This window comes from Nicotiana tomentosiformis, chromosome 2, assembly GCF_000390325.3.
Source record: "Nicotiana tomentosiformis chromosome 2, ASM39032v3, whole genome shotgun sequence".
NCBI lineage: Eukaryota > Viridiplantae > Streptophyta > Magnoliopsida > Solanales > Solanaceae > Nicotiana > Nicotiana tomentosiformis.
In genome coordinates this window covers 70,846,819-70,907,766 of record NC_090813.1, presented here as the reverse complement: position 1 = coordinate 70,907,766, position 60,948 = coordinate 70,846,819, and the positions used below count along the sequence as shown (strand labels likewise).

The window sequence follows — 60,948 nt, the reverse complement described above, 5'->3', positions numbered from 1 at the left end:
AGATAGTAGATACTCAAGACATATGACTGGAGAAAAGAAAAACTCCCTCTCACTGATAGCCTTCCAAAGAGGGGGTATGTCATTTGGAAATGGGAAAAGGGCCAGATAACAGGTATTGGCAAGGTTGGAAAGTCACTCTCTCATGCTATAGAAGATGTGTATTATGTGGTAGGTCTTAAACACAATCTTCTTAGCATCTCTCAAATGTGCGACAAAGGAAATGAGGTAAAATTCAATTCCAAAACTTGCACTGTCACTAAGCTTGATACTGATAAAATTGTATTAAAAGGTAAGAAACATAATAATGTCTACAAGATATCAATTATGTCACTTTTCCAGAGTGAGAACACATGCTTGAGTGTAGTGAAAGATGATCCATTTCTATGGCATAGAAGACTAGGACATGCCAGTCTCTCTCAACTCAACAAGTTGGCAGCAAAGGACTTAGTCCTTGGGCTACCTAAAGTTGAGTTCACCTCTGACAAGGTATGAGGGTATTTGGCTAAGCTTATAAACTGGTCAAACTAGCTTATAAGCATTTTTTGGCTTATCTACGCATTTGGTAAAGTTAAAAGTGCTTATAAGTCAAAAATAAGCCAAAAGCCATAAGCTGGTCACCCCCAGCTTATAAATTTTTAGCTTATAAGCACTTTAAGTTTGACCAAAATTTTTACTATTTTATCCTTAAAATATTCTTTTTAAGAACAAAACTCTTGCATTGATACTCACTGCCTCAAGTACTATTTCAACCTAACCCCCTCCCTCCGCCTCTTCAAGTCTGCTTCAAGTCTGCAATGCTCATTGACTATTTAAATTCTCTATTCCTTTGCATATTTATATCTATGTGATTGTGTATTAATCTTTGAACTATATGTAATAAATAAAGACATATCAATTTTTTGGTGTGTTGCTTTCTAAGTGTTGTGGTATAAAGACAATGTTTGTTTCTCTTCAAATATTTTGTCCTATTTAGGTTTATTTTTTACTGAGAAACTTTTATCAATTTATTAATTATTATAACTTATGATTATATGCTTATCATAAAATAAATTATATTTATCATAAAAGTTATCTTATCTAAGCACAGTTGTATTTAAAATAAAATGACAAATAGAATATTTTGTATTTAGATCGATTTGGAATCTAAAATTTTGAAAAAATTACGCCCTTATAAGTGTAAACACTTCTAAGGTTATTTAAGTTATTTTAACATAAAAAGAGCTTATCAGCTCTTTTTTATCAAATACTGCAGCAGCTTATTATCAATTTCAGCACTTGTATCCAAACACGCAACTGCATATTTATTAAATTAGTTTCAGCACTTAAAAGTGCTTTTCAGCACCTAATGCTTATCAGCTACTTCAAATCAGCTAATCCAAACGGGCTCTATGTGATGCTTCTTCTAGAGGGAAATAAGCTTTAAATCTAAGAAGTTTGTAAGTACCTCTAAACCTCTGGAACTCCTTCACATGGACCTATGTAGACCAATGAGAATAAAGGGCAGAGGAGGTAAGAGGTATGTGTTTGTGATTGTTGATGACTTCTCCAGGTATACCTGGACTTTGTTTTTGGGATCCAAAGATGAAACCTTTTATGTTTTCTGTGTATTTATAAGAATGATTCAACAAAAGCTAGGATGTAATGTTTTAAGTATAAGAACTGGCCATGGAACTGAATTTGAAAACTCAAAATTCCTTGAGTTCTGTGGCTCACATGGCATTGACCATAATCTCTCTGCACCTAGAACTCCACAACAAAATGGGATTGTAGAAAGAAAGAATATATCCTTAAAAGACATGGGAAGGACCATGTTGATTGCCAGTAGACTCCCTAAGAATTTCTGGGCAGAGGCAATCAATTCTGCTTGTTACCTACTAAATAGATGTATGGTCAGACTCATTCTTGGGAAAACTCCCTATGAGTTACTTCGAGGAAGAAAACCCAACATCACTCACCTGAGAGCCTTTGGGTGTAAATGTTTTGTACATAATAATGGGAAAGGATCTCTAGGTAAGTTTGATGACATAAGTGATGAGGGAATTTTCTTTGGTTACTCTCCACATAGTAAGGCCTATAAGGTTTTTAATAAAAGAAATATGTGTGTGGAATAAAATATTCATATTATTTTTGATGAATCTAACAATTTGGCTGAGAAAGGTCTGCAGGATAAAGATTATGACATACGATTCACTGGTGATGGAGATACAAAGGAATCTGATGAAGATGGATCTGAAAAACACAAGGAAATTGACAATGATCATGAGGAACAAGAAGAAGAAAGAACTACTCTAAATTTTGACTAGACTAATGAAGCCACACCTACTGAACATGATCATATGGGTCACTCCTGGGGTGAATCTTCTCTAGGTATATAGATCATACCATGGAAGCATCAAAGCTCACATACTCTTGAGAATATCATCTCTGATCCAAATGTAGGGGTGCAAACCAGGTCTTCTCTAAGAAATCTATGTGCTCTCATAGCATTCCTCTCACAAGTTGAACCTAAGACCATCAAAGAAGCTCTAAAGGATCCAGACTGGATCATAGCCACGCAAGAGGAGCTAAATCAGTTTGAGAGAAGCAAGGTCTGGCATCTGGTGTAGAAACCCAAGAACATAACTGTCATAGGTACCAGATGGGTGTTCATAAACAAGTTGGATGAATAAATAAATATCACAAAGAACAAGGCTGGAGTGGTGGTTCAGGGATACAATCAAGAGAAAGGCATTGGCTATGATGAGACATTTGCACCTTTAGCTAGAATGGAGGCTATAAGAATGCTGATAACCTTTGCTACCCACATGGAGTTCACTTTATACCAGATGAATGTAAAGAGTGCCTTTTTGAATGGTTACCTGAAGGAGGAAGTGTTTGTCAAACAACCTCCTGGATTTGAAAGTGAAGAATTTCCTGACTATATGTTCAAACTGGATAAAGCTCTTTATGGACTGAAACATGCTCCAAGAGCTTGGTATGAAAGGCTCTCAAAACTCCTCTTAGCCAACAACTTTGTAAGAGGAAAGGTAGACAACACTCTATTTCTAAGGAGCAGATGGAAGAATATTCTGATTGTGCAAGTGTATGTGGATGACATTATCTTTGGGGCCACCAATAAAGCAATGTGCAAGGAATTTGCTGAGATGATGGGAAATGAGTTCGAAATGAGCATGATGGGTGAATTTGGGACTGAAAATCAAGCAAACACCTATTGGAACCATGATACATCAGCAGAAATATATTAAAGAATTACTGAAAAAGTTCAACATGGACTCCTCTAAGTCTGTTGATACCCCTATTTCCATTGCAACAAAGCTGGACCTTGATGAAGAAGGGAAAAGTGTGGAACAGAAGCTATATAGAGGAATGATTGGGTCATTGTTGTACCTCATAGCAAGCAGGTCTGATATAGTGTTTAGTGTGGGATTGTGTGCAAGATTTAAGAAAAATCCCAAGGAATCTCACATGTAGGTTGTCAAAAGGATACTAAGATATCTCAAGGGGACCCCTGACCTCTATCTATGGTATTCTAGAGGGTACAGCTTTGATCTAGTTGGTTATGCTGATGCTGACTATGCAGGTTTTCATGTTTGCAGGAAAAGCACCTCAGGAACAGATCATTTTCTAGGTTCTTGTCTGGTGTCTTGGGGAACCAAGAAGCAAAACTCAGTGGCCTTATCTATAGTTGAGGCTGAATATGTGGCTGCAACATCCTGCTATGCTCAGCTACTATGGATAAGACAACAGCTAAGGGACTATGGTATATTTGTTGATTGTGTTCTCATTTTCTGTGATAACACCAGTTCCATAAACATTGCTAAAAATCCATGTCAGCACAAGAAAACCAAGCACATTGATATTAGACATCACTTTCTCAGAGACAGTGTTGAAAAAGGGAATATCTCAATTAACTTTTGTAAAACTGAAGATCAAATTGCTGATATTTTAACTAAAACTCTAAGTAGGGATCACTTTTAAAGGAATAGACTAGAACTAGGTCTAATCAACTCATCCCACTAAGTTGACTCCCAGTGATTGGTTAGAAAATACATAATAAGATGTACATAATTAAGTACAATGTGTTTGATTCAGCTTTGTGCTTGTATTAAGCTCACATACTTACTTAGAAAATATGGCCGATAACTATGTTGCATGATACTAATATGAAGTACTGAACTTTATTGCAAAAACGAATAAGGAGTTGCTAATGAGTTAGTTCTTTGACTCAGGTATGTGCCATATTGTCTTAAGTCTCTAGGACTTTATATTATAAAATTACTGCTATACTCAGACTTTTAATTTCGTTGGCATCACTTCTAATCGTCTTCTAGTCAAAGAGTAAGGGGGAATCATTATGCAATTAGAGACCAATTACTCCTGAAAACCTCACAGTTAAAGTAATTATTATAAGAGTCCAATTAGAACTCAAATTCAGTCACCTTCTCTCTTCTAGTCAAATCAGGAGTAATGCCTTTAAAAGGCTTTTATGATCATCTTTCCTAACCTCACTGTTTCGCTCAAACCCTAAGCAAGAATCGAAAGCAATTATCAAGAACTAACCCTCTCTTTCTCTTCTTCAAGTCTCTCATCTTATCGTCATGCCTAACGCCAATCAAACACCCTCTAAGGCTAAATCATCAACCAAGGCTGAAGCAAAACCCAAAATCTTGAAGCCCAAATCGAAGAAAAATGCCAAGCCTTCAAGGTGCAAAAGGAGGCTTCTAATGGCCTTGATTTTAGTTGGACTAAGGATGAGGAAGATGATGAAGGTAAAAAAGAAGAAGAAGTTGTGAACAGTCATGAGGAACATGATACTCAAAATATAGCCAATGAAGAAGAAAAGAGTGAGAATAAGGGAGTATCTGGAGATGAGAAGGAGAGTGATACAGAGGATAAGACAGGTGAACAAGTTAATAATTCTACAGAAGAAGAAAATCAGAGTGAAGAAAAGGAGGTTTCTAAAAGTGAGGGTGAGGATCAAGAAAAGGTAAGTGAGAGTGAAGGAGTTGATGACGAGAGTGAGGAAGAAGAGGGGAATGTGAGTGAGGAATCTCAAGGTTCCATGACAATTAGAAACACTGTCATAGACCCTTCAGAAAAAATTGGTGAAGAGACAAGGGCTCAAGAACCTGGGTCTCTGTTAACTTTTTTCACTGGAGATGAAGAAGTTAGCAGTGATAAAGATGATATGCCACTATCTGAGGTAGGGAAGAAGTCCAGGAAGACCACTGTGAAAGCTGCAAAGTCAGCAGTATCAACAAGGAAATGAGTGGTTCCTCCTTCTAGAACTCCCCTCACAAGGAGTAAAAGAAAGGTTGTTGATGCACAAATCATGAAGGAGTCCAGAAGTGCAAAGAAGCCAAAGAAGAAGATTTCAATTGTGGAACCTGTTGTTGAGGTGGATGGAGAAGATGAATCCGAATCTGCCTTGCCAGCAAAGTCTGCTACACTAAAGAAAAGGGGAGCCAAAGTCACCAAACCTGCTACCTCTTCTGCAAGGGCCAGTAGGGGTAGACAAGAAAGAATGTGCCAGCTGCAGTTGATTGACTCACAGAGTTCAGGAATAGAAAAGTGCTAAATGGGAAGATTCTTGTGAACACTGATGAGAAGGGGATGGCTCAACTAGTTGAGAAACTTGAGCTACAGGGATGGAAGCATATGTTTGTCAAAACTTTCCACCCAGTATGTGTTCCTGATGTCGTGGAGTTCTATACAAATTTCACATTTTATGGGAAGGTAGTCAAGAGTAATGTAGGGGGCTTTGACATGGAGTTTGATACTGAGGAGTTGGGGCTGCTTCTGAATATCCCTTCTTTGGGATTTGATAATTACTTGAAGAAGAAGTGGCCAGCCATAGACAATGATGCTGACATTGGCATTGTGGTCACCAGGAAGTTCTTCCAAAAGTTTGAACTAGATGTTCCCCAGAAAGTTTACAAGACAGATATGACTCCCTTTCACAAGCTACTATTTCAGTTTGTCAACTCCTGCATTCTTCAGTGGTCTAAAAGAAGGCATGAAGCTACTCTGCTAGACATAGCTGTGATGGAACTGCTTGACACGGGTCGACTTATCAATCTTCCTAGCCTGATGATTCAGCACATGGCAAGAGCTGCAGATACTTCCAAACCAAAGCATGTTATGCCATATGGTTTCATGTTGACTGAGTTATTTGACAAGATCAACATTGCCTTACTTGAGCTTAATTTTGAAACCACAATGATATTTTGGATGGTGTTACCCTCAAGCAGTGTGGCTATGAGGAGATCAAGGCTAGAGGACCCATGGGATCAGCAAGAGGTTGAAGTTGACTGTTAAATTGAATGCCAAGCTTCGTGAAGACAATAATGAGCTGAGAAAGGAAACAAAGCAACTCATGGAAGAGCTAAGAAGAGTCAGGGAGTCCCATGCTCAACAGATTGCTACCCTTGTGAAAGCTTTGACCCCCTCTGCTTCTCACCCTTGAACATGGTCCTTCCTAGTGTCCTTAGTTCTTTTGCTATTCTAGTGATGCCTTATCTTTTGTTCCTTTTGTCTTAGTCTGAGTACTTTGCAGTATGCTTAGTTTATTTTGTTTTAATGATAAAGAGAAGGCCCTGGGCTTCTTTTGGAACTACTTAATGTCTCATATTGCTCTGCTTTACTGCTTTGTACTCTATTGGATCAGCCGCCTCATTTATTTGCCGTTTCTTATGCTTGTGTTGTCGCCTGTTTGGCCTTGAATCTTACATTATCTGTACTTAGTGTCTAACATTTTTTTTTTGTGTTTTTGATGATGCCAAAAGGGATAAGATAAGGTTGGAAGTTGGTTGGAAGTTGTTGTGAACATATATGTCTATCAATAGTGCATGTTGTAATTATCTGGTTCTTTGAGGTGATTATGTGGTTCTGTTGTGCACAAAGTTTGGCATCATTAAAAAAAGAGAATTTGTTGAATATTAAAGTTTTGATGATTGACAAAGTATGACTAAATGTTCAAAGAACCAGGTCCTCAACGTAGCTGCTTAACTGTTCTAAAGAACCTGCTCCTCGGGAGAAAGAATCAGCTAGTGATACTTGTATGTCTCCACAAGACAATAAGTTTATCTCAAAGTTACCCAGGTCCGAGTTTGGTGGACGATGGCTACTATAAGTGATAAAGGTCGTTGCTCAAATAGATATGGATAATTCAGTCAAAGATTAAAGTCCCAAAGCTTGTGGAATCCTTGGAACGGTAGGAGTCCTATCAAAGAGGAAGCTGACTTTGAATAGGACTCCTAGAAGATCTCAAGTCGTGTTTAAATAGGATTGACTTTGGACTTCTAAACTATCCTTTTGCACATCATTTAAGAGTCATAAGTTGTTCACTTGTGTTGAGTACTTGCATTGTATTCTTCCCAAGTCAGTCTAGTGAATGTGTTTTAGGTAATTGAATTGTAATCAAGTGTCATAAACAATCAGTGAGTTAGAGTTAGTATTTTGCTTTACAAGTTAGAGTAACTTGTGAATCAAATAGGAGTAGTTGAAGTATTGAAGAGTATTTAATTAGAGTCCTATAATTGATACATTTTGGCTCAGTGTTTTAGTGGAGTTGGAACTGAAAATCCTACATGGTAGATCGTGATTTTTGCACCTTTTGAGTCGGGTGATTTTCCACATAAAAATCGATGTGTTCATTTTATTGCTTGTTTACTTTACGCTTAAGGAACACGGTAAAGAACCATAATTCATATGGACACTCAAACTAACAGTTAGCTTAGAGTCGAATAAAAGACATTACGACCATGTGCATATGGACGAATTTTTATATAGAAAAAAATTCATTAAAAAGGGCGCTATTTCACCAAAACAAAATTAGAAATAAGAAATCATAAAAGAACAAATAATCTAGTTGTCACCATAATTCCATATCTCAATCATTGATCAGCCATGAAAGAAGAATTCGATGAGAAGAGGTTGTCTGTGGTCAAATATTTTTGTGCCACACAAATTTTGTGTAACAAAGTGTTTACCAAATAAATGGATAGAGTTGAATTTATACGCGGTTCCGAAGATATGTGGTACGACTTAATACAGAACGCTAAGATAAAATAAAAGGATGAATATAGGTTGGAGAAAACGTAATCCAGGCAAGTCAATTATGAACAGTGAATTTAGGATTTTACAATATAGAATCAATGTCCGAAACTAGAAAGATCACTCTTTTCTCATAGAGGAAATAATACAGTTTGTGACAGTCTAAGTCCCCAAAAAAGGATGTCCTCTAAGAATGATAAACAAGCCCTTTTATAGTGAAGGGGTTTGGCTACAAGTATAATAAAATAAACATTCAGTGGGAGACCCATGATAAATCAGCTTTTTCATAAATTCGGCCAAGATTCCCTCTAGTGGGATTACAACGGCTTTTGTCTGCGAGCTCGATCTTGCTTAGAATCCTCGATTTTGGTTCGAGCTTGATTTCAGCTCGAACTCGTGATCTTGGTTCGAGCCCTATCCCGGTTCAAACCCTCGGATGGATTCCAGGTCGATGTAAGTTGGTTTTTGGATTATCAGCACGATAGATCTACCCGTGCCATGGTTCGATTCTTGTTCGAGTTTGATTATGATATCGATCTCAACACAGACCGGCCTCCCCGGGCTCTAGGTTAGTTCGTGCCCCCCTTCAGGATCTTACTTCGATATACCACCCTCCGAACCGTACCGGTCATGCCAAGGCTGAAATCTATTTCGACCGTATACAGATAGTCCCCTCGTTTCTGAGAAAGAAATATGACGAGAAACGATATGATTTTCAACGGCTCGATCGGATTATATCTTGTTGATTCCATCAAGTTCGACCATGACGCACATGATGGTTGTCCTGTCGGTTTAGTCTTTCAAGGCATTTAATGCATGTCAGGCGGTGGTCGGCCACTGCTGATAATGAACCGCCGTCGCTTTGAACCTATAAATAATTCTCACCTTTACCTTTTACCATTTTGCATCTTCTATCTTCTAAAATTTCTCAATTTCTTCTTTATACTCTCCAGCCTACCAAAAAAGCTGTGATTTCTTTCCGAAAAGACCCCTCAATTCTACCAAATCTCTATCACTTTCTTCTACTCCTTATTTTTGAATTCAAAAATGGCGAAAACATCGCAAACTGTTCCTCAGAAAGAGAAACCTTCATCTTCACATTGTGTCGCCGATGAGACACCGGCGGAGCCACGGCCAGAGGAGTGTGTCCCCGAGGCGTGCGTCCTTACTTCAGATTTTAAAGTTGATAAAGGTTCATCGGTCCCTGGCCGGTGTGAGCCGGTATCGAGATACATGTGTTCGATCACTGAGAAGCACCTAGATTTGTTAAAGAAGGACTGTAATTGGGGGAAAAAGAAGTGATAATACCTACCCCTGACGAAGACATCACTTCTCACGTGAAAGGGTTTTTGAACATATATAATTACCCTTTCACTTTGGGTCCCCTCGATTCCGTCGTTATCGACTTCTGTCGACAGTATCAGGTAACCTTGGGCCAGGTCCATCCTTCTTTATGGTGGATCGTTATTCTGATTCGATATTTCGTGAGCAAAATCGAGGGGATGTCGTTCACCCTCGATCATCTTATCCGGTTGTACCGTCCCCGACCTTTTCGGGGAGGGTTAATAAAACTCCAGCGTCGAGCTACCAAGACTTTGTTCTCAAGTATTGACGAGGACAGGGACCGGGGTTGGATGAGCAGGTTCGTTCGAGTAAGGACTTCGGACCTGATCTTGACTGAAAAGATGCCCTTTCCCGAGGAGTGGAATTTGAAACGTAAGTGTGATTTTGCTGTTGCTTCTATTTTGTTCTTTCATTTGTTCTCTTATCGACACTTATCTTTTCGTGATGTAGCGATTCCCTTGATGCCCAGAGCGGTTCCCGACCTCAAGAATTGGGTACGGGATCTTGTTTCGACTTTCACATACGTAGAACGCTCATGGCGTGATTTGTCTAAGGGTCGGTAGGAGGCCAAAAATCACGGTAAGCTCATTTCTCGGACTCTGACGAGGCATTTCTCGATATTTTTTATAAGGTTTCCCATATGCAGGTTTGGTTAAGGACGCGGTCTTGAGACCTCTGTCTAATGAGGAGGATGTCTCGACCTTCGTTCCCAAGCCGGTGAAGGAAAATAAAAGGAAGAGAGCTTCGTTGCCCGACTATCCAAAACCGAAGAAAAGGACGGCTCGTAAGCCGAACAAGAATGTTATTCCTTTGACCATAGAATCGGTTTTGCGCCTTAGGGATGAAGAAGAAGAAGAGGAAGAGGATAATGAGTCCACGCTGGCGGTCCGGACGAAGAGAGCCACCGATGCTTCAATGCCGGCTGGATCGATGATTCCCCATGGGGCTCCGTCTCGAACTGAAAATATACCGGAGAGAGGTTCTGGTAGAGTCCCTGAACTATCGGATGTCGAAGATGCCTCTCATCGGAATCAGCCGGCAGGTGTTACACTCGAAGAGCCCTTCGAACCCCTCCAAGCCGAGGGGAATGCTCCGAGCGAGTCACTCGGGGCAGCAGCGATCGAGGACTCACCTACCTTTCCCGCTTTTTCCGCAGGGGTGATTCGGGAAGCTCAAGGTCTGGGGGCCCTCGATCTAGGTAGGCCTCACGATGAAGAGGATCCATTTCGTGACCTGTTTACTGGTATCGAGGATGTTGCCGATGCTGGTGATGATTCGGATCTTTTTCACGGTTTGCGGCAGGCTTTATGTTCGTCTTTCGTTAACTTTGCTTCTTGTTCCTTCGTAGGCTGCGGCGGTCCATCGAGAACAATGTTCTCATTCCCAGAATGAGCTGCATCGATACGCGGCCGACCTGAAACGTGCTACCGATGAGAGGAACTCTCTCAAACTTTCCTTAGGGCAGAGAAAGGAAGAAATAAAAGATCCCCGGGCCGAGCTGGCCAAGGCTTATCGAGACCAGGATGATTTGTCTGAGCAGGTAATGATGCTTTTGAAAACCTATGGGTTTGATACCAGAACGGTAGCTAACATTTTGGTCTCACAGCTGCAGCAAAAAATCGAGATGATAGGGAAGCTGCGTGAGGAGGTCGATGTGATAAGGATGGAATCCTTGCGGTGGAAAGAAGGTATGGACCGCTTTGCTGCAGAAAAAGAGACTGCTCGAGCCCAGTTATCATCGTTTGAAACCCAACTTCAGAAAATGAAGGAAAAAGGCCTGGTTCAAGCAAGAAATATTGAGGAGCTCGAGGCTCGGTTGGCCTCAGTACTCGCCAAGGCCGAGTCCGATGCTAAAAAGGCAAAGACTTATGCGGATGCGCTCGTGGCTGTCTATCGAGCAGATGCTGAAGCTACCCAAGTTCAGGCAAGAGAGGCAGCCGAATCTGCCAATGGTCGGGTGCATTGGGTCGCCGAACTTGCTAAGTACCGATCCAGGAGAGAAACTCTCGAGGAGATTCATGCTCGTGGCTTCGATCTCACGGAAGAGATAAAAAGGGCAAAAGAACTCGAAGCTAATGCTGAAGCTCTGGTTTCCAATGATGATGACGACGACGATGGGAGTAAAAGCGGATCCGAGAACGGGGGGAACCTGATAAAGAAGAGACCGTTCCCGTAAATTTTTTTTTTTTTTGTTGTAGCCACCTATGTAGATAAATTTTGTGTATAGGAATATCTCTATGTATTAAACCACCTAATCAAACTTGAAACTCGTGGTCTCTGCAACCGAGCGAGCGTTTATTCAAACTTGGGGCGATGTAGCCCTTTAGACTTATTAATTGTCAACGATTCGATTTTGAAGAGAATATAGCCCGTGGGCGTGACGGTCGAGCGAGTGTTTGCTTGTGCTCGAATTGATGTGGCCCGTAGGCTATTTGGTCGAAATGAGAGTTTGCTCAAACTCAAAATAAAAAATAGACCGTAGGCTTGATCGAGTGAATGATTCGAACTTGAATTAATGCAGCCCGTAAGCTATTTGGTGGAGTGAGTATTTGCTCGAACTCGAAATGAAAAAATAGCCCGTAGGTCTGGTCGAGTGAATGATTCGAACTCGAATTGATGCAGCCCGTAGGCTATTTGGTTGAGTGAGTGTTTGCTCGAACTCGAAATAAAAAATAGCCCGTAAGCCTGGTCGAGTGAATGATTCGAACTCGAACTGATGCAGCCCGTAGGCTATTTGGTCGCGTGAGTGTTTTTTCTCGAACTCGAAATGAGAAATAGCCCATAGGCCTGGTCGAATGAATGATTCGAACTCGAATTGATGCAGCCCGTAGGCTATTTGGTCGAGTGAGTGTGTGCTCGAACTCGAAATGAGAAATAGCCCATAGGCCTGGTCGAGTGAATGATTCGAACTCGAATTGATGCAGCCCGTAGGCTTAATTGGCCGAGTGAGTGTTCGCTCGAACTCGAAATGAGAAAATAGCTCGTAGGCTTAATGGTCGCATTATATCTTAATTCTTCGCATGTTATTACACGCCCGGGTTCGGGCCAATTTATACGAGCATGGCTCACTTCGACCATTTGGCTCTTTACAGTTTTCCTATTGTGACCCTGTTGCGATGAAGTAACTCTCTTACGGGGCCTCGGATATCATTATAAATGTTGCACGACCAGTGGTTGCCTCATTAAAAACTTTGCCGAAAAATCCATTTGGGATAAAACCGGTACAAGGAAAAAAGAGTGCAACGCGTGTTTTCTGATGAGAGATCCGTCCCTTGTTCGGACTTCTGCGGGGTTCAGTTTTGAGATATAAACGAATATGGAAAGGTTGTACCTTAACAGTAGTACCGTTTTAGATGTGATACATTCCAGTTGCTTGATAACTGTTTGCCGTTTATAACGCCGATCCTGTACGACCCCTTTTCGATGTCCTAGAGTACCTGATATGGTCCTTCCCAATTCGGTCCTAGCTTCCCTTCATTCAGATTCCGGGTATTGATGGTAATTTTTCTCAACACTAAGTCCCCAGGCTTGAAATGGCGGAGCTTGGTTCTTCGATTATAATACCTTTCGATTCGCTGCTTTTGGGCGGCCATTCGGACGAGGGAAGTTTCTCGTCTTTCATCCGATAGTTCGAGGCTTGTGTTCATAGCCTCGTTATTTGATTCTTCCGTCGAGAATTGAAATCTGGCACTGGGTTCACCAACCTCGACTGGTATCAATGCTTCGGATCCATATACTAAGGAGAACGGGGTCGCCCCCGTACTGGATTTTGATGTTGTCCGATATGCCCAAAGAACTTCGGGTAGGATTTCTCTCCATTTCCTTTAGCATCATTCAATCTCTTCTTTAAGTTTTGAATGACGGTTTTATTCATTGATTCGGCCTGCCCGTTCCCACTGGGGTGGTACGGCGTCGACAGTATCCTTCTTATCTTGTGGTCTTCGAGGAATCTTGTTACTTTGCCGCCGATGAATTGCTTTCCATTGTCACATACTATTTTGGCGGGTATGCCGAACCGGCATATGATATGATCCCAAATAAAGTCTATAACTTCTTTCTCTCTTATTTTCTCGAACGCCTGTGCTTCAACCCATTTAGAAAAATAGTCAGTCATAAACAAAATGAATTCGGCTTTACCTGGGGTCGATGGCAGAGGGCCGACGATATCCATTCCCCATTTCATGAAAGGCCACGGGGATAGGACCGAGTGGAGTTGTTCTCCGGGATGGTGGATCATTGGTGCGAACCTTTGACATTTATCACATTTACGAACGAATTCCTTCGTATCTTTGCCCATATCGATCCAATAATATCCTGCTCTGATTATTTTTTGGGCTAATGTGTCGGCTCTAGAGTGATTCCCGCAAGTACCCTCATGCACTTCCCGTAGGACATAATCGACATCCCCCGGACCCAAGCATAGCGCCAATGGTCCGTCGAACGTTCTTCGGTACAGTGTTCTATCTGAAGCCAGAGTGAACTGAGCAGCCTTGGTCCGCAGGGTTCTGGAGTCTTTAGGGTCCAATGGGAGTTTTTCGTTTTTCAAATATTCGATATACTTGTTTCTCCAATCCCAGGTTAAGCTTGTAGAATTTATTTCGGCATGTCCTTCTTCGATTACCGATCTCGAAAGTTGAACTACATTCCCCGGGCCCGTATTATCTACCTCGACTGATGACCCCAAATTCGCCAGTGTGTCGGCCTCATTATTCTGTTCCCATGGCACATGTCGTAAAGTCCATTGTTTGAAATGGCGCAAAGTGATAAGCAGTTTATCTAAATATCTCTGCATTCTACCTTCTCGAACTTCGAAAGTTTTGTTTACTTGACTTACCACCAGCAAGGAGTCGCAGTTGGCTTCAATCATTTTTGCTCCCAAATTTCTAGCTAGCTCGAGACCTGCAATCATGGCTTCGTACTCGGCCTCGTTGTTAGTCAACCTGATAGTTTTAATAGATTGTCTAATAATGCCGCCCGTGGGTGGTTTCAAAACTATGCCCAGCCCGGACCCCTTTACGTTTGAAGCCCCATCTGTAAAAAGGATCCATACCCCCGATGATGTACCTGATTTCAACAGTTCTTTTTCGGCTTCGGGTACGAGGGCTGGTGTGAAATCGGCCACGAAGTCTGCTAGGACTTGAGACTTGATGGTCGTGCGGGGTCGATATTCTATATCGTACCCACTGAGTTCGACGGCCCATTTGGCCAGTCGGCCTGATAACTCGGGTTTGTGCAAAATATTACGAAGCGGGTAAGTAGACAATACGCATATGGGGTGACATTGGAAGTATGGCCTTAACTTCCTTGAGGCGCTTATCAGTGCAAGCGCCAACCTTTCTAGGAGCGGATATCTAGTTTTCGCCTCTCCTAAGGTTCGACTTGTATAATAAACTGGGAATTGCGTACCTTGATCTTCTCGAACTAGGGCACCGCTTACGGCGACTTCCGATACTGCCAAGTACAAATAAAGTTTCTCATCGATTTTTGGAGTGTGAAGCAGTGGTGCGCTTGATAGATATCGTTTTAGTCCTTCTAATGCTTGTTGGCACTCCGGGGTCCAAGAAAAATCGTTCTTCTTCTTGAGTAGAGAAAAAAAATTATGACTCCGATCGGACGATCTCGATATGAATCGGCTCAAGGCGGCGATCCGACCTGTTAGTCTTTGCACGGCCTTCACGCTGTCTACGACGGTGATGTCTTTGACAGCCCTGATTTTATCGGGGTTAATCTCTATTCCCCGATGTGATACCATGAAGCCGAGGAACTTGCCCGAACCGACCCCGAAGGCACATTTTTCGAGGTTGAGCTTTATTTTGTATTTTCTCAGAATCTTGAACGTTTCCTGCAAATGAATTAAATAGTCCTCTGCGCGCAGGGATTTGACTAACATGTCATCAATATAAACCTCCATTGATTTTTCTATTTGTTCTTCAAACATTTTATTCACTAGGCGTTGGTAAGTGGCCCCTGCGTTTTTTAGCCCGAAGGGCATTACATTATAACAATACGTTCCATATTTGGTGACAAATGAGGTTTTTTCCTGGTCCTCCGGGTTCATCTGTATTTGATTATACCCGGAATAGGCATCGAGAAAAGTGAGGATCTCGTGGCCGGCCGTGGCATCGATCATGCGATCGATGTTGGGCAACGGAAAAGAATCTTTGGGGCACGCTTTGTTCAAATCCTTATAGTCCAAGCACATTCTAAGTTTGTCCCCTTTTTTAGGGACTACAACTACGTTGGCTAACCATTCGGGGTATTTTACCTCCTGAATGGACCCTATTTTGAGAAGTTTGGTTACCTCGTCCTTTATGAAGGCGTTCTTTCTATCGGACAGGGGTCTTCTTTTTTGCTTCACCGGTCTGAACCTATGATCCAAACTTAGCTGATGCGTCGTTATGTCCGGCGGGATCCCTGTTATATCTAAATGGGACCAGGCGAAACAATCGATGTTATTGATAAGAAATTGAACAAGTTTCTTCCTGAGTTCAGGGCTCAACCCCGTCCCCAAGTATACCTTTTTCTCGGGTCGGCGCTCGATTAATATGACTTGCTCTAGCTCCTCGATCGTCGATTTTGTGGCATCGTAGTCATCGGGAATTACGAAAGATCGAGGTACCCTTTAGTCCCCCTCCTCTTTGACTTTCTGATTGTCTGGCTGGGTTGAAGTCGCTGTCTGTGATTGCTATTTGGTGTCCCGTTCTTCTTCCGGGCCCGATCCTTTTATCGGCGAAAGTGAGGACATTGGTTTGGCTTCGTCGACGGCGAACATTTCTTTTGCGGCTGGTTGCTCTCCGTATACCGTTTTGACATCTCCCAATGCCAGAAATTTGAGGACCTGGTGTAGGGTCGAAGGCATGGCTCTCATGTTGTGGATCCATGGCCTTCCGAAAAGGGCGTTATACCTCATATCGCCTTCGATCACGTGAAACTTTGTTTCTTGGACAGTTCCGGCCACGTTTATTGGTAAGGCTATCTCCCCTTTGGTGGTTTCGCATGCCATATTGAACCCGTTCAGGACCAGAGTTGCAGGTACGATCTGATCCTGCAGGGCGAGCTGCTCTACTACCTTTAATCGGATGATATTGGTCGAGCTACCTGGATCGATCAACACATGCTTAATTTTAGTTTTATTTACTAGTACGGATATTACCAGTGCGTCGTTGTGAGGTTGGATGACCCCCTCTGCATCTTCATCACCGAAGGACAAAGTCCCCATGGGTGCGTAATCTTGAGTCCGAGATCGCTTTTCCCTCACCATCGATGTTTTTGTGCGCTTAAGCATCGGTCCTCGGGGGGTATCGGTGCCGCCGATGATTATGTGGATAACGTGTTGTGGTTCTTCTTGCTCGTTCTGCTTGCTGAAATCCCTACTTCTAAAATGGCTTTTTGCCCTATCACTCAGAAACTCCCGAAAATGCCCTTTGTTAAATAGGCGAGCTATTTCCTCTCTTAGTTGCTTGCAATCTTCCGTTCTGTGGCCATGGGTACCATGATATTCGCACGTTTGGTTGGGATTTCTCCGGGCAGGATTGGTTTGCATTGGTCGAGGCCATTTAGTGTCTTCGATGCGTCCGATGGCCGACACGAGAGCGGATGCGCCAATGCTAAAGTTATATTCTGATAATCGAGGTGCTTCTATAGGCTCGGCATATTTTTCGAAGCCGTTCTTACTCATAAGCCCACGAGAATTTTGTGCCCGATCAATTCTTTGACTGTTCCGAACTGCGCTGCGTGTTGAACCATTATTTACTCGATCGGTGACGTACGGTCGATATCGGTCTCTGTCTTTGTTTGACCTTTGCTCTCTGTCGATCTGCTTTTGATTAATAACTGCCCTGTTTTGATGAACAGGTCCGTACGGGGTCCTCGACTGATCATCCTCGACCCTAATTTTCGATTGATATCGGTTGTGCACATCTGCCCAAGTTACCGCCAGATACTCGATCAAATTTTGCTTCAGCCGATGTGATGCTGTCGAACTTAGCTCGTTCAACCCTTGGGTGAAAGCTTGTACGGCCCAGTCGTCGGTGACCGGGGGTAATTTCATGCGTTTCATTTGAAATTGGGATACGAATTCCCTTAGCATCTCTCCCTGCCTTTGCTTTTCTTTGAAGAGGTCTGATTTTCTCGTTGCAACCTTTATGGCTCCAGCATGCGCTTTTACGAACGAATCTGCTAACATGGCAAAAGAATCGATGGAATTTGGTGGTAAATTGTGGTACCAAATCACAGCTCCTTTCGAGAGGATCTCCCCGAACCTTTTCAATAGCACGGATTCGATCTCATCATCTTCCAAATCGTTGCCTTTTATGGCACACGTGTAAGAGGTGACATGTTCGTTAGGATCGGTCGTACCGTTATATTTGGGAATTTCGGGCATACGAAACTTTTTGGGGATTGGCTTCGGTGCCGCACTCGATGGAAAAGGCTTTTGTGTGAATTTTTTTGAATCAAGCCCTTTTACCATTGGTGGAGCCCCCGGGATTTGATCGACCCTGGCATTATACGTTTCCACCCTCTTGTCGTTAGCTTCGACTCGTTTTGTGAGTTCCTCGAGCAATTTAGTAATTCCGGGAGTAGTCCCCGATTCATGCTCGTTAGATTTTACTATGGCAGGCTCTGTTCTGGGGGTGACCTCTCAAAGTAACCCCTGCCGGATCTCTCGAAGTGGATTGGAAACCGGCCTGCTTTGTGCTTGAGTTTGGCTCTGTAGCCGAGCTATCGCTAATTGCTGGGATTGCAACATCTCGAAGATCATGCGTAAGCTGGCCCTGATCTCCTCTGGGTTTGGGGTGTCTTGGGATATGGATCGAGCACCGCCCTGAATGCTTCTTTCCGGTTCGGAACGCTGGTTTGCTTCCAAAGCAATTTATGAATTGACATCTAGTGGTATTTCGGCTCGAATCTCGGGTAGTGCCAAGTTGTTGGTTTCATCTTGAAGGCCAGCTTCATAATCGGTCGATGAAGTCATTCGGTCGGTGGCTATTCGTAGTCGAACCTGAATTGAAGGTGTTTTCGGAAATAAGTGACCACTGTTATCCTCGATCTCACGGTGGGCGCCAAACTGTTTACCCAATAAATGGATAGAGTTGAATTTATACGCGGTTCCGAAGATATGTGGTACGACTTAATACAGAACGCTAAGATAAAATAAAAGGATGAATATAGGTTGGAGAAAACGTAATCCAGGCAAGTCAATTATGAACAGTGAATTTAGGATTTTACAAAATAGAATCAATGTCCGAAACTAGAAAGATCACTCTTTTCTCATAGAGAAAATAATACAGTTTGTGACAGTCTAAGTCTCCAAAAAAGGATGCCCTCTAAGAATGATAAACAAGCCCTTTTATAGTGAAGGGGTTTGGCTACAAGTATAATAAAATAAACATTCAGTGGGAGACCCATGATAAATCAGCTTTTCCATAATTTCGGCCAAGATTTCCTCTAGTGGGATTACAACGGCTTTTGTCTGCGAGCTCGATCTTGCTTAGAATCCTCGATTTTGGTTCGAGCTTGATTTCGGCTCGAACTCGTGATCTTGGTTCGAGCCCGATCCCGGTTCGAGCCCTCGGATGGATTCCAGGTCGATGTAGGTTGGTTTTTGGATTATCAGCACGATAGATCTACCCGCGCCATGGTTCGATTCTTGTTCGAGTTTGATTATGATATCGATCTCAACACGGACCGGCCTCCCCGGACTCTAGGTTAGTTCGTGCCCCCCTTCGGGATCTAACTTCGATATACCACCCTCCGAACCGTACCGGTCATGCCAAGGCTGAAATCCATTTCGACCGTATACACAAAGCTCAAACGAAAAGATGATGAATTAGTTTACGAAACCCCCAGCTCTATGTAACCATCATTCATAGCTTATCGCACCAGCCACAAGGTCTGGAAAAAACGCGTGAGAATATCATTACGACTAGCAAGCAAGAAAGACCATGCACAAACTACCATAATGGACATGTTGAAGAGCAAAGTTGAAACGACTAGAGGAATTCCAGAAACTGAAATTGATCGAGTAGGTTATAAGAACATTTACTCAACAAAATCTTAGTTAAAGCTTTTCTTAAGCATAACAGAAATAATCTGCGATTATTTGTTCCCAAAAATAGATACAGCACAAGAGGTAATCCAAAGCTAATAATAACGGAAATTCTGGAATACAAGATTATCAAATAACAAACAGGAAACCATAATCAGCCTGTTAAATTACAGGACTATGCGCAATTCCTTAAAGATTACAATGTGCTCTGAAACAAGAACTGCTACGACAAGCTTTCGTCTTTCATAGGAATGTGAGTTAGTTCGTAGCGAAACTAAGTAGGTGAATTTATAAATACAATTTATCTCAAACCTAAAAGATATAGATCACTAGGTAATTTCAAGCATAGCACAAGTATCGTACAGACATCATGATGAAGCAACACACCTTCCGATTGTTACATTGTACATCAACATTACAGGAACATTTATGCAAATTCCTGCAAAGTGAGAGGACGTTAGGTCAACACAAAAAATTGAGACGCATGACCCAACAATCAGGTAAAAGAAGACAATCATCCTATGTTATGAAAAGCCAAATTAGGAACCAAAACCAAATGAGTGCTAAAGAGTGCTGGAAAAAAAAACAAGGACACAGCTCTAGCACAGACACAAACTGGGTCATGGTACATTGCACCATGTTTTGAGAAAGTATCCAAACAGAATCTTATTAAGAAGATAGTTGATAATCCTGTGGAACTTCTCCTAGAGGAACCTTGATTATTCAATATTTGAATTTAGACCAGCAATGCATAGCTCCCACATTGGATTAAAGTTTATTCTTTATTGAAACTTTATCGAAATAATGCATGGTAACCTATGAGAGCAGAATAGTAAAATTTGTAGTGCAGGCACTTACAAGCACATACTTCCCTCGACAATACTAATCTTCACTGTGTTCCTTGCAACAAAAACTCTCAATACTCATCTCTGGATAAGCATTTCTACTGGCAACTGCATGCTTGCGTTCGTTGGCAAAACTAATCAGCCAACTAAAAGCTAAGAATCAATAATACTGCTCACACATCCTTCAGTTTACATATGCTCATGACGTCACAACAAATACTTGCTACAGAGCAATATCAAGAAGCACATCTCTTGCGGCATAGAGGTCATTTACTTTAGTAAAGTTTGTTCCCACAACATTAGTCACCAATGGTGGCCCTGGCTGCAACTTTCCATCACTGGAAGGCAGAAATGTTTTTTCTAGACCATGTGAATATACAGCTTCAGCAGGATTCTCCGCTCTAGTTGCATTTATTTTACTCTCAGTCAAGGGGAATCCAAAGATCCTGCAACTGGTTTTACACATGGAAACTAAGTTTTGAGACGACTGAGTCCCAAGAGAAAGATATGACATTCCTGTTTGCTTTTGCTCCTTTAAGAAACTAAAAGAACTGATTCCTTGAGTGTCTCCCTTCCTACTGATGTCCTCAGCATGTGAGCCAGATGCAAGATGCCTACTACAGCTCTCAGACATATCAAAAGCCTGGGTAGCAGTCTCAAGCTTCCCATGTTTATGATTGAACATAGCCTGGAACTTTGACGCTGGAGACCTGGGATGCTGAAAGCTGAGCACAGAAGGTGGTGATGATGCCGGGACAAGAGTACTTGGATTGCAATGACTGCGATTACCCTGATTTGGAGCAGACCACCTGCTCACGTGGTTTGGAACCTGAATACCGACGATAATACCAGTTCTACTTTTTTCCTGCATTAGGCTACCAGCATGACCTCTCCCATAAGGAGGGGTTGAAAAAGTTTCTTGACCTTGCAAGACCTTATTGAATCGAGAAGAATCACTAAAGCCAATGCTTTCAGGGGACTTGTCAGTGTCACCAAGCAGGGTTCTGATGCTGTTTCCCAATCTAGATGCCCCAGAACTAGGAAAACCAGGAAAGCATCTTATCCCCGCTGTACGAGGACTGTGAGCATCAAAACCGCCATAAGGAGAATTAATCCCCAAAATTTCTTGACCTTGCAAGACCTTCTGGAACCTAGAAGATTCCCCAAAGTCTGATACTGCAATCCCATCTGTAAGACGTGAAGGTAAAGACTACTTACTTCCAATGGAGAAGCATCATGGTACTAGATAAAAGCGGGAATGAGATGTGCGTGTGGGACTCCATATACATATATGTTGTGTTTGGACATGCGTGAGAGTGGGGGGGGGGAGTGAGTGGGCGAAGCGAAACCTCTAGGAATTGGAAAATCGGCCTTCGTAATTGGAAAGCCAACCCTGGTCCTCTTCGCAGAAGGCATCACCAAGCTGCTGGATACAGGAGCCGAACCAGATGGCTCAATTTCCCACGGTGAAACCCTATTATGCCGAGAAACATCAAGATCATCCCACCTGACCTGAGATAGCCATTGTAACACATTTAGTCAGCAGCAAAACAATACTCCCAGGGACATGAGAAAGAGAACTGTGCACATGTCCACTAATTCAACAATTTGTTTGGTCAAAAACAGATGGAGGTATCATTAGCTAACTTAAGAAGGAAAAAGAAAGCTAGAACAGACACATTAGATTCCCAGGGGAGAAATATACACACATATGAGGGACCTCCATAAATTGAAGACCGAACTTACAAAAACTATTGCGGTTTACTGTTTGCCCGAATATGTAATAATTTTTTTTGGTAGTCTTAATAAGGTTTCGTGATTTATTCATAATCATTCCACCAAACACTTCAAATGGTAAGGAAATTATTAAGTTGCAGAAATTGCTAACACTAGTGAATATATTTACTTACAAATTGCTAACTCTAGTCTCCAGACAATCACAACAAATTCCAGAGTCATAAACATATCTTCCCCTTCATTTATTATTTTCATTAATTTTGATAAATCTGAGTATTCATTGATCATATACCAAGATGGTGTCAAGCATTCATTTAATCTTTAGGTATAAAGAGAAAAATTACTGTGCAAACACGATAAATGACTAGGGTTAGTAATTCACATACTGTTTGCATACTTTTAACACTGCCGTGCTGCGTTATTAATGATGTAATCTCGATTCACCTCAAAAACACACACGCACACACACAAAAAAAAGAACTAGAGTCAAACAGCAAAAAAAAACAAGTTAAGCATGTCATCAAAGGAAAGAATGGACTGCACATGTTGCCTCTTGGGATATTATTGTTCCTATACAACTCAATGTTCCTGACCCAGGGAGCCTAGAATACAAAAAAATATATGCTGAATATTCTTATTTCCATTTAAAGCTTTATAGATATGTGATTAAGCAGAAACATGTAACACATGCAAGGGTGCCTATTTAGTTAAAACCAAGGAACAGTGTGCAAAATGCAGTATCGGCCCCCATCCCTAGGACCATTAAACCTGAGTGGGAAAAAAATTTCCTCCTATATTTTCGATTAATAAACCATATGTTAAGTGGAGTATATAGGTTAAGCTTTATGCCATCAGAACACAAGAAGTGCAGGACATGTAGCATACCAATAGGCACCTCCATTTAGAACCAGGCCAGCGAACTGGATCTACATCGCTGACTCCTACAACAAGTCCAGTGAACCTGATACATGCTCATCAGATATTGAAATAACAAGTTTTGACCAATGAAAGTGTAAACAACCTCCTTTTGATCCAAGTCAAAAGCGCAAAAAGAAGAATAAAAGTATAGACTAACCTTTGTTCAGCTGCATCTTCTGTTTCGACACGCATCTTAAATCTCATTCCAGCTGAAAAGGGATGTGCAAGAGTCTTTGAGAATTTGTGGTAAGGTATAATGAAGCCTGATGAGCTAGCCCTGAAATATACAGATTCACAGGTACTAAGGAAAAATGGCAGAGACGGACAAGTAGATTCTAGGATAGAAAATTAATATTTATTAAGTGTAAACCCAAAGTCTACCCTGTTAGAAACGTACTTTATTCGGAAATCTAACCAATTTACTATTTAAGCGGAATGCTACATTGGTTTCATAGGACTTAAAATTAAGTTAATAACTAGCTCGAACTATTTTTATAAGTATAAACAGCTCAATCTTTAATGTTGTGTTAACAGAAATCTTTTGTACATTGGCCAGCTAAGCCACTGCTTTGCATTTTAGAGACAACTTCCATTATTACCGAAGTTGTAAACGAGCAGAATCAAGTGCACTCAAATAGCAGTAGATGAGCTCCCACAGCTAAGACAGCACTTTCATCATATAAAAATATCATGTCCGTATTGTTACACTTTACTATTCCACTCAAATCATTTGTCTCCAGACGAAAACCTGGATTTGCATTGCTTACAAACTGCACTCTAGCTTACTAAATAAAGAAAATTTACATGGTATGAAAGAGAAAGTAAAACGGAAGATAATGGAAAATATTGCATTTGAAAATCAAGGTTTTAATTTTCAGTAAATACGTATACACAAGCAGCTGAAAGGAACAGGATATGAAGTCATCACATGCATACCTAAAATTAATAAAACTTCTGAAATAAGATAGTGTTGGAATAACATTGCTAGGATTTTCTTTCAGATATTGAATACCTCGGGTTATAACAGATGCTGAAGGCATTTGTGCTAGATATGGCATTAACCACATCTACAATACCACTGACATTCAACAGTTGGCTATAGGCAGCTAGATAATTTGAACATGTTTTAGCTTGGGCAGCTCGTCTCACTCCTAGCCTAAGTTCTCCATCAGCAGTCCTGCAAAAATGATGGGAACATGAGAAAGAAAACAACATAATGCAGAATACCTTCCAGATTTAGCAGTTCGCACCTTAAGAAAAGCACAGCGTCACCAGAAACAAGCTTCTTCTTGTTTACAAACGCACTCCATCCTGTAGTGAGCAGATGCCTTCGTGGCTGACCTGCAATTTGAAGAAGTTCAATAAAGCCACCCAGAGCATTTTTTCAATCAATAAGAATCCAAAGAATAGCAGTCTGTTGTACCGCGATAGATATGCCGAAATTTCCACTCGATACCATGTAGATCTTTGGCTACCAGCTCCTGTGAGGGCCTCTGTTGTCTGTAATCCTGTAGTAATAACAATGTGCTCATGTAAGTCAGATAAACTCACACAAATACATCAAAACACTCTCATCTACTGTTTACAAATGAAGTTAGTTTAAAGAAAGCTTTACCAATGGAGGAAAGCAATCTTCTGCAGCCCGGCGAGGGACAGAAAAACCGCCATGAGTGCTGGTATCCGAAGCAGTGAGAGTCTTGCAGAACATGTGTGGTGTTGTTGATTTTCCAGCACCTTCTATTTCCTCCTCTTCAGTATCTGCATCAATGTCTCCATCCCTCCATTTCTGCTCAATCTGCTAATGAAATGAAAATGCTACAATGAACTCGATTGAAAAAGAAAAAAAAAAACTAGAGTTTCAGATTATTGTATTCATGTTTAATACTATCATATACAAGCATCTTCAATAAACCCTTACTTTATGAAGAAGAACTCTACCTAACTCTCAAGAAGATTGAAACATCCAAGTTAATGATAATATCAACTTCTGAAAAACCACATATTTACCACCTCATTCTCTTCTTTTTCTGGTTGAATAAAGCTCCAATTTTGGCTATCAAACAACAATGTTAAAAAACAGAGTAAAATAACCCAGACAATGCCTATATTAACCAAGCTTTACCGAAAGGAACTAAATTCAAGCAGCTAGTATAACACATTCAAATCAGAAAACAATTGAAGAGCATTATACCTGATTGTCTGGAACCAGTGAGACTTGTGCATAGACCTCATCACTCGCCGCATCAGCCTGTAATTAATTGAGCACACAAATGGGAATCAAATGCCAGATAACTAACAAATATTCAAAACTTTATACAATTAACAGTATGAAGAGTAAATATACAAGCAAATATATAACAATACATTAAAAAATTTCAACAAAATTGACAGTAAGCATAGGGAAAGTAAACTAACTCGTAGCTTCACGTCTACGACGCGACAAAAAACGTGAGGAGGGAGGTTATAGGCTATGGGCGGGTACTCAGAGAGATGTTCCAAGTGACCTTGAGGTAGGTACACAACAGCACTTCCTTTCTTTGGCAGAGAAATCAACGGTCCAGCACACGCATGCCACAGCTCCATACACACCGATGCCACTGCCGGCAGAGATGACGACGTCAAATCCGAATTTCCGGACGCGGTCGACGATGACGCTGGTGACACCGGCACCGTCGTTTCTTCTCCGACGACATCGTTGTCCACAGTATTTAGATCAATAAGTCCACACATCATCTTCAAACCCTAAGATTAAACACACAGAAATTCGTGAAATTCCACACAACTACCAAACATATATATCACATAAACATATGTGTATGTGTATGTGTGTGTGTGTTAATAAATGAATATATAAACAGAGTAATTAACACAGAGAGAGTACCTTTTGCTAGTTCAACTGCGCACTCACCGCATTGCATAAAGAAGATGACTCTGTCTTTCTCTTTCTATCTCTTTATTTACTTTCTCTCTCTAAAAAGTAAAATGCTTTTTTCTACATATCAAATCACACTTTATGTGAGTGTCCTTACACAGCTTACAGTATATCGAAGTGTATATCTCCTAGATACAAATAAACAACATAACATAAATATATATAGATACAGAAAAAGTTGTACGTATAGATGAACCTGCAAATTGCAGCAGCTGCGAGAGCAGCGCTGCAACTGCTGGGTAGAGGGGGCAATAACCAGGTGAGGGGGTTGGGTGGGGGAATGGACGAACAGTAGAAGTCTATAATTAGATATGTCCATATGTATGTATATCCTCTAGATACAGTATGATTTGTAGGTATATATTTATATTGTATGTATATAATAATAATCATAGAGATAGTGACTGGTCACTCTGAGGGGGGTGTGGGGTAAAGGGAATAGTACAAAATGACGGGTGGAATGTATGAAAGACTCCCTGTATTTTCGGGGGATGTCTATTGTGTCCCCTTCTTAATCTACAAATCTCTACCATGTCCCTTTGCATTATTAAATTTTTAGTTACAAATTTGACTCTACGTCTCCAGACACAAATATTTAATCTTTTCTTTTTTGGTTTTAACAAAAGAAGCAATAATTTTGGTGCTTTTATATTTTGAAAGATTAAGAGCAATAAATTAAGTCAATTGGATATTTTATTGTGACTCAAGACAAATAGAATGAGTTACTTATGTAAGATTTAGAAACTTCCCAAGCAGAATGTTCCTTGTTCGATGTGCATCTCGTATTAAACTATAAGTATGTTTTGCAACAGGGTTAAAATGCATGACAACGAAGGTTTTAGTGATTAACGTGTCAAAACAGAGGTTTTAGTTTAATACGAGATGCAAATTTAAGATTTTAAACCAGCACATGTAAGGTATTATGCAACCACTACTATTTTTTGTAACAATGAGTTCAATTTTCTCTGTGTCTACATCCATCCCTAAATTATAGACCTGTAAAAATACTGGCTTGATAAAAAAATAGTGAGAAAAGTTATAGTACTTATTTAAATATTAACTTGACAAAGACCCAAAAAAAAAAGTGTCTTTGTATTATAATACATTTCTAACGGACTCAAACTGTAATGTTGTAAATCTACAATTAAATATTAAAAAGATATATCGTTGTTGTTTGGGGCCTGTCGGGGTAGAAGAGTTCTTCATCAAAAAATTATATTGTGTATGTTAGATTAAAAAAATTATGTCTATATTAGATCTTTAATCTCTTTGACTTATTTGCATATTTATTTTTTATTTTTTAATTCTCTTATTAAAAATTATGCCTCGCTACCATTTGTTGTGGGGTAAAATTACCTAGAGTAACATGTTTTTACGAGGGACTTCAATAAAAATACTTATGGACTATAAAGTTGCAAGTTAGGAGAACCCTTTATTAGTTGTCAATTTGTCATAGTCTAGATTGTAAATTTTGCCGAAGGGGTTAATTACTATTTTCGACCACTCAATAACAACTTGTCGACCCTAATTTGGTAACTAATAAATAATGGATGTGTGGTACTCTTATTTTTTTGGTGAGCTATAGTGGCTAACATGTCTCTAAGCACAAATATGAGGGTGCCTCTATGCTACTAGGTATGACTGATATGTGTCTAAACTCTCAATGTTTCATATATTATTTCTAGTTTCATATACAGCATGTTAAAATATAGATTGATAAGGAGCAAAGTTAACTGAATCACAAATTGTGCATTAAATAACAAGATTGTATTAAACCAGCTAATCAATCAAATTAGTATCGAACTTAATAGTGATGCAACAAAGGGGAGTGAATGTATATGAAATTGCACAAGAAATAAAGGAAGTGTTTTTAGGTGTAGAAGAATAGCATAAGAGTGGTCCAACATGAATTTAAAATTGGCAAAGAATAAGGGAAAAGGACAATAGCAATTTTGATACAAAGAGTTTACTCCAACAAATATTAATATATATTTGTACAAACTTTGATAATTACTGATACCAAAAGGGTAGTCCCTAGTCTGGACAAAGTTGTCTCACAGTAATAGAGAGAGAAAAAGAAAGGCAGTGACTTTCATCAGTGTCATTGAATTGCTAAGAACCCAACCATAGCCCATAGGAGCTATCTGAAGGAAGGGGGCCACAGCCAGCAAATTGCTGTTTGGCTTTAGTACGCCTGATATAATACCAACCCGGACAAAAACGGGTTAACCGTATAAAATCCATTATTCCGGTTTTATCCTATTTTTGGATATATTTTCTATACCACGCGCGTTTATATTGGTTTTCAAATTACTTTTACCTCCTCAAGTATATAGGTCTTGCAGTTTGATTCGCGAAAATATCATACAGTACTCCATACAAATTACTCCCATGATATAAAAGATTTTAATACAGAGATTAATAATTACATATTAAAATATATTAACGCATATATTTTTTGCAGAAATTATTTGGTTAATTATATTTAAAATGAGATATATAGTGGTATAATAATTTACTATTATACCTTTATTTTTTGAGTTAATAAAAATAGGAAGATAAAAATTAAGGGGCTAAATTTCACAAAGGGTTATATGACTCACTTTTTTTTACCAAAGTCATATAACTATATTTTCTCACATAAAAATCATAAGATTTTTACTAACTCACAAAAATATTATAGTGACAGAAAAAATATAACTTTTCAGTAGTATTTTCTTATTTCTTATTTTTATTATTTATTTTTAATAAATCAATTAAAATAGAAATATATATGTATTTAGCAGCTCCAAAAATAATAGTTAATAAAATATATATTTTGTATATATTTGTATTATATACATAATATACCTCTTTTATAAATATTAGGTTAGCGAATGCAATTAGTTTCGACCGACCAACCAATTTTTTGTATTTAAAATAGAAATTACCCAACCCGACCCAACTCAATACCCATATAGATAAAGTAAAATAGTTTTAAAAGTGAATCCTTCACCAAAAAAACTTAGTTTGGATGCATGAGATTCCGATAAAAAATATGGATAACTAGAGAGCTTTTGAAACAATAATGCTATCAATTTGAATGAAAAATCTTAAGATAAAAATAAAAGATAGAAGTATCGTGTTTTGGAAGATTTACTTTCAAAATTATTTTAATTTATAATGTGTGTATTGGGTCGGATGGGGTCATGTTGTGTTGGGTTATTATTTATTAGATTGATTTTTTTTAAATGTGGAATACAAAATTATTACAAAAAAATTGTGTTTTTCGATCATTATGATTTTTGTGTGAGTTAGTGAAAGTTTTATGATTTTTATATGAGAAAATACAGTTATATGACTTTGAGGAAAATAGGTCAAAGTTATACGATCATTTGTGAAATTTACCCAAAATTAAGGTGATTTTGCCTCACCTCATTAGAAGTTGATGGTAAATTCGAAGGTATCACACTAATTTGCTTAATTATATCAAAAAGGTTAAAAATGGACTTCCATATTGTAACGCTAAATAGTAGTATAAGATATTTATTTTTTTTAAATAATGGCCAAAGACAACTAAGTTATAAGGAAACACTACAAATTAGTTCATAATCAATTCCATATATATACCAACTTTAGTTACTAAATGGCTTCATACCTAGTCCTCATAGAAAAGAATTCCCAACGCTGCAATTAGTTAGTTAAGCTTTAAACAACTGCATTCCGATCGTTGGTTAAAATGCTTTCAGAAGGAAGGCGCAACAGGATAAATAAAAAATTAGAGGGAAAAAAAAAAGCTAATCGATGATCTACAAAGGTCGAAAATATATTAGTTATCTAATTATCACAGAATAATTATTTTATTATAGATAAACATTGGAATGTTATGAAAAAGTAGTCTTATTTTTATAACTTCATGTTGTTGTTGTTTTCGTTCTGTTATTAGTTTTATTCATTATCATCATTACGATTGTCATTGCTATCGTTATTGTTATTATATTTCCAACATTTTTTTTTGTCTAATGTGAACAGAGTATAAAACTACATATTTTATTTGCTGAAATATATTGATCGAACCAAAAAGGAATTTTCAACACAATTTGGCAAAGGTAAAAATATATCGAGAAAATCTAGAATGCATTTAATAGTAAGGACTTTAAATTTCCTAGTTTAATAAAGCCATTTTAGTCAACACTGATAAAATAGTCCACCATGAGACGTTATTTTATAGATTGGCGCCATATTTTTTTTTATGTGTTTTGTATACGGTCAAAACCGGTTTCGATCTTCGTATGATTAGTCAAGATTGGAGCATAATGGACCGAAAGTCATTTTCATAATATCAGGTATGAGAGCCGAAGCCAAGTTAACGAGCTCAAATTTCTGGGACCGATCAAATACCGAACTCGAAGTCATTACCAAGCTCGAATCCAAATCGAACTATGATGCGAAACGGCATTGTCGAGCTTGAGAGCCAGAGACCGACCAATACCGAGCCTAAGTCAATATCGAGCCCCAAGCCAACATCGAGCCCGAGTCAATACCGGGCCCCGAGTCAACATCGGGCTCTAAATTTGGAAACCAACCAATACCAAGTCCGATCAAGATCGAGTCAAGGGACAAGAGCCGTTACAATCGCACTAAGGAGAGAGACTCTTTGGGGAAACTATTTTATCATAGGTTCCCCACTATATATTTTTAATTATATCCAAAGTAGGATCCCTCCACTATAAGATAGATGACTATTATTTTTGTAAGGCATGCATCATCAAGGCATTCATACACCCTCATATTATTGATATTCATAGAGAAAAATATATTGATATTCATAAAGAGATTATTCTTTTTTGGGTTTTGTATATTGATTCGTCTTGCTTGTTCATAAACCGTTTTCCACTCGGTTTGGTTTGTATTTCATTCTTTATACAGCTAATACTCAATATATTACTACTTACATTTTCGATTTGTGCCAAGTTATACAACATATTCTTAAAACTACATATAAATTCAACTCTATCCGTTTTTCGACTAAACACTTTTCATATTTAATCAAAACAATTTCATCCCCGACATCTGAACCGAGGCCGCTGATTATGAATGAAAGTATTTCATTCATATCACTACACTCTTTATTAGTTGGCGTGATCCATTTCATTACAACGCATATTGCCTTCTAATTTGTCAATCGGGTTCCTGACCGGCCAATCTGTACGAGATGAATAATCTAACAGCAAATTAGCATTAATATTAGAATCTAAACATACGACAATCTACTCAAAGAAAAAGCAAAAGGAAATAAATAAATCATTATGGGATGCAAAAAGTTGATCTCCTTTTACCGATAAATAAATCATGAGAAAAAATGCAAGTGTAGGGCTCACGTGTGCCATTTTGAAAATCAACCAAATGAAATCAATGACTTTTAGTTCGAGTCTGTTGTACGGGGCTTGTTTAGAGCGGTTTATATTCTTTGTGTGATTTGTATGCTATTATACAGTAAAGGTTTTACCCAATACGCATATAGTGCTCACCCGAAGAGCAGAGGTCGTAGTGTTCGGGGTTTTCCTGAGGTTAAAAAAAAATTGCCAATGCTGGTGCCATCATTTTGTTACACTTATCACAATTTAGCGTAAATCTTATCTTAACGTCATCATTATGTTGCCCTTGACCAATGTTGATAATGTTGTTTAACTTTGTCGCTTGCGGTAATGGTCTATTTAAGTGTTTTATCTTTTCGAATTCTTTTCTCTCTAAGTCTAATAGGAGATGATGATTTTTACTATGAAAATGAAAATCATTACTTATGCACCATCTAACTAGCTTGTTAAATAATCCAAATGTAGTAATAAAATATGTAAGAATGTTGTTGTTGTTATAAAATATAGCTCAAAGTAATAATATAGAATAAGGAAAAACAAGCTAAAAGATATAGAAAGAAAGAGATGAGAGATTCTTATTTCTTCTTCAATTGTGTGTATTTTTCTATCTATTACAAGGCCTTTATATAGGCATGAAAAGTAAAGTAAAATATGTCATTGAATATGTCATTAAGCATTTGAGAAGATCATGGAGTAATAGTAGACATCCGCCATAATTTGATTTTTCTTATAACACTCCCCATTGGATGTCCATAGATAATGTGTCTCGTTAAAACCTTATTAGGAAAAAATCCTATGGGAAAAAAAATTCCAGTGAAGGAAAAAGAGTACACATATTTAGAAATACGCCTTTTGGTTGCCTCGTTAAAAACATTGCAAGGAAAACCCAGTGGGACAAAATCTTTTAAGGGAAAAAGAGTACAACGCGTATTAACTCCCCCCTGATAAGAGCATCAATTCACATCATTGAGCCTTCGCATCCCAATCATGTACATTAGTTTCTTTAAGGTTGATGTCGGTAGAGATTTAGTGAACAAATCAGCCATATTATCACTTGAACAGATCTGTTGCACATTGATATCACCGTTCCTTTGAAGATCATGTGTGAAAAATAACTTTGGTGAAATGTGCTTTGTCCTATCCCATTTTATGAATCCTCCCTTCAATTGGGCATGTTGCATTATCTTCATACAAAATTGTGGGTAGTTTGTCATACTTTAAACCATATTTGTCTCGAATAAAGTGTATTATAGACCTCAACCATACAGATTCTCGGCTTGCTTCATGAATAGTAATTATCTCAGCATGATTAGATGAAGTAGCCACGATTGATTGCTTAGTTGATCGCTAAGATATGGCAGTACCTCCATATATAAACACATAGCCTGTTTGAGATCGAGCCTTATGCGGGTCAGATAAATACCCAGCATCGGCATAACCAACAAGATCGGGACTGCAATCATTGCCATAAAATAATCGCATATCAATAGTCCCTTTTAAATACCACAATATGTGTTTGATTCCATTCCAATGTCTCTTTGTAGGAGTAGGGCTATATCTTATTACGACATTAACTGAAAAAGTTATGTCAGACCTTGTAATGTTAGAAAGATACATTAGTGCACCAATTTCACTAAGATAAGGTACTTCGGGACCAAAAAACTCTTCATTATATTCATGAGGTCGAAATTGATCATTATTTATATCGAGTGATCTAACAACTATCAGAATACTCAATGGATGTGCTTTATCCATATAGAATCGCTTTAAAATATTTTTAGTGTATGCTGATTGATGGACGAAAATTCCATCTTTCATATACTCAATTTGTAGACCAAGAGAAAATTTTGTCTTTCCAAGATTTTTTATTTCAAATTCTTTCTTTAAATAGTCTACTGCTTTAGGAAGCTCCCTACTAGTTCCAATGATATTTAAATCATCAACGATTATAACAAATTTAGATCTAGATCTTTTTATAACGACACAAAGACAAATTGAATCATTCTTGTACCCTTCTTTCAACAGGTACTCACTCAGGCGATTATACCACATGCGCCCTGATTGTTTCAATCCGTATAAGAATCTTTGAAGCTTTATTTAATAAATTTTTTTGGAAACCTTAATATGCTTCAGAACAATTTAAATCCTTCAATGATTTCCATTATACGCATATCACATTTTTTTGTATTGCCAGATTAAAACCTGAAATGACGACATCCATCACTGGAGAACAAGTCTCTATATAATTAATGCCAGAATATTTACAAATCTTCTTGTGGCACAAGTCGTCTTTATGTCTATCGACTTGACTTTTTTTTTCCACACAATAACACATTTATACCTCGACTGGCTTTATACTTTCAGGTGTTGGGACTATACGTCCAACTTCATATTTTTCAGGTGAAATCAATTTTCATTGCGTATTTTTTATTTGGCCAATCATATATCTGTCTAAATTTAATGACAGATTTGAGATCAAGATCCTCGTCAATATTAATAATATTGAGCGCTACATTATATAAACAATATAGTCGACGATGATTTAAATCGGTTTTACTATTACCCAATAAAGATATAACTTATTGAGATCTCTTTATCTTATTATTTTCAGGTACCTGAGCCTCTCTCATGAGATCTTATGAAGTGTTATGTCGTGGTGCTCTTCTAGAGCACTTGCCTCCTTATTATGACCATCCTGAACATTTGCTCATCTCCTTCTTCAAGGAGTTTTATCTTTGGAACCGATTAGTCTATTATGTTTCATGTATGCCATAGACTATATTCATTGTGAACTTTATTTTATTTGGAGCATTAGCAGCTGAATATGACATTTAGCTTTGGGTCAGCAAATACGACTGGCAATATTTTACAAATGAATTATCACTTGAACTTCAAGTTCACTTTTTCTCGTACGAGGATCTAGATGTACTCATAATAATTCATTACATGCATTACTTTTTCAGCTGTCCATTTTTCTCCCTCTATTGTTGAGATCACCAATATATATCCCTAGCCTTAGTTGGGGATCCATATTTTTGTATTGTGGTGGAACAATTAAATCATATAGCACATTCATATTTCTAGATGAAAATTATTTGGTTCCTGACCCTGAACCGATTGTGATAGGGAGAACTTATCACAGCTCGGCTAAATGTGTACAAGTTCTGTTATATATTAAATAATACATCACATACCAAATTTTATTTTGGCAGTTTTGTTCTCATAACCAATGGTTTATATATAATTGAAGGCATATAATTTCTACTAAACCGACTTGGATTTAAACTAGTATTATCAAGATAAATCATCATAATTTATATTCTAAAACTGTGCTCTAATAATTTGAGCAATCAATCTTGCAAAAGCCAAACTGCAAGTTGATAACAAATGCACATGCGATCATAGAATAAATGCATCTATTAAAATCATATAATAGTAAACGGTCCACATGGTAGGTGACCGGCCCCATATATTTATCACCTTTTATTTGTTCCAGAAATCAAGGGATTCAATCCCAACCTTAACTGGTATATCACGAGACTAAGCAGCACAAGAAAATTCTTGAAAAATCTTCTATTTCTTTAATGTATGCCAATGTAATTCTCAATTAATTTTTCGCATCATAATTGAACCGGGATGGTCAACCGGTCATGCCAACTAATATTTGTTTCAGTAAACCTCTAGTTTACTTGTGACATTATAATTCCATCATCATGCTTATATTTGTGTAGTACAAATAGAAAGAAAATCGGGTAACCTTTCATATTTACCCGTTATGATTATAGAAATATGAAGATATTCAATATTCCTTTCATTTACAGTCTCAATATGCCAACCACTTTGATTTATACATTTGAAACTTAAAAAGTTTCTTTTGAGACTTTACAATATCAATGTCGTGAATAATGTTATTCATTTGGGTAGTAGAAAATTAATTTTTCCGGAGTTCTTAATAACTTTTGTACTACAAGATCTTTTGTCATACCATTCATATGGTAAATGTCTCCTTACGAAGAAAATTATATCATAATAAATTGTCATGGTCAAATTCATCATAAGCAAAATCATATCTTGCTTTAATTTTGCCTTTAACAACCTTTTATAAGGCACAACAAATTTTGTTTTTTTGCGTATCGCTTGTACGCGACCAATGACATATTCATGTAACCACACAATGATATTTATTCTCTTTATTTCACTCAAACCTCCCTTAGAGGTGAGTTGTGTGGTATTCATCTAATCATGCATTGCATGTCTTTATTCATTACTTTTATCACATATTACCACATTCACCTTTAGGAATGGGACTGCATTCTCAGTACTTATCACAAGTCACATTCTCTTCAAGGAATGGATCATAATCAGCGGCGTGCTTTATTATTTTTCATAATAATTTGATGATAAACACTGCCTTCACATTTTTAAGGACTATTTTGAGAACCCGTATTGTTCTACTTTTATAATCATAGTGATGATTATTATTATTTTGATCTTTGGAACGCCCACGTTCATTGTTCAACCACTTGTCTTCAATTAAACTTATTATGCGCAGCTACCACATTCGCTTCAAGAATGGAGCAAATCAAATGGGACAATATTCATGCTTTTTTATGAAAAATATATTATTTTTCTTTAGTTATCATTATATCATCAATATGGTATGGTGGGACTCAAACCCAATGTCTTACGAATATAAAGGCATGTTAGACCATAATGAATTGGGACTCAAACCCAACTCTTATCATCACGGAGTATCATGACTTGATCATGATGTCTTACCCTCATAGTGCATTGCGACTTGAACTCATTGAAGTTGATATCATTAATAGCAAAGGACAAAAATAATTTCAAATACGAAGGAAATACTCATCTCTTGAGTTAAACTCTTTATAATGTCATTTGGATATAATTCTCAATAATAGACTTTCGCTTACTCAAATCAGCTAAGTAATTAGTGACAAACAGATATATGAAAATACAAAATAATATTAAAAATTCACATGTAGTCTTTGGTGCAATAAGCTTACTTCAAGATGAAAGTGATATGACCAGAACATTAAGGAAAAATTATGTATCAAACAGAATAATAGTACTACTAGTTACCATGCACTTTTGTGGAAACTAAGTATTATGCTCTCTAGAAAAATAAAAGGATATAGTAGAATCTTTAAGTCAATCAGGGAATAAAAAAAATAGTGGATAAATCTCTGTCTACTATCTACTACTATATGCTTTCCATATAGAAATGATTCAATATGTTAATTTGATAAGAGCTATCATTAATGAAAAATCTGGTGTAGTACATACTTCTTGTACTAATATTTTATCTTATCAAAATAAAATAGTTATTAATATTATTATTATTATATTTGACAGTAAACTAATATATAATCATTATACTAGGCATACTAAAATCATATTATAAGGTAAAATTAATCATAAGTATACATAATAAAGTATAATTTTAATTTTATAGATTATTTAGTATACCGTATGCCACCTATTATTTAGTTCATGAAAATTTAACAAGGTGACATCCTTAGCAGCCACATAAATACTAATTTTCTAATAATCAGACAATTGCTTATTCTAAATAGTGGTACAAACTTATCTCATTTAAAGCTTGGACTTGATGCTGCAGCAGAAAGACGTGTCTGTAATACTACATACCTTTCTAAATAAAATCTGGATAATTTTGACAATAGATCATCGAGATATACCTTACTAGAAGTGGAATTCAACCTTGAGGTTAGAGACTTCGTGTTGATAACGTGTTATAAAATATAGCTCAAAGTAATAATATAGAACAATGAAAAATAAGCTAAGAGATCTAGAGAGAAAGAGAGGAGAGATTCTTATTTCTTCTTCAATTATGTGTATTTTCCTATCTATTACAAGACCTTTATATATGCATGAAGAGTTAAGAAAAATATGTCATTGAATATATCATTAAGTATTTGAGAAGATAATGGAGGAAGAGTAGACATCCACCGTAATTTGAATTTTCTTATAACAGTTCTCTGTCTGAAGAAAGTGCACTTTGCTAAATGAAGCCAAGAAAAGCTAAAAGCAACAATGGGGGTATTCTTGAGAATACCCGCTCTTCTTTCATTGCCTAAGTTTCAAGAGTTTCTCTGTGTTCTCACACAAGCGTAAATTTAAGTACCTAACACCTAAAAGTAATGCATTTTTACATTAATATTTTTTAGATTTTTAAAACTTATGTTCTAAAATATGTCATAGACATTTTATATGACCATAAAACTGTGTAAATTAAAATTATTTTTGAAATAAAACAAAAAAATTTAAAAAGTATGTCACATAATATGGAACAGAAACAGTAATATATTTATGTATATAGATTTAAAGCGTCATAGATATTAGGTCCATATTCTTTGAGACGTCTCAGTAACTTACCCTTAATTGTTATTTTTTAAAATATTTTATCTATCCTAATTTATAAGACTTTTTTTTCACTTTAGAATGTAACAAAAATGTTTTTAGATATATTAATTTAGCTATTTAAATCTTAAACCCCGATATGACTTTTTGTCCTGTCAAATTATCTTTTAATAATATAGATCTAAAAGAATTTCTAGAGATCAAATCAAATATAAAGATCAAAGATCAAAGATAAAGCCTAATCTCTTTTTTGAGTCAATCAAGCTGGCTAATTTCTTTAGTCTTGCTTTAAGGGTATACAGACCGGATTTTGACTCTAATGATTAGATTTGGTCCATTAAGATTTGTTATATGGAAATAGCCATTCACAAAACCTTATCCTAAAGATGCAGGACTATAATAATTGTAATCATTATATCGCACTAATCTCTTGATCAGGCATCATAATAAAATGTCTTGAATGTTCGGAATATTTATATTATTATTTTTATAATAATATTTGGCCTTAATCATGAGAATATATGTCTTAAAATTTTATTTCTTTCTTTCTTATATGTCTCAGTTAATTAGTACCCCACTAATTAATATTTAAAATTAAAATGAGCATGTTTTACCAATGAATCAAACAATCAATACAGTTATATAAAAGCGTGACGGTGGTATAATTATTGTCATGCCACTCATGATCACTCGACAATTTTGGTGGCAAAAGTTGTAACTAACTCTAACTAATTTCAACTCCCCAATACAAAGAAGCTAACTTAATTGATGACATTACTTATTGAGTTATCATAGCAAGCATGACAAATAACACCATTGGTTGTAGAGCACTTAAGAAAACAATTGAAAAATTACTTTAGTTTCAGCTTAGTAAGGAATGTCATTAATTCCTCAAGAATAAATATGGTTGCAAAATCCACATTGTAATTAATTCGTCACTTCATTCTTGTATGTTAGTTTAATTTTGTCAATTAATCAGTCGCAAAATCTAAAATTTACTAAGTAGGCGTTTGAAATTATAATTTTTGAAAAAAAGTAATATTTGGAGTTAAGTTGAAAAATGGTATTTGGAATTTGAAATTATGTTTGGACATGCATTTCACTTGAAAAAATATTGCAGTTTTGTGAGTAGGGAAACAAAAATTTCTGAAAATTTTGAAAAGGTGGTCAAAATAATTTTTTGGTTTTTGAAAAACTCATTTTCGAAAATTTTTAAAAAACTTGCAAAATTTCATGGATAAACACTTTTTTGAAAAGAAAAAAAAATCTAAAAAAGGAGCAAATCTATCGACAAACGTTCCTAAGTATTGTCACTTTTGCTTTTGTAACAAGAAAAAGAAGAAATATACGAGATCGATATCTTGGATTATGGGGAGACACTAGAGGTCGTTTGGTACGCGGGATAAGGTGAGATAAAGTAAGTGATTAAATTTATATTATGTTTGGTTGATTGTATAAATTTATGATGGGATAAATTTATACTATCAACCAAACATGGTATAAATTTAATCACAGACTTAATACTGGATATCCCACCTTATCCCATCAAATTTGGGATTATTTTATCCTACTTCACAGGTGAGATAAAATAGTCCAGGGATTATAATCCCGAGATAACTTAGTCCGCTTACCAAGCGAAAAGGTTATTTTGTACGTGGGATAATGAATAATAAATTTGAGAGTAGATGCGAGATTATTTTATTCTATGTTTGACTGAGTTTTTGAATTTGGAATTAGTAGCCTCGAGATTAATTAATCTCACAATTGGGTATTATTCTATCCCATATTGAGGGTGAAATAATAATTCGAGGATTAATTAATCCCGGGATAAATACTAAAATGACAAAGATGACCTTCTCCAAGGCTCTTCCCCTAGAGTCTTTTAAACAATCCAAGGTTAAAATAAAGGCGGAATACTTAAAAACCACCTTAAACTTGACACGAATTATTAGTTAAACCCCTAAACTATTCATGGTTTTAATTACTCCCCTAAACTTGACTTTTTGAGAGCCATTACCTCCCCGTACACTGATGTTGTGAAGAGTGTGGGTGCACTCTCTTTTAAGCGCGTGGGAGTGAAAAAAAAATCAGCTTCCAAGTAAGTTATTTTTTCTTCTTCTTTTAATTGTCATATAATTATATATAATGATTTATTTGTTACAACTATTTATTTCTTCTTGATTCATCTTAACATATAATGTGGTCTTTACTCTAACTTTTATTCTTTTTAATTTCTTCTATAGATATAATGTCTATTTATTCCGACTGCGTATTTCTTCTCTTTTTTTTGGGTCAAATTTGTAAAAGTTTGGTTGGAACTCCGTCATTTTAGCCAAATAGAAAACTTTTAGGGAAAAATAATAGAGTACTAGTTGTGTATTTTCTGTCATTTTTTTCTTTAGATATAATGTCTATTTAAATTAATTGTGTATTTCTATTTTCGAGTCAAATCAGTAAAAAAAAATGACTACAACTCCATTATTTTTTACCAAATAAAAAGGTATAGCCAAAATAATAAACTTGCAATTGTACACTCTTTTTATTTCTTCTTTTGATGCGTTGACTATTTATTTCAACTGTATATTTTTACTTTTTTCGATAATATCTGTAAAAAAAAAAAATTTAGAGCTCCATAATTTAGAGCAATATAAAAAATTATAGCCAATAATAAAAATTAAACTATATATTTTTTTATATCTTTTTAGATGCCTTGACTATTTATTTCAACTGTATAAATCTTTATTTTCAAGTCAAATTCAAAAAACAATAACTAAAACTTTATTATTTTTAACCAAAAAAAGTTAGCCTAAATAATGTAGTTCTAGCCAAGTTTTATTATAAATATCATTCGAAAAAGATTATCTAAAAAAGTAACACATTTAAAAAGGTATAAAATATATTTGATTTTTTAAAAAATGCCACATGGACAGGAAAATTCACGTGGCAGGCGAGTGCATGCCACTTTCCTAGGATGAGATTGTCCAAGGGGGTAACAGTTATCGAATAACCAAGTATAGGGGTAACTAAGACCACGAATAGTTCAAGGATGTAACAAATAATACGTGCCAAGTTTAGGGGGTTTTACGGTATTTTGCCTAAAATAAAAAATAAAAGTTTGTCCCAACTTATTAAGTACTATATACTAAATACATATTTATATTATATCCCGTATATCCTATTTTTAGTCCAATGAACCAAATATCTTCCAATAAAAAAAAATATTCGCTAAATAATCTCATGAATTTAATTCCGATTATAATCCCATAACTATCCAAACGACCCTTAAAGTACTACTTTTGAATGTTGACACGTGTGAAGAATTGATTTACTTATTTTGTTACATTGAACAATATAATCCATTATATTTCTGTCATTTGTTGCAATTCCATGATTACTAAAGCAACAGAATCTATAATAATATAAAATTATCAGGTAATTACAAAACTTTTTGACTTTAACCCCCCAAAAATGCCAAAGGATGAACAGGATAATGAGATGAGTAAAAGAAGAAAGACGTTAAAATTATCCGGAAGAAAAGAACAAAAGAGAAAAATGTATTGTGAAAGATGCTCCACAAAAAAAGGGTAAAAATAAAGCTAGCGTTTCGCCAAATTTATTTTGAAAAATCTGATTTGGATGAAGCTTGGTTTGAAGATGAAAAAAGTGTTTGGACATCTGTTTTGGGTGAAGTTTGGTTTGAAAAAATATGAAACATGACTTATACCCACAAATTCTAAAAACTATCACAAATATCCAACAATACCATTATCAATAACATTCATTATATTATCGCAAATCATAATCCTAAACATAAATAAATTTGATACAAAATTATTATTTTTATAATGAATTACATGATACACTATCAGATGACCGAGAAGACGAAGCAACATCGTTACAAAATAATAAATGGTGGGTTCTTTTATAATACAAAAGTTTGGGTCAATTTTTAAAAAATATAATAGTGATATTTTGGTCCAAAACCAGCTGGAATTTGGCCAAAATATAGGTAAAATCTATGGCCAAATATGTATTTGATAAATAAAACTAAAGTTTATTTTGGCAAAATCTATGAGCAAACGGGTCGAAAGAGAAAGCGACTTCTGCTAAAAAAGCAAAGCAGGTCAGAGCTGCTTATTGCTTCGCTGCAAACTGCAGATAAAGCTTTTACTGACAGAAACCCCTCGACTTTTTCGCGGGGGAGGGCTTTTACTGATTTCAGTCCACTCTCTCTTCTTCTTCTTCTGAGGTTTGGCTTCTGTGTATTAATTTGTCTCTCACTGATCTGTTTTACCTGCTGACCCTAACAAGAGTATCAAATACTCTCAGCCTTTCTTCGTACTTTAGTCATATCATTGAAGTTTTTACACGCTTTTTCATGGTTTACTACTCTTTATTACCACCACAGCTCTAAATTCTAATCCACACAATCTTAATAGGTCATCTGCCTTGTCTCCTTTCTCACCCTTCACGTGTTTCTCCCATCTTTTTCTTCCTTTTCTTTCTAATACACACAGACAATTTCTTTTTCTTTTTTAACCGTCCCATATTACAACTTATTTTTAACCCTCCATATTATGATTTGCTGATTCAATTAATTTTGATTCTAGGCTATGTTTGTTAAGGAAAGTAAAAAGCGCGTTATCTACTGAAAAATTCTTCACTCTTAAGGCTAAACCTGAAAATTTTAATTTAGGTGTATACCAATCTCAACTAAATTAAGATAAGATGTGTATTAAAAAAATTACATTAAATAATTTACAAATTTTATTTCAAATATTTAAGACAAAGTTGACACGTTGGCGAAAACTTGAATGATGTAATTCCAAAAGTAATGGTCCAATGGGTCATGTCACGGATTCATAGGTTCATAGATCATAACAAGAAAGATGACAGTTTTCACTTTTGCATAAACATGTACTCCCTCAGTTCACTTTGAGCGGTTATGAATTACTTATTTCAAATTACTAACATTCTATATCAATTAATATCGATAAGTTATCCACTTTATTTATTAATTCTTAAGTTGCGTGCAAAATCAATAATAAATAAGTAGAAATGAAAGAGGGAGTACAAAGTAATTCAGATTTAGTTTCTAGTAAATCTCAGTGCTCATCACGACAAATATATTTGTTTCTTTTTCGATTATAAAACAAAATTATTAAGTTATGTTAAACTTAACTAAAAGATAACTCCAACATATTAATACTGAAAATTCTGTACTAAGTGTAATTACGGTTATCAAACTACATGTTGAGTCAGAAAAACAAAGGAGCTAATAGATACTAATATAGAGAAGGAATAATTCAATACTATTATTCTTTTGTCACAAACTAATAGAATTTATCGACAAACAACATAGGGAGATTTGGTTTTACAAATCTTTAGATATATTACATTAGTTATTTGATCTTTTTGATAAGAGATCACTAAAAAGTATCATAGAAAATTCATAAATAAATTATAGGAGGTTACAAATATATTATATTATGGATGTTCATTTAGTACTCCGTTGTAAATAAGCTTCTTGAAGAAGCTTATCCATATGTGACTCCACCGTAAATATTTTTATTTATTTAGTACTCTATTGGAAATAAGCCTTATGAAGAAGCTTATCCTTTCGGTACTCCGTTATGGATAAATATTATCCCCGGTAGTAGATTATCTATATATGGTATAATAAGCTTATCCTTTCGGTACTCCCTTATGGATAAATATTACTCCTGGTAGAAGATTATCTATATCTGGTACAATAGCAGCTTGCAGTAGCAGCTTACACATCAGCTTGCAGTAGCAACTTACACATCAGCTTGCAGTAGCAACTTACACAATAACTTCCTTTCTTTTATAAATAAAGGAGATTTCAGTTCATTATGTACATCAATTTGAAATTGAATAGTATATCAGTTTCTCTCTATACTTGTCTTTACTTTACAATCTTTATTTTATAACACGTTATCAGCACGAGACTCTGCCATTTTGAGTACTTACTTCGAATTTAATTTCTATTTCGGTGTTCATCAACGATGTAAGGCGACACTCTTATGTCCGTGGTTAGATCTTGTTCATTCTGAGTATCATAAGGCAGATTATATCCTTGAGGTGGTGAGTCTTTCTTCTTGTCAGTAGTGATGTAGATATCACTTATATCTGGAGTGGCCAAATTTGCGTAAATTAATTTGAGCCTTTTGCTTATATTTTAATATCTTTATCATCGTGTTGGCCCAAGTGAAGTTTATTTTGATGATTGACTAAGGAACTCCAGCATGAACCAAGTCCATACACAGTGTACACAAACACGGGAAGATTCGTGAATAAGGGATGCACGTGAAAGAGATAAGCTTAAGTTGTTATATCTGATATCTCCTTATCGAAAAGGTTGCATAAATGATAAGGAGAAGGACTCCTTACTCGAAGAGAACTTTATCCAAGATAAGGGAGAAGTTAGAAGTTGAAGATATCTAGAACTCTTCCACTAAGGAAAAGTAGCATTAGAACTCTAGTTATTTCTTATTCTACTAACTATATATATTGCAGGATGTTCTCATTCTACTGGGATGCACAAACGCTGAAGTAAATGTGAGTTGAGAGCAAAATAGCAAGGCATTTTGCAAACAATTCTTGTATGATTCAAGTGTACGAACCTAAAGCTACATGAACCAGATAAAAAAATTAGTTCCAAACGTCTGTCTTTTATTCTAGTTCAATTGTAGTAGGTATTTTTAATTTGTACCTTTCAGTTTTATCTAGAAGCAATTGTATTGGGTACTCTAAGTATTCAAGTTAGAGTTAACTTGAAGTTGTCGCAACAGTTAGAGGCTGGTTGCCACAACGGGATTGGAGTTAATCCTTAGGTTTACAAAGAGTTTTGTAAATGCTATTTTGGCTAACTGATTTAGTGAAGTGTTGGGAAAAATCCTATTAAGTAGTAGATCGTGATTTTTTCACCTTTTGAGCCGAGTATTTTTCACGTAAAAATACTTGTGTTCTTTACTTTCCGCATTTACTACTTCCGCAATAGTAGTATAAGGAACACTTAGAAGAACCATGTCCTTCTATAATCAATGCACGCAAAAATTAGACACCACACAAATCACCCCCCTTTTTGTGTGGCATTGCAGTATAAAACACAAATTGGTATCAGAGCAGGTTATCCTTAAAGAGGCTAACACCTTAGGAGAAGATCAAGATGAGTGCACCACTTGAAAACTGGGAAGGGCAACCCACTGCTAGGCCACCACTCTTTAATGGCCAGTACTACTCTTGGTGGAAAAATAGGATGAGAGATCACATTACATGAGAGGACTATGAGCTATGGGACATCACATACCATGCTCTTGGAGCCTGCTTGAGCCCATAAAATGCTTTATCAAATTTGTACACATGATCAGGACTTTCCTTGCTTTCAAACCCCGGAGGTTGCTTGACAAACACTTCTTCCTTTAGATAGCCATTGAGGAAGGCACTCTTGACATCCATCTGGTGAAGGGTGAATTCCATGTAAGCAGCAAAGACTATGAGGAGTCTTATTGCTTTCAACCTTGCAACTGGAGTAAAGGTTTCATCATAGTCTATGCCCTCCTCTTGGCTATATCCTTGAACCACCAATCTTGCCTTGTTCCTTGTAACTGTTCCATCTTCATCAAGTTTGTTTTTGAAGACCCATTTTGTGCTAATTACTGATCTATCCTTGGGTCTTGGTACCAGATTCCAAACTTGACTCCTTTCAAATTGGTTGAGTTCATCTTGCATTGCATTTACCAAGTCTGCATCCTGCAAAGCCTCAATAATATTTTTAGGTTCAATAAGAGATAAGAAGGCATCAAAAGCACAAATATTTTTTAATGAAGATCTGGTTTTGATTCCATAGGTTGGATCAGTGACTATGTTCTCAATGGGATGAGAACTTTGATACTTGTAAGATTTTACAACCAACTGGTTTCCCCTTGATGTTCCTTCAATGCTTTGTTGTTGTGGAACAGGTTCATGGATAGGTTCCCTTAAGGTTTGAGAATTTTTTCCTCTTTGTTCTATTTCCCCTGTCATGTTGCCCTGGGTGGAAGAATCTATTCCATCACCTGTTCCTTCCTCTAGTGCAGCTTCGGTCTGGGCTATTATTTCATTTGAGTTTCTTACCAGCCCAATTTCTTGATCATCATGTTCCTACCTCTCAGAAAGAATGTTAGTTTTATCAAAAACCACATGAACACTTTCTTCTACACACATAGTTCTTTTGTTATAGACCTTATAAGCTTTGCTATATGAAGAATATCCCAAGAATACTCCCTCATCATTTATGTGATCAAACTTACCTAGGGAGTCTTTACCATTATTGTACACAAAGCACTTGCATCCAAATGCCCTAAAATGGGATATGTTTGGTTTTCTCCCTTTAAGTAACTCATAGGGAGTCTCATAGTAGAGTAGAAAATAATCAGAGTTCTAATGCTACTCTTTCTTGGTGGAAGAGTTCTAGTTGATCTTAACTTCTAACTCCTCCCTTATCTTGGATAATGTTCTCTTTGATTAAGGAGTCTTTCTCCTTATCAATTATGCAACCTTTTCGATCAGGAGATATTAATTTTACCAAGTTAAGCTTATCTACTTCACGTGCATCTCACATACTCGAATTTGCTCGTGTCTATGCACACAAGGGATGGACCTGGTTCATGCCTGAGCTTCCTTTGTCAATCTTCAAAACTAACCTTCACTTAGGCCAATACTCTGTAACATGAACATCATCAACTGGAATGACTTTAGAGTGATCTCCAATACACTTATGGAGCATAGACACATAAAAGACTGGATGCACAGACTCCAAGTTGGAAGGCAAGTCTAACTTATATGCTACTAAGCCTATACTAGATCTTATAAGGTCCAATGTCCCGAGGGCTAAGATTTCCTTTCTTACCGAATCTCATAACGCCTTTCACCGGTGATACCTTTAGGAATACCCAATCATCTACCTGAAACTCCAAGTCTCGTCGTCGATTATTTGCATAGGACTTCTGACAACTCTGAGCTGCTAATATCCTTTCCCTTATAAGCGTAATCTTCTCAACTGCATGCTTTACCAACTCTGGCCCTACTAACTCAGTTTCCCTAATCTCGAACCATCCGATATGAGACCTTCGGTTCCGTCCGTAAAAAGCTTCTTATGGAGCCATCTGAATGCTGGAATGATAAATATTATTATATGCGAACTCAATAAGTGGAATATGATCATCCCAGCTACCCCTGAAGTCCATCACACAAGACCGTAGCATATCCTTTAGTGTCTGAATAGTATGCTCAGCCTGACCGTATGTCTGGGGATGGAATGTTATACTAAGACTTACATGAGTCCCCAATCCTTTTTGGAAGGACCTCCAGAAATTAGCTATAAACTAAGCACCTCTATCTGAGATAATAGATATAGGGACACCATGAAGTCGCACTATCTCCTTAATGTAAATCCTTGCATAATCCTCTGCTGAATACGTAGTCCTGACATGTAGAAAATGGGCTGATTTTGTAAGTCTATCAACAATAACCCATATAGAATCGAAATTACACTGGGTACAAGGTAAGCCTATGATGAAATCCATATTAATCACTTCCTATTTCCAAGTCGGAATCTCTATAGCTTGCAATAATCCACCGGGTTTCTAATGCTCAATCTTAATATGCTGACAATTAGGGCACTGAGCAACAAACTCTGCTATATCCTTCTTCATTCCGTCCCACCAGTATATTACCCTGATATCATGATACATCTTCGTCGCTCCTGGATGAATTGAATAACGAGAATAGTGAGCTTCTCCCATAACCTGCTGGCGCAACCCTGCCACATTAGGAACACATAATCGACCTCGATATATGAGGACTCCATCTCAAGTAATCTCAAATGGTATCTTCTTATTTTGAGGGGTTGTATCTCTGTAGTGAGCTAGCACAGGATCTTCATACTGGCGTTCCTTCTCTTCAGTTACTAGAGAGGATATTGCCGTGTCCTGAATAGTAACTCCGGTACCACCTGAATCTAGTAATCGAACTCCAAGATTAGCTAGATGATGAATATCACGAGCTATCTCACTCTTCTCTGGCTGTAAATATGATAGGCTACCTATAGATCTACGGCTGAGGGCATTGGTTGCTACATTCGCCTTCCCCGGATGGTATAAAATATCAACATCATAGTCTTTCAGTAGCTCCAACCATCGCCTCTGACATAAATTCAATTCCTTTTGCTTGAATATATACTGAAGGCTCTTATGGTCTATATAGATATCAAAATGAATACCATACAAATAGTGCCTCCACATCTTTAGTGTATGAATCACTGTGGCTAAATCTAAATCGTGGGTCGGGTAATTCTTCTCATGGTTTCTTAGTTGTCTAGAAGTGTAAGCGACAACCTTAACATGCTACATCAATACACGACCTAATCCAACGCCTGAAGCGTCACAATAGATAGCATAACCATCAGTCCCTTCTGGAAGTGTCAGAACCGGTACTGAAGTCAATCTGTCCTTCAATGCCTGGAAACTCCGCTCATAAGCATCAGTCCACTGAAACTTAGTTGCCTTCTGAGTCAACTTTGTCAATGGTGCTGAAAGAGAAGAAAAACCCTCTACAAATCTCCTGTAATAACCTGCCAAACCCATGAAGCTACAAACCTCCGTCGGTGTCGTGGGTCTAGGCCAAGTCTTCACTGGCTCAATCTTCTGTGTATCAACCCAGATACCCTCGCATGAAATAATATTACCAAGGAATGCTACATAATTCAACTAGAATTCATATTTAGAGAATTTTGCATACAACTTCCTTTCTTGTAGAACTTTAAGTACAATACGTAAATGATCTGCATGCTCAGCCTCTGAACATGAGTAAACCAAAATATCATCTATAAATACAATCACGAACTGATCTAGAAAGGGTCGGAACACACGGTTCATCAAGTCCATGAATATTGCTGGGGTATTGGTCAACCCGAACGACATAACTCGAAACTCAAAGTGCTCATATCTAGTCCTGAATGTTGTCTTCGAAATATCTTTCTCTTTAACCCTTACCTGATGGTACCCAGACCTCAAGTCTATTGTTGAGAAACACCTGGCACCCTGCAACTAATCAAATAAATCATCAATTCTCGGGAGCGGGTACTTATTCTTAATCGTGGCCTTATTCAACTGCCTGTAATCAATACACATCCGCAAGGAACCATCTTTCTTTCTAACAAATACACAGGTGCTCCCCACGGTGATGTATTAGGTCTGTTAATGCCCTTTTCAAGCAAATCCCTCAGTTGTTCTTTCAACTCTCTCAGCTCTGCAGGTACCATTCTATATGGAGAAATATATATCGGCTGAGTATCTGGTAATGTGTCAATAGCAAACTCAATCTCCCGCTATGGCGGAAGGCCTAGAAGCTCATCGGAAAAAATATCGGGAAACGCATTAACCACCGGGATAGACTGAAGGGTCGGTGACTCTGCTTTCATATCCTGTACCCGAACTAAGTGATAAATATAAGAAGGGTCGCCCTCTACTTCTTCTTACGCTCCTTTACACCCTGAGCGTATGCCTGAATAAGAGAAATATTTATGCCTGGCAGAAGTGAGACCGACATACAGTCATTAAGCAGGTACGACTTTAACCCCATCACGAACTGGTGAACCTGATCCTCCATCTTAGCTACAATAGTGGGAGCATACCTAGCCAAGGAATCAAACTGAAGGTTGTACTCCCGAATACTTATATTACCCTGCCGAAGGGTCAAAAGCCTATCAACTCTGGCCCGTCTAAGCTATGGTGGAAAATAATGATGATGAAAAGCCTCTATAAACTCTTACCATACTGCTGAAGGGGCATCCTCACCCCTGGACAACTCCCAAGACTCGTACTAATTAACTGGAACATCCCGAAGTCTATAGGAAGCTAGATCAACAGACTCAGTCGCAGTGGCCTTCATTACCCTCAAAGTTCTCTGCATCCTATCAATAAATACCTGAGGGTCCTCATTTATATATGCTCCAGTGAATACGGGAGGGTCCAAATTAATGAAATCGCGAACCCTCGCACTGATGGCCCTATCTGCATGACCGATACCTACCTCATGGCGTCGAGCCTGTGCGGCCACTAATCGAGTCAATAGCTGAATAGCATCTCTTATCTCCAGACCTTGTGTATCTAGCTGAGGAACTGGGGGTACTGGGCTGGCGCTGGAGCTGGTGCCTCTCGAATCTCCTCCGGAGAGGGTAGAGTATGTGAAGTCTGAGATGGAGTCTCACTATGTGACTCTCCCTGAGCCCTGGTAACTCGTGGCACTCGACTTGTAGTCTGATCATCCACGGACTTGACCTTCTGGGCGGCTGTAGCCTTCTTGGGCATTGTTGAAAACATAACATAACGTTAGGAAAATGAATTCTTATATCGCACGATCTAAGATAAGAAGGGAGGGTAACATCCTACATGTCCTGCAACCTCCTATTTATAAGTGTGGTGCACAACACACTCATAAACAAGACTCTACTAGACACTGTCTGTAGACACGGTCTGCTCAGATACCACTTTTGTCACGACCCAAACAGATGGACTTTGACGAGTGCCCGAGTTCTACCTACCGAACACCCCTAAACATACGTATAAGATATAAACATGAAATAAGTGTAGGCCATGCATAACATCTTCCCCTAAACTACTGAATCATGTGAAAAATGTACGTGAGGATACATACTCAAAAGACATATATACATATTCATGTGGAATACAGTAGGGCGAGCCGACAAGGCCACATACTATCCAACTATAGATGACTGTCTACAGACCTCTAATAGAGTGTAAAACTATATAAATGATGGGATTGGGCACCGTCATACCCTTATATGTATACAAAAGTATCGTACCAAAACCCAATAGCAGCTCCGGATCAAATGGAGCACACCAACTCTCGTTGAGCTAGGATCCTAAGGAGGGGGATCGTAAGATTGTCTATCTGCACCTTCGGGCATGAAACGCAGGCGCCCAGGCAATAAGAGAGTCAATACGAATAATGTATAGAGTATGTAAGGCATAAAAATTAATATATAAAAGGCATGAAAAAACATGGAGTAAAGAACTCAACCTGTAAGTCTGAATAGCTCTGTGAATCATGAAAATATTTATAATATCATGCGTATGCATATAAATGTCATATCATGCATAGGTATATGCGTACATAACATCATCAATCCCCTGAGGGCATCCCATCATATCATCTCAGCCTCTGTGGGCGAAATCATAAATGTATACCAGCTGATCAGGTGGTGGTGAGTATATAACTCCATAACCTTTTCCGCATACCCCATATACATATACTATACGCGTATATAACACCATCTGATCATGAGTCAATATACATGTATAAATGAATACAATGCATAATAAAATAAGTCAATAAGATCTCTTGGAATGTCATGAGACCCATGAACAGACGATATGATAATACGACATATGGGGAATCAAGAACATAGGTAACCCTAGTACTTCTAGGAATAAAATCATTCGTGAAAGTGGCGTGCTTGCTCGTTTCATTGTATCATATGGATCATACCAAAAGGAAATAAGGTATATTCTTAACATACCTGTATGATCTCATCCTTATTACTCAACCAAGCTCAACACAACTTCTTGCATCTACAACAAGTGAAATGATATTGTTGTTAACATATAATGTCGTACCATCGTATTTGGCTAGACGTATGGCTTAAGAAAAATCGGGTAGCAACTCACCTATTTATAATACATCCCAAAGACCACTAAGGGTCATCAACATCCCAATAACAACAACAACTATAACCAATAATAGCAACAACAACAATATAATCCAATATGAATTTCTCCGATTATCTTAACAATTATATTGTGCGACAAGCTCGTTTTTAGTCATAACAAGATATAAATTGAATCCAACTCTTATTCCATAAATTAGTTTACAACCTTTAGAATATCATACTTATATGTACTATATTATTTATAGTTCAAAACATCCACAAAATGCCTTCCAAAACAGCCCCATACGTCTAGCACCTTAATTTTTATCGTCAATCACTTGTTTTTCATCTTTTCTCCTTCAATCACCTTAATTAACACTTAGAAAAACTTAACAACAACAGACACAACATTATAAAATTATTTCTCACAATTTCCAGCCACCACAAACCATATATTTAGCCATAAAACAGTCCAACTAAAGAGACAACCATATCCCATGTTCTTTCAAGTGCTATCTTATGGTTTTTCACTCAAACAACACAACCAACACAAGATTAACCTTAGGCACAATAAAAAAGATGTTATAAATACATTGGACAGCAGATACAACTCAAAACCCTATCTCAACTTAGCTCATAATATCCCTCAATCACACCACAACATCATAGAAGTATTCTCTTGTAGTATTTAACACCTTTGACTATAATTTGAGTTGATTTTCCTTGAGTTTAGTTCTTGGGATCTTGAGATATGTTAGGAAGGGTTTTGGATGAAATTTGGGTGAGAAATAACCCGAAATGAGGCTGAAACAACTTTTAAAAGACGTAAGGTTGGTGGCCATCCCAAGTGGGTCCCAATCGAGCTGCTTGCACAGTCTCGCGAAAACGCGAATATTTTTCAACTCCGATGTCATATCGACTAACAGTTTAATGCGTTAGAAACTAGACTCGTAGGTATTAAATTTTGTATATAATATATCCCAAAAAGACCCAATATAGCACACAAAATATATTTCTCAAAAAGCTCTGTTACAAGGCAAATCCTTAGTCGGTTTTTTCGCAACTTTAATTCGATTTTTTCCCAAACTTTATATTTTCTATCCAAACATCATATATAGACATATTATCACTTTAAACTCATTTAAATCATAATTTAGAAGTCTCATATTCATTACATCACCTTGGGACGCACACGGTGTAACAGCTAAAGCCAAGAAATGGCTTGTTTGTGGACTTGGTCCAGATGAGTACAACATAATCCAAAGCTGTACCACTGCTACGGAAATTTGGGACACTATACAAGTGGCTCATGAAGGAATACCTCAGGTGAAGAGATCCATAAGAACTCTACTGTATTCTCAATATGAGAACTTTACTATGAAGGAAGGAGAAACCATTCAAGAGATGTACACAAGGTTCACTACATTGACAAATGAAATAAAGTCACTTGGAAGGATTATTCCTGAAGAAGATAGAGTTGAGAAGATATTGACAAGGGTTCTACCTATTACTTGGGAGAGCAAAATCACTGCCATTTAGGAATCAAAGAACATTGCCACTCTCCCACTAGAAGAATTAATTGGAAATTTTACTGCCTATGAACTTAGGAGACAAACCATGAAAATGAATGTACCTAAAAAGGAAAGGAGCCTGGCACTCAGAATCACTGAAGGTGCTAATCTAGAAGATGACGAAATGGCTATGATCACCAAGGAATTCAAGAAGTACCCGAGGAGAGGAAAGTGTCCTTCATGAAGTGGAAGCTATAGTAAGTCAAAAGTTCCTGAGAAGCAAACCAATGATGGATGCTACAAATGTGGAAAGACTGATCACCACATCAAGAATTATCCTCAATGGGAAATTGAATGGAAGAAGGAAAGAGATGAACGAATGAACATGAAGAAGGAACAGGTTCAACCCAAGAAAAGCAAAGGATCAATAAAGGCTATGGTCGCTGCTTGGGGAGAAAGCTCAGATGATAGCTCAGATGATGATGATGGGGATGAACAAGCACTTATGGCGATTGGAGAATCTGATGAAGAAACTGAGGTAAGTGTAATTCATCTCAAAGACAAGATTAAATTATTGTCTAAAGAAAGGATAACTAAGTTACTTCTAGAACTAATTGATGAATCTGAGGATGTAAACATTGAAAAGGAATAATTGTCTAAAGAATGTGTGATTTTGAAGGCTAAGTGTAAAAACCTGGAACTTAGGGTTAGTGAGATTGTAAGTGAAAATATTGTATTAAAGAACCAGGTTCATGCACTTGATTCAACTATTCTAGAACATAGATTTGAAAATTTAAAACTAAAATTAGGAACAGGTAAAAAGACAGCTGATCACACACAACTCACTTTAGAAGAAAATGTAGGAAAAATAAAAGATGAATTGTATAAAAGGTATGAGCAGGTGAGAATCCTAAATGAGGATCTAAGCAAGGTCAATCATGAGCTAGACAGAACTTGTAAATGGAACAGGTCCTCCGATGCACTTTCATGGCCATAGGAGCACCATAGTAGCAATAGAAGAGGACTTGGCTTTGGGAACCTCGCACCTAAATGGGATCCCAAAAGCAAGTACCTCACACTTCTTGAGAACAAGATTTGCACACACTGTGGTAAAACAGGTCACTATAAAAGTGAATGCACTGCAAAAGAAAAGGCTAGTCAAAAGAACAAAAAATTTGTTCAAGGGAAGAATAGGCTACTAAGTTGGGCTAAAAAGAATTTGATTCATCCTTTTGCCTATAGAAAGGGACCCAAACTAGTTTGGGTTCCTAAAACTAACCCCTGATTTTCTTTTGCAGGTCCAAGTGAAGGGGAGCAGCCAAATATGGTACATGGATAGTGGCTGGTCAAAGCACATGACAGGAAACAAGAACCAGTTCCTTTCACTTGAGGACCTTAAAATAGGTAATGTCTCCTTTGAAAATGGGAAGAAAGGTGAGATCATTGGGGTTGGAAAGGTAAGTAAGACTGATTCTCACTCTATTGAGAACGTCTACTTGATAGATGGACTGAAGTACAGTCTAATAAGTGTATCACAACTGTGTGATAGAGGTAACAAGGTAGCATTCACATCTACCAAATGCTTTGTGATTAATCTTATCACTGACAAGATAATTTTGCAGGGAAAAAGAGTGAACAACATATATGTTGTAGATCTGTCCACTCTTTCAAAAAATGAACTCACTTGCTTAAGTGTGTTGGATAATGATCCTCTCCTTTGGCACAAGAGACTTGGACATGCCAGTCTAAGTTAACTAAACAAACTTGTCTCCAAGGATTTGGTGATAGGACTGCCTAACATTAAGTTCAATAAAGATAAAGTTTGTGAGGCTTGTGCAAGGGGGAAGCAAGTAAGATCTTCTTTTAAAAGCAAGAAAGTGGTAAGCACCACCAGGACGATGGAACTGGACCATATGGATCTTTGTAGACCAATGAGAACATTAAGTAGAGGTGGTAAGAGATATGTGATGGTGCTTATTGATGATTATTCTAAGTTTACTTGGACATTGTTTTTAACATCTAAAGATGAAGCGTTTGACATGTTTACTTCTTTTGTTAGAAAAAACTCAGAAACAACTAGGTAATCAACTTGCATCAGTTAGGTTTGATCATGGTACTGAATTTGAGAATGCTAAATTTCTTGAATTTTGTGATGAGCATGGTATAGATCATAATTTTTCTGCTCCTAGGACCCTACAACAAAATGGAGTAGTTGAAAAAAAGAATAGAACACTTGAAGATATGGCTAGGATTATGTTTCTTTCTAGTAAACTGCCTCATAGTTTCTGGGCAGATGTTGTGAACACTGCATGTTACATCATAAATAGGAGCATGACTAGACCTCTTGTAGAGAAGACTCCCTATGAGTTACTTAAAGGGAGATAGCCAACCATATCCCATCTTAGGGCATTTGGATGCAAGTGCTTTATACACAATAGTGGTAAAGACTCCCTAGATAAGTTTGATCCTAGAAGTGATGAGGGAGTATTCTTCACATAGTAAAGCTTATAAGATTTATAACAAAAGAACTATGTGTGTAGAAAAAAGTGTACATATGGTTTTTGATGAAACTAACATTCCTTTTGATAGACAGGTACATGATGATGAAGCAATTGGGCTAGTGAGAAACTCAAATGAAACCACAACGCAGACTGAAGCTACACCAGAAGCAGGAACAAGTGGTGGAACATGTCCTTCCACCCAGGTCAACTTGACAGGGGGAACTGAACAAAGAGGAAGTGATCCTCAAACCTCAAGGGAACTTGTCCATGATCCTGTTCCTCAGCAACAAAATATTGAAGGAACATCTAGGGGAAACCAGCTAGTTGTGAAACCTTACAAGTATTAGAGTTCTCATCCCATTGAGAACATAATCACTGATCCAACCTCTGAAATCAAAACTAGATCTTCTTTGAAGAATATTTGTGCTTTTGATGCTTTTTTAACTCTGATTGAACCTAAAAATGTTGTTGAGGCTTTGCATGATGCAGACTGGGTGAATTCAATGCAAGATGAACTCAACCAATTTGAGAGAAGTCAAGTTTGGCATCTGGTACCAAGACCCAAGGACAGATCAGTAATTGGCACAAAGTGGGTCTTCAGAAACAAATTTGTTGAAGATGGAACAATTACAAGGAACAAGGCAATATTGATGGTTCAAGGATATAGTCAAGAGGAGGGCATAGACTATGATGAGAATTTTGCTCCAGTTGAAAGATTGGAAGCACTTATACTCCTTATAGACTTTGTTGCTTATATGGAATTCACTCACCATCAGATGGATGTCAAGAGTGCCTTCCTCAATGGCTATCTAAAGGAAGAAGTGTTTGTCAAGCAACCTCCGGGTTTTGAAAGCAAGGAATGTCCTGATCATGTGTACAAGCTTGACAAGGCACTTTATGGGATTAAGTAGGCTCCAAGAGCATGGTATGAAAGATTATCAATATTTTTGCTTGAGCATGGCTACACGAGAGGTAAAATTGACAATAATTTATTCTTGAAAGAAAAAAGTAAAGATCTTTTGGTAGTTCAAATATATGTTGATGATATAATCTTTGGAGTAACTACTGATAAGTTAAGTAAAGAATTTGCTAAACTAATAGGGAGTGAATTTGAAATGAGTATGATGGGTGAGCTTAATTTCTTTTTAGGCTTATTTATTAAACAAAATTCAAATGAAACTATGATCCATCAGTAGAAGTATGTGAAAGAGTTGCTTAAAAGTTTTAAAATGGATGATTCCAAAGAAATTGACACTCCTATAGCAACAACCACAAAATTGGATGTAGATGAACCTGGTTCATCTGTTGATCAGAAGTTGTATATAGGAATGATTGGCTCTTTGTTGTATCTCACTGCTAGCAGACCTGACATTATTTTCAGTGTAGGCGTTTGTGCTAGATTTCAGGCAAGTCCAAAGGAGTCTCACTTGACTGCTATCAAGAGGATCCTGAGATACCTAAAAGGCACCACTGACCTTTATCTATGGTATCCAAAAGGTAGTAATTTCAACTTAGTGGGATATGATGATGTTGATTAGGCAGGTTTTCTTGTGGATAGAAAGAGCACCTCAGGTATGACACACTTTCTTGGATCATGTCTTGTGTCTTGGGCCACCAAAAAGCAAAATTCTATGGCCTTATCTACTGCTGAATTTGAGTATGTTGTTGTCGCCTCATGTTGTGCTCAATTGCTATGGATCAAACAACAATTAATGGACTTTGAAATTGGCGTAGGTTGTATTCCCATCTTTTGTGACAACACTAGTGCCATTAGTATGACCAAGAACCTGGTTCATCACAAAAGAACTTAGCACATAGATTTTAGGCATCACTTTTTGAGGGATAACTATGAAAAATATTTGATCACTGTGGAATTTTGTGCTGCTGACAAGCAAATAGCTGGCATCTTCACAAAAGCTCTAAGTAGAGATCATTTTGAAAGGAACAAGTTAGAATTAGGGATGATTAAGATCAACTAAAAGGAATTAGTTCTAACTCAAAAATTGGTTAGAGAAATTGTGAATTCTTGTAAATAATTAGATTAGATTTTGCTCAGTTTCATACTTCCATCAGTATACTCTTGTGCCATGTGCTAAAATGACTCATTAATCTCTAATGATATTATCTCTACTTTCTTGGAAAATTCAGACTTACACAAGAGATTTCTCAGTGAAGAACATGGTTCATCAAGATTACTTGGTACGTACTCTCCACTCTGCATATTTTGAAATAATTATAATTGGATTATGATCAAGAGGAGAGTCCCATTCAATCCTAAACTCCTTGATCTTATCAGTTATGAAATGAACCGGTTTCATTCAAATAGAGTCCAAACCATATTAAGTGCCTAGATTCTAGGGACACTCTTCAACATCTTTTCAAACTGAATTCCAGTTTTATTTAGACTTCTGAAAAGGCTGTCGTTACCCAATTAAACACTTCCACTTTAAATTTATTAGGCCTTAGTTGCTTCCTCACTTCTCAATTTTCAAGCCGTCAAAGATTTTTCTCTTCTCTCATCTTCCAAACACACACAAAATCATCCTCTCTCATACCCAAACACAGAAATGGCGAATCCTTCTGAGAATCCTTCATCACCACCCAAGAAAATCACACCCACACCATCTATCATACATTCAACCACGCCAACCTATAAGAAAAGTAGGGTCAAGATGCTTGCTCGCAAGGTTGTTGCGGGAAGAGAACAAATTAAGAAAATTAATGAAAAATTAAAAGCAAGTCGAGAGGAAGAACCCCAAAAATCTAATGAATCATTTAAATCTGCTACTGAGGGGGAAGAAACTGTTTCTTTTGAAATAGAATAGGTAACATCTGGCCCCAAAACTACTATTGAAATCATCTTTGAGGTTGCTGCAAATTTGGAGAATAGGATCATTCTCGTAGGAACTGTGGCTGGGGTTGAGACTACTAAGTCTGGGAGAATAGGTGGTAAAGGTAAAAAGAGAAAAGAAAAGGAGAGTGAGGGTGTTCAAGATGTTGTGAGGGGTATGTGAAAAGTAGTGGCTGAAGGGTCACCCACTCTTGCTAGTCTAACTGAAGAAACATGAGCAATAGTAGTGTGGAGAGAGGAATCTGCTGGAGAAGAAGAAGGTGTAAAAGAAAAAAAGGGAAGTGGGTATAGAGAAGTTGCTGAGGGGTTGGTTCGATTAGGGAAGGATGTTCAAGAACATGTTCCATCTGAACAGGAAACCCTCGTAGACCTACTGAAAAGAGTGACTGACAGTTACAATCCCAAAAAGAAAGGAAGTTCAGGAGTTAAAATCCCTCGCACTGCTAGGGCAAACAAGAAGAGAAAGACTGTCCCTTCTATCCCTGTAGAGACTTCTCCTACAAGAGGAAGAGCTACAAGGAGTCAGAAGAAGTAGAGTGAGGCTGAACTAGAAAAGGCCTTAGAAGAAAGTAAGAGAAAAGTTATTGCTAAGGAAAAAAAGAAGGTGGTTAAGCCTGTTGAAATTGACGAGATGAACTTGGTCCTTCGGGATGAAGAGGAGACAGAAGAAATGGAGGTTATGACTCCAAAGGTGAAGAAAGCCAATACTTCCACAAAGAAGTCTGTTTCAAAAACAAAGTCTGCGGAGCCATCTACTTTGACTAAAAGAACTAGGTATACATTGAAATCAAGAAAAGTGAAAATAGTGGAGGAAGAAGAATGGAGTGGAGAAGAAGAAGAAGAATATGATACTGAGAAGGACAAGATGGTTAAGTTTGGGAAGAGAACCATCTTGAAAGGTAGAATCCTTAGGGACTTTGAGGAGGAATGTATGTTAATACTGCTGGAGAAGTTACAAGTGCAAGGATGGAAGGACATGGTCCTTTAGATGGACAAAAATAGGGGCAGATCCACGTGGAGGGGTATGGGGCACGTGAACCCATGCACCCCTCCCTAAGTTGTGTGTTGCACTAGTATTTTTCTGATAAAATACTTATATTTTCATGTGGAAACCCATACTTAAAAGAGCATTTGGTGTAGTGGTTGCATAATGCCCCTTTGACCCTCAGGTCTAGGGATCAAATCCACACCCTATCTTTTAATTGAAAGCCAGTTTTCTATTTCTTCTTTTTTTCTTCTTTCTTTTCTATGCCCTATCTTTCTTTTCCGTTTTGTTTTTTCTTCCCTTAGTTCTTTCTGTATTTTGGTTCACTCTTTTATCTATCTTTGGATTAAATTCTTATTTTTTTGTTTTTTTTGTTGGTTTTCCTTTCCTTTTTCTTCTTTTGTTTTTTCTTCATTTTTTTGGTTCAATCTTTGAGTTTCAAAACTTTAAAAAGGTGAAATTCTAAGTTAGTTTGAATTTTTCCAATTTCAAATTCTCTCTTTCTTCATTTTTAATTCTCTTTTCAAATAGCTGTTTAGTTTTATTATATAGAGCTAAGTATTTAAAACTATATCGCTATGATGTTATTCTCCAAGGTAGGGAAACTATCATTGATATTTGTCAACGGAATGATGCATTTTTGTAATAATAATATTGATTGTAGTTTACTTATTAAGATAATATTATGGCAAAATTTTAAAGAATAAAATCAATTAATAGTGCACCCATCCTCATAAAATTCTGGATAAACCTCTAGATGGAAAGCTGTCCAGAACTGAGATTTTGGAGTTCATGGCAAATTGTGAGATCAAAGATGGTAAGGTGACCAGTGTGGTAAAGGGGGTGATAGTGAATTTTGATGATAAAGAACTAGGAGAGATCTTAGGTGTACCCATTGAAAGGTACAATGATTATAAGAAACTCAAATGGCCAAGTCTAGAGAATCTCCCAACTGTCCTTGTCATTACAAGAAAGTATGGTGACAATGATGAAGAGCTTGAGCCCAAGGCTGTGTATAAAAGTGAGATGAAGCAACCCCACAAAGTGTTGTTAGAATTTGTTAACAAAGTTCTCCTATCTAGGCAGGAAAGGAGGCACATTGCCACATTCATGGACCTGGTGCTTATGGAATGTTTGGACAGTGAGAAGCAAATCATTTGGCCTGGATTTATTATTCAGCTTCTTGATAGGGTTCTAACTGGCATACAAACTCATGCCATACCATATGGTTTTATTCTCATGGTTGTACTTGCACACTTCAAGGTACCCATCAATAAATGGGAAGTTGGTACAAGTAAGGATCAGTTTGGGGTAAACACTCTGATTGCTTGTGATTATGAAGTTCAAACCACTCCCAAAGAGCCTGGTTCATCCAAAAAGGTATATGTGAACAGCAAAGTGCAAGCCTTGGTGCAAGAAAGTGGGGTTAAGGATGCTGAAATTGAAAGGCTGAAGAAGAGGTTGGCAGAAGTGGAGACTGAGAGAGATGCTCTCAGAGCTGAGCTGGCAAAGGAGAAGGAGAAGAATGATGGCATTCTTCATGACATGCTGAAACTGCTTCAAGCCAAGAACCAAGAGCCAAGAACCTGGTCCCTCCCAGCCTTAAGCCTTCCTAGCCTAGTTAGACCAACCAGTGACCCGGATGTGATTTTTTTGTTTCTTTTGCTCATGATCCAGTGCTTTATTTCTCTTTATGCTTTGTGCATGACTAAGTATCAATGATAATCAAC

At 37.4% G+C, this 60,948-nt stretch overlaps 2 protein-coding genes across 4 annotated transcripts; one reads left to right on the top strand and one right to left on the bottom strand.

The window, feature by feature from the left end:
* Positions 1-1,886: 1,886 nt before the first annotated feature.
* Positions 1,887-2,303, top strand: LOC138905014 (uncharacterized). Its single transcript, XM_070193518.1, has 2 exons — positions 1,887-2,078; positions 2,166-2,303. Exons 1-2 carry the CDS (start codon positions 1,887-1,889, stop codon positions 2,301-2,303), a joined length of 330 nt encoding a protein of 109 aa, XP_070049619.1.
* A 17,229-nt stretch (positions 2,304-19,532) lies between these two features.
* On the bottom strand, positions 19,533-26,166 carry LOC104087259 (auxin response factor 3). 3 transcript variants are annotated; one of them, XR_011413959.1, is made up of 12 exons: positions 25,829-26,166; positions 25,363-25,689; positions 25,139-25,195; positions 24,563-24,745; positions 24,371-24,455; positions 24,198-24,288; positions 23,960-24,124; positions 23,105-23,224; positions 22,915-22,990; positions 21,642-21,804; positions 20,306-21,480; positions 19,533-19,886 (listed from the first exon to the last, which is right to left on the bottom strand). XR_011413959.1 is itself a non-coding variant. In XM_009591673.4 (11 exons), exons 2-11 carry the CDS (start codon positions 25,678-25,680, stop codon positions 20,516-20,518), a joined length of 2,223 nt encoding a protein of 740 aa, XP_009589968.1. In that variant the 5' UTR covers positions 25,681-25,689; positions 25,829-26,166; the 3' UTR covers positions 20,211-20,515. The 3 variants fall into 3 exon arrangements, 1 of the variants encoding a protein (XP_009589968.1); XR_011413960.1 differs by having other exon boundaries at positions 24,563-24,742; positions 25,829-26,164; XM_009591673.4 differs by lacking the exon at positions 19,533-19,886 and having other exon boundaries at positions 20,211-21,480.
* Positions 26,167-60,948: the final 34,782 nt, after the last annotated feature.

Coding starts and splice junctions, on each gene's coding strand:
- LOC138905014 (XM_070193518.1), top strand. CDS start 1,887: ATGGTCAGACTCATTCTTGGGAAAACTCCCTATGAGTTACTTCGAGGA. Junction 2,079..2,165: donor CACATAGTAAGGCCTATAAG/GTTTTTAATAAA, acceptor AAAGGTCTGCAG/GATAAAGATTATGACATACG.
- LOC104087259 (XM_009591673.4), bottom strand. CDS start 25,680: ATGATGTGTGGACTTATTGATCTAAATACTGTGGACAACGATGTCGTC. Junction 23,225..23,959: donor AGCATCTGTTATAACCCGAG/GTATTCAATATC, acceptor TGTATATTTCAG/GGCTAGCTCATCAGGCTTCA. Junction 21,805..22,914: donor CTAAATGGAGGTGCCTATTG/GTATGCTACATG, acceptor TGGCTATCTCAG/GTCAGGTGGGATGATCTTGA.